The sequence below is a fragment of the Peromyscus leucopus genome, chromosome 4 (assembly GCF_004664715.2).
Source record: "Peromyscus leucopus breed LL Stock chromosome 4, UCI_PerLeu_2.1, whole genome shotgun sequence".
Taxonomy (NCBI): domain Eukaryota; kingdom Metazoa; phylum Chordata; class Mammalia; order Rodentia; family Cricetidae; genus Peromyscus; species Peromyscus leucopus.
In genome coordinates, this window is record NC_051066.1 from 129,975,982 (window position 1) to 130,048,070 (window position 72,089).

General features: G+C 42.4%; 2 protein-coding genes across 2 annotated transcripts; both read left to right on the forward strand.

Annotated features, from left to right (window-relative positions):
• Nucleotides 1-28,302: 28,302 nt before the first annotated feature.
• Nucleotides 28,303-32,525, forward strand: LOC114705591 (BPI fold-containing family A member 2-like). The gene is made up of 4 exons (XM_028887512.1): nt 28,303-28,433; nt 29,010-29,117; nt 30,099-30,251; nt 32,414-32,525. The coding sequence occupies exons 1-4, from the start codon at nt 28,303-28,305 to the stop codon at nt 32,523-32,525; spliced, it is 504 nt and encodes a 167-aa protein (XP_028743345.1).
• Nucleotides 32,526-38,422: 5,897 nt separating this feature from the next.
• LOC114705592 (BPI fold-containing family A member 2-like) lies at nt 38,423-47,287 on the forward strand. The gene is made up of 10 exons (XM_037204461.1): nt 38,423-38,473; nt 39,870-39,995; nt 40,321-40,330; nt 42,004-42,145; nt 42,626-42,793; nt 43,142-43,159; nt 43,808-43,960; nt 46,015-46,096; nt 46,679-46,742; nt 47,207-47,287. Exons 2-10 carry the CDS (start codon nt 39,885-39,887, stop codon nt 47,242-47,244), a joined length of 786 nt encoding a protein of 261 aa, XP_037060356.1. The 5' UTR covers nt 38,423-38,473; nt 39,870-39,884; the 3' UTR covers nt 47,245-47,287.
• Nucleotides 47,288-72,089: the final 24,802 nt, after the last annotated feature.

The window sequence follows — 72,089 nt, forward strand, 5'->3', positions numbered from 1 at the left end:
AGGATAGCTATACCAGCTTGCTACTTGGGAAAGCTTTTTCCTAGCCTTTTACTCTGAGGTCATGTCTGTCTTTAAAGTTGGGGGTTTTTCTTGTATGATGCAGAAGTATGGATCCTGTTTTTGTATCCATTCTATTAGCCTGTATCATTTTATAGGCAAAGCGAATCATTGATATTAATGGATATTAATGACCAGTGATTTTTAATTCCTAATTTTTTTGGTGGTAGTGTTATGTGTTTCTGTTCTTTGTTATTTGTTGGTGTGGGATTATCTATTGCCTGTGTTTTCATGGGTGTATCTGACTTCCTTAGGTTGGAATTTTCCTTCTAGTGCTTTCTGTAGGGCTGGATTTATGGATAGGTATTGTTTAAATCTGGTTTTACCATGGAATATTTTGTTTACTTCATCTATGGTGATTGAGAGTTTTTCTGGGTATAATAGTCTGGGTTGGCATCCATGGTCTCTTAGTGTCTGCATAACATCTGTCCAGGACCTCTAGGTTTCAGAGTCTTCATTGAGAAGTCAGATGTTATTCTGATAGGTCTTTCTTTATATGATACTTAGCCTTTTTCCTTTGAAGCTCTTAATATTTTTTCTTTATTCTGTATGTTTAGTGGTTTGATTATTATGTGGCAAGGGACTTTTTTTGGATCCAGTCTACTTGGTATTCTATAAGCTTCTTGTATCTTCATAGGCATTTCCTTCTTTGGGTTGGGAAAGTTTTCTTCTATGATTTTGTTGAATATATTTTCTGTGCCTTTGAGTTGGTATTCTTCTCCTTCTTCTATCCCCATTATTCTTAGTTTTGTTTTTTTCATGGTGTCCCAGATTTACTGATTTTCCATTTTCAGCATTCCCTCGGTTTCCATCTTTCTTATTGTCTCTGTTTCAGTTTTCAAATGTTGAACTGTTTCCTTCACCTGTTTAGTTGATTTTCTTGGATTTCTTTAGGGGATAATGATTTTTTTCCAGTTTTTTGTTTGTATTTTCCTCAATTTCTTTAAGGAAATTTTTCATTTCCTCTTTAAAAGCCTCTATTGTCTTCTTTAGTCATTTTAGTCATTGTCTCTAAAGTCATTTTTAAGGTCAATTTCATTTGTTTCTTCTGCGTTGAGATGTTCAGGTCTTGCTGATGTAGAACCACTAGGTTCTGGTGGTGCCATATTTGTCTTTATTTTGTTGACTGTATTTTTGCACTGGTGTCTACCCATCTCTTCCTTCACTCAGTGCAAACAGTGTCTATGTCTGAGGGAGCCTCCCTTGGTCCCATCTATACTCTTGTTCCAATGTGAGCTCTTGGTCCAGTTGCTGCTGAAGGACTCTCTGTCTCAGGGAGCAGCTGTGGTCTTGGAGGGTGGGTGGGTTTGGGTGGTTGTAGTTTACAGGGTCCAGTGGGGGATGGTCATGGTCCAGCCTGCCTGCAGGAGATCTGCCTGCTGCCCTGAAACTGGGACTGCAATGGGTGGTGGTGTGGGAGTACAGGGTTGTGACCCTGGGCCCAAAGCCTAGAGGCTGGGGTGATCAGTTATGAGAACAAAGACTCATCTCTTAATCCAATTTGTGCTGGTGGACTCTGTCCCAGGGAACAGCTGCAGTCTCAGAAATTGGGTGGGTTTATTTGGGTGGGGCTTGTAGGTTACAGGGTGTAGTGGTGGATCGTGGTAGTCTGGCCTGCCTCTTAGTCCTATCAGCACTGATGAACCATGACTGTTCTTTATAACACCTTCTAATATTTTTTTCAGAAGCATATATTAGTTTATGGTTTGTTTATGAGATAGGATGAATGTTAATCTGGGTATTCCATTGTTGTAATAAATCATGGCCCCATAGATAGCTGTATTAGGCATATATGGCTTTAATTTTCTTCTCTGTCCTTCTGGCCACATACTTTTGACCCATCTTGTGCTCTGTTTTACTTAAGATAATGTTATAATCCCTAAAAGTCTCTGCCCTGCCACATTACTTCCTAGGATTAAAGGTATGTGTGCGTGTGTGTCCTGTGTTTCCCAAGCAAAGGCATGAGATCTCAAGTGCTGGGATTAAAGGTGTGTACAACTACTGCCTGGCTCTAGATGTAATCTAGTGGCTGGTTCTGTCCTCTGAACCTCAGGCAAGTTTATTAGGGTACACAAAAATATCACCACAGTGAATAATGGTCACTGAAGAATTTAATGAGGAAATAAAAACTACCTAGAATTAAGTGAAAATGAAACCACAAGTTACCAAAACTCTAGTGTCCTAACATTTTGTCCTCTATGTGGTGAGCTCCATTTTGTTCTCTGCCTGATGTCATCATTTTTTCCTCTTCCCTGGTAACCACCATATTGTTCTGTGTGTATCGAAATGTTTTTGTTCTCACATCTCACCTGTCAGCAAGCTCACATAGATTTGTCTTTCTGTCTAGCAGTTTCCCTCTACACAACAACACTTCCCTATCACTGAACACCTTCTCCATGAAGACAGGGTGCCAAAGAGGCTGGTGAGATGACTTCAGTGTCTAACTGATTGCTGGGAAGGCCCCTATCCAGAGACAAGCATTTAGAACATTCATAATTGACTCCAACACAGCATTGAGCAGCAAGTAGAAGCTGATAGTTATCAAAATGATTAGGGATTCCAGTGAAAGATACTCTAGGATGAACAATTGTAGGAAGGAACAGATGGATGCATAAAGGCAGGTCCAGTGCCTCAGAAAGGACTTGGAAACTGACACAGGGAAAAGGCAGATTACAGGCCAAATCTTAGGGAACCAGCCAAGAGCACAGAAAAGCTCAAGCAACTGTCCATGGCTATGGGTTTCCCAGCACATCCTCCCCATTGCCAGCAGCTAAGTGCTCAGCCAAGGGTGATAAATTTACATGAGCCTGTGAAGGACATGGGGAGTCCAGGAGCACTGGGCTCCAGCCTTCAGTTTCTACACTCTCAGGACATAGCTGTTCCCACCACCATTGTGTCTGGCTCCATTTCTCCTCCCTCTTCTTCCCTCTTTTCATTAGCTCTTCTCCTTTTCTTCCTTCACTCTCTCCTGTTCTCCCTCACACATTTCATTCCAATTTTTCCTCCCTTCTCTCCATATTCATTCCTCTCCCCATCTTGTCACCTTGCTCTTTCCTTTCCCTCAGCCTTCTTTCCTCCCACAAACACTCGTCCCCAGCTGTAGTTCAGGAGACAGCTCTAGTTACAAAGATGGAAAAAGCAGACACACAGACAACCAGCAGCTCAGAGGACCCAGACAACCAACAGCTCCTTGTAGCAGGAATCTTAAAAGTTCTTATTAATAAAATCAAATCCGAGGCGAGTTATTGGGGTCCATGCTGGTAGATCAGAGAGACAGAACAAGCCACAGCTAACCTCACCTGGTCAACTTCTCAGCTGGTCTTGTTTCCTCAAACTGGAAGCTTCTGTGTCCCTCATCCCAATGGTTCTCAGCTGAACTGCTGCTGGAAAGCCTGAAGCTTAACCAGCCACATGCTTAACCAGCCAGAAATGCTTAACCAGCCAAATGCTTAACCAGCCAAATGCTGCTAGTTTCTGGTCCTCATGCCTTATATATCTTCCTGCTTTCTACCACCACTCCCTGGGTTTAAAGGCTGGCTTTCTGGGGATTAAAGGTGTGTGTCACCATGCTTGGCTATTTCCAATGTGGCCTTGAACTCACAGAGATCCAGAGGGATTTCTGTCTCTGGAATGCTAGGAGTGTGCTATCACTGCCTAACTAGTGGCTTTTCTGTTCTCTGACCCCAGATAAGTATATTAAGGTACACAATATTTTGGGAAACACAATACCACCACCGCTCCTCCTGGGCCCACTTTTTGGTTTATTTGAAAGCTTCCAGCAAATGCTCAAGGAACATTCCACAGAACAAGAAGAAGTAAATTCCAGTGGAGAGTGGGCAAATCCTTGTTCAGTTCGCCTCTCCAGGCTAAGGAACAAAGGACTCTGTGAAACTCAGATGCAAGACTAGGGCTTAGAGCAATGTTTTGTTTTTAAGATTTATTTATATTATGTGTAAGTATCTTTGATTGCATAAGTTTATGCCCATCACATGTGTGCACTTGCCTGAGGAGGTCAGAGGAATGTTATGAATCCCCAAGGACAGGAAGTTACAGGCAGTTGTGAGCTACTATTTGCGTTCTTGGAATCAACTCCTAGTGCACTGCGCTGTGGTAAAGGCTCTTCTTGGCTGCTGGGTCTTCTTTCCAGATCCAAGGGGTAGGGATTTAGGTATACAAATAACACGTTACCTGAAAGAGTCAACATTGCTGAAAGTGAAATACAAAATCTTCTTTTGGAGCCCACTACCCATGGTGGGACACCTCATACAGTCTTGAGGCAGGGGTAGGGGCTTGGACCTGCCTCTACTGAATGAATGTCCAAGGCTCTGCTGACTCCCCATGGGAGGCCTTACCTTCTTTAGTAGGGAATGGGGAATGGGTTTTGGGGGTAGGCTAGAGGGGCAGGAGGAGGGAAGAAGTGGATCAGTGATTGGTATGTAAAATGAATAAAAGAAAACTCTTAATAAAAAAGAAAATAGTAAATCAATACTTTTAAAAAGAAATACAAAATCTTCAGGCTCTAAGTTTATGCAGTTTCACTAATTGATATGCTTAGCTGTGATAAAATGGCAGCTAACTGCATTTTTTTCCACTTTTTTTCTTATATGCAAAGATTTCCCTGTTGGTATTTTCACTCCAAGAACTGGAGTAAAGTGAATGAATTCTCTTTCTTTCTCCCTGACTCTGTGTCTCTATCTCTCTATGCCTTTCTGTCTCTGTTTCTTTCTCTGTCTGTCTCTGTCTCTTTCTCTCCCTTAAAAAAAAACCTCTCAGCTGGGTTGTAACTCAGCAATATAGAACCTGGGAAAGTGCAAAATGACATTGCATTGGTGGGTAGTGTTTCAGGCTGGTTTACGCTGTCCTTCCAGAAAGGTCTGGGCCTGGTCCGTCCTCATGGGTAAGAGACATTCAGGGAGCAGAGTTCCTAAGCTTAAGCCTGGCCTGGTTCTTGTGTGACCTTAGCCCTACTGCTTGGCCTTTCTGGTCTCAGCAGCTTTTTCCAAACAGGGAGCTGCATGGTGATTGGGAACATTGCTTAAGTTCTGGAGTCAGTGGGACCAGGTTGCTTAAGTTCATTGCTTAAGTGCTGGAGTGAGTGGGACCAGGAAGCTGCCATGACTGGGGATTAGAATAAGTTGGGAAGAGAATGTCCTAGCCTGGGATAGATAATCCTTAATGCTTCACTGGAGACTTTCAATACCAAATTCGTCTGACGATTCTTATAGCCCAGCCAAAGTCCCCAACAGTAAATATTTTGCATTCGAGGAGACTTTCTGTACACAGAGAGGGATGCTCTTTTGTTGTGGGAATTCTGCCAGTCTTGACCAATTGGAATGGAACAGTTTAGTCCAATGGGCGTGGTCTTTTCTGAAGATAGGTGCCCATTTAAGAAACCTTGGAGGGAGGTCGCTTGCTCTCTTGGACTGTGGAGGGACTTGCTGAAGCCATGGAAGAAGTGAGGCTTGGTGACCTTCTTCATTGCCTATTGGCAGCAGCTACAGCAAGCAGAATAGTTGTGCCCCTGGCGGGAACAGCGGGACAGTCGCTATGCAGCCCAGACTCTCCTTTCTGATCTGTAATCATTGTGCATGGATTTGTCAATCAATAAAGGTAACGCATTTCCCCAAGCATCTCACAATACATGGCACCCAAAGTGGGTGGCCGTCCCAGGGCCCCTAAGGTCTCCTGAGCACCCACCTGGCCATGCTGGCTAGCCTAATTCACCCCCCTCCCTACAAACACACACACCTCTGCCTCCTACTAGTGTTAGCTGCACGTGATAGGCCCAGTTCGATTGTAGGCAAAAACGTCCCGCGCTCCCCCGCGGCGTGCTAGCTGCACCCCAAAACTCCATCTTTTAAAATTTCTGCTCTGCTGAATACACGCCACAGTTTCGTGCCTCTCCTTCCCCGCGCCTGCTAACCCCTCCTCCCCTCCCCGAGCTAGGCTGCATTCTGTGGTCCTGGTGCCCAAGCACATCCCAGAGTCCTGCCAGCATTCAGGCCTCAGTCCTGCAGGCTCCAAGAGCACAACATCACCTATAGTCTGCAGTCCCAAACCCGGGTATTTAAAATCTCCGCTCCTGACCCCCAGAGCCGCCAGACCCACACAGCTGCTGCACCTGCTGCAGATCTGCAGATTGTGGTGGTAATCTAATTGTACTGAAATGTGATTTTGATTGTATGTTAATAAATAAATAAAGTTGCCCGGGGGTCAGAGCTATTAGAGCCATAGCAAGAGTGTGGCGGTGGTGGCACACGCCTTTAATCCCATAGATCTCTGTGCTTTCAGGGATACAGCAGCATGGGAGACATATGCCTTTAAGACCTAGGGGGCTGTACATTCAGACAGTGATGAGGCAGTCACGTGTTTGGGTTTACAACCAATGAGAAGGCAGAACAAAATACTACAAAAAAGACAGACAGACAGGATATAGCTCTCTTTTGGGAAGCTGGAACACCGCAGGAGGAAGGGTGAGATTTTAGCTCTGAGCTCTGACCTCTCGGCTTTCTCTTTTACATTGGTTCTGTGTTTCTTATTTAAAAAGACGGTTGGATACATCTACAGCAGATTGTAGCTTTACAGGTGCTGCTTCCCCTGCTTCTGCCTAAGTCACACAGATTCAGCTTCCAGTTGAGCTGCTTGCCACCCTCCCCTCCTGCCCACCCAGGGCTGCCCTAGGGAGCAGAGCTGTCCTGTTGGCCAGCATCCCAGGCCTCCAGGGGAGTCACTGCTGCATGGTGACCACCACCCTGAGCTGCTCACTGAAGCCCCCAGAAGACTGAATGCTGGAACAGCTGCTCCTGTGTTCAGACAGGGCCTTGCCTAATTATCTTAGCAAAGCCCCTTCCTGTCTGAACCTCCTTCAAGGACACTGGGAGATACAAGACAAAGAAGGACAGCTCCTGGTGACAATTAAAGGACAGTGGTCATTGCCAGTTGTCTGCTTATAGAGGCTTGTGCTTCTGCAGTGCACACTGTGAAGGGCTGTGCACACGAGTCACAATGTTTTGAGGTAGAGTAGGGGCTCTGAATTTGAGAGTGGAGTGAGCTCACCAAGCATGACGTCACCAGTGAGTCCTATTATCCAAGTGTTCTGTCACTGGCTTTGGTCATAGTTCACAATCTATTTGACCTGAGAAACATCAGTTTTTTTAAATTTTTGTTTCTATTTATTATTTTGTGTTTGTGTGTGTGTGTATGATGTTCATGTGCAGGTACATACATTAACACGTGCCTGTAGAGCTCAGAGGATAACTTTCAGGAGTTGTTCTCTCCTTCCACCTTTCTGTGGGTTCTGCAGAGCAAACAGGGGTCATCAGGTCAGTGAGGCAAGTGCCTCTCATGCTGACCCATCTCGCTTATTCAAGGAGACACATGGGCTATCATGAAGAAAACATACATCACAGGATTTCTTTAGCTTTCTCATTGATGGCAGTAAATGACCTCCCGACCCACGTAGGAGATGGGTGTCCACAGAACTCCGTTGTCTGTTTCATCCACAAATTCTTCAGTTACAATTATCTGGAAAAATCTACCAAAGAATTAAACCAATAAAGAAATTGGTTTTTCTTTGAGAAATTAAGAAAGAGAAAAAACTGTAGCATTTGAAGGTCCGAATTTATCCAAATCCTGAGGCACACGATGTCTGTGAGTTACAAACTCAAATCCCAATTGTCTTTAGCTTCTTTGGTATCTTTTCTTAAACCAGAGGAGCTGGATTCCTCAACCTCAGCCCACAGATATCTTGGCTTGTACATTCACACATCATGCCCATATGTGATGTGGGTCACACAGCCATATTATAAACATGGCTGATATCAAGGTTGGAAGCATAAAAACCATTCAATTAGCCTTGCAGGCTCTATAAAGAAAAAACACATCCCCATAGAATCAATGTGGCCCATGAACCCACTTCTTATTTTTCTCCTTGTAATTTTATTTCTGCTGGGATTTTCAATCTGGGAAATAATAGCCTCGGGGGTACATTAAACAAAGTCATGTAAATAGCTGTTTTATAATACAGATGCCTGAGTCAGCGAGATCGGGAAGATGACATTATTGCCTCCTCCCAGCATCCCTCACAGTGGCTGTCTCTGCCCAGGAGAGATGATTAGGACACTCAGATACATGGTGGGTGAATAAGAATGATGGGTGGAGCAACTTGGAGTCATAATTCTATCCTGCTTTTTGCACGACCACAAGCTGGTTACTTCCCCTCCCTGAGTTTTCAAATAACAAATGGGATAACTTAGGAATACACTATGAGCCTTCCCGACAGAGCATTCTTCCATTGATCCACTCTGGGTCTTCTTCCCAGTCAAAACTGAACTGTCCTCTTCTTGGCAGCCTCAGGGCCTTAGTCTTAGCAGGAGTTCCTCTCCATCCATCACTGCCACTCAAGTGTTCTGGATGACCATTGGGTTGGAATATCTTGGCTAACTTTAGGTATTTTCTTTGGAGTCTCCTGAGAATGTCCTAGAAATGGGGTTATTTCTAAACCTGTGACCAGTATATAAGGGCCACTTTTACCCCAGAAGCCCAGGAGGCCATGCAGAGAAACAAGTATTTCATATGCATCCTTCTCTAAACCAGTGAGTAGAGACTCCCACAATGTGAACCCCTATATGAGGGTCTTCCAGAGGTTTTGGGAAAGAAGCAGAGGGAAGGTGGTCTTTGCATTAGGGATGTTTGACTCTAGCAGATTTGAAGATCTAGATAATAATTTTTTCAGACTAATGACATTCTAGGTTTAGGCGGGTTCTGTTGACTGTTCAGATTTTGTTCATCAATTACTTGTCTTAGTGTATGGAGAAAGGCTTCTTATTGGAGTCTAGGCTCAACAGTGATACAAATCATCTATTCCCTTAAGAATAGTGTTGCCCCAAGCTAGGTGAAGCCATACTTGGTGGGCAACCTAGTGCTGGTCTTGGGTAGGGTTCTAAGCTGGCTTCATGGAAGTTTTACTGAAGCAAGGAGGCAATACATTTCAAGTAGAGAAGGCAGCAAACACAAAGGACCTGAGTGTAAAGGGCACAGGCTGGAGTCAGCTTGGCTTTCCAAGCCCCGCCCCTCTACTCCCTTGCTGTGTCTCTAACGTTTCTCTCCCTTCCTGGTCTTGGCTGCTCATCTCTAGAACAAGTCATCTGCTTTTCCTCAGTTATAACTGTATGTAGTTATGTCTATTATTATTATTAAATTCACTATACAAAATAATATTATTTGCTTTGGTATTTTCCTACATACTTAGTTTCTATCCCTGTCCCTCGCCTGCTTTTCTTTCCCATCGCCACCCATGCTAATGGCTAATATACAAATTTTAATCTCATTTGCACACAACAAAAAATATGATATTTTGGCTTTCTGAATCTGATTAATTTTGCTAATAACAATGACTTCCACTTCCATCCAGTTCCTGAAATGTCATGATTGAAGTTTTCTTTATGGCTGAATAAAATTCCCTTATGCACTTGGCCTCACTCCTGAGGGTAAGCATCTCTGTTGGTTCCTTTTCTTACCTATTGTGAACAGAAGCATATCTGTCTTGTAGGAAGGTCAAGTGTGAGAGTGACAGGCATTCACTGTGGGTTCTTTCCTCTTCTTCCTCCTGTGACCATCCAGGTGTCAGGACCAAAGATGTTCCAACTTGGGAGCCTTGTTGTCTTGTGCAGTCTGCTCACTGGGAATTCAGAATCTGATTTTGGTAATAAACCAAAAGGGAGAGAGAGAGAGAGAGAGAGAGAGAGAGAGAGAGAGAGAGAGAGAGAGAGAGAGAATCCAAATTAACAAAATCAGAAATGAAAAGGGAGACATAACAACAGACAATGAGGAAATCCAGAGAATCATCAGGTCATACTTCAAAAACCTGTACTCCACAAAATTGAAAAATCTGAAAGAAATGGACAATTTTCTGGATAGAAACCACATACCAAAGTTAAATCAAGACAGATAAAGAATTTAAATAGACCAATAATCCTTAAGGAAATGAAAACAGTCATTAAAAGTCTCCTAACCTAAAAAAAATGCCCAGGACCAGATGATTTCAGTGTAGAATTCTACCAGAATTTCAAAGAAGAGCTAATACCAATACTCTTCAAATTATTCCACACAATAGAAACAGAAGGAACATTACCAACCTCTCCTTATGGGGCTATAGTTACCCTGATACCCAAACCACCCAAAGATGCAACAAAGAAAGAGCATAACCCATGGTATTAGATCTTTGAAATTCGGGTAGAATTCTGCAATGAATCCGTCTGGTTCTGGGCTATTTTTGGTTTGGAGACTTTTAGTGACTGTTTCTATTATTTCCTTAGGGGTTATAGGTCTATTTAAATCATTTATCTGGTCTTAATTTTGGTATGTGGTACCTATCCAGAAAATTGTCCATTTCTTTTAGATTTTCTAATTTTGTAGAATACAGGATTTTGAAGTATGACCTGATGATTCTCTGGATTTCCTAGTTGTCTGTTGTTATGTCTCTCATTTCTGATTTTTCTAATTTGGATTCTCTCTCTCTCTCTCTCTCTCTCTCTCTCTCTCTCTCTCTCTCTCTCTTTCTCTCTCTTTCTCTCTCTGTCATTTGGCTAGTCTGGAAAGGGTTTGTCTACCTTGTTGACTTTCTCAAAGATCCAGATCTTTTTTTCATTGATTCTTTGTATTGTTCTCTTTGTTTCTATTTCACTGATTTCAGTCCTCAATTTTTTTATTTCCTGGCATCTCCTCCTCCTGGGTGAGTTTGCTTCTTTTTGTTCTAGAGCTTTCAGGTGTGCTGTTAAGTCACTAGTGCTGTGGGATGTTCTGTATGTTAAATGTGTTGCTCTGATTGGTTAATAAATAAAATACTGATTGCCCAGTAGCCAGGCAGGAAGTATAGGCAGGACAAGGAGAGAGGAGAATTCTGGGAAGTGGAAGGCAGAGGTGTAGAGACACTGCCAGCCGCCACCATGACAAGAGAGATGTAAGGTACCGGTAAGCCACGAGCTACGTGGCAAAGTATAGAAATGGGTTAATTCAAGATATAAGAACTAGATAGCAAGAAGCCTGCCATTGCCATACAGTTTACAAATAATATAAGTGTCTGTGTGTTTATTTTATAAGTGGGCTGTTGGACTGCCGGGGCTTGGCGGGACCTGGAGAGGAAACTCCAGCTACACACTAGTGTAAGATTTCTCCATCTTCTTTTTTTTCATTATAAATGTTTTTATTTTATAATTAATTTAAATTTACACATCAGCCATGGATTCCCCCGTCCTACCTCCTCCCATCCCCCCAGCCCTCCCTCCCAATACAACCCCCAGTCCCACCTCCTCCAAGACAAACATGATGAGATTTCCCACAAGAACATTCTCCTATTCATCCATTCTGGGTCTTCTTCCCAGCTCACACTGAACCCAAAACTTCATGGCAGCCTCAAATTTCACAACTCTGGGTCTTAATGTTGACACAAGGTCATCACTATCCATCACTGCCACTCAAACATGCTCTGTGACCTTTAGGTTGGAATATCTTGGCTAACCTTAGGTATTTTCTTTGGAGTGTCCAGGACATCCTAAAATGAGGACTTGCTTCTAATCCTGTGACCATTATATAAGAGCCACTGTGACCCCAGCATCCCAGGAGACAGTGCAGTTAAAACAAGTATTTTGAGTGCATCCTCCTTCAAACCAGTAGGTAGCTCCCCCAATATAAAACCCCACATAAGGATCTTCAGGAAGCTTTGGAACAAGAAGCTTAGGGAAGGCACTGTCTGTGCTAGGGAAGTTTTGACTCTAACAGATTTGAAGACATATATGATACTGTGTCTAACTAATGGAAACCTAGGTTCATGATTCTGTTGATTGATCAGGTTTAATTCATAAATGCATTGTTAGTGTATGGAGTAAGGCTTTTCCTGGAGTGTCAGCTCAACAGGGACACAAGCCATAGCTGTTTCACTAAGGACAGTGTGACCCCAAGCTTGGAGGAGCCTGGTATTGGGAGCCTTGAACTGTTCTCTGGGGAGGGATCTGAAACTGACTTCATGGAAGGTGTGAAGTTTCCCTGAAGCAAGAGAAGAGATTGAGATAATAAATCAAGGAGGAAATATGTCTCAACCTGAGAAGGCAGCCAGCACAATGGACCTGAACATAAAGAGCTTAGGTCAGCTTGTCTTTCCAAGCCCCGCCCCTCCACATGCTTGCTGTGTCTCTAAAGTTTCTCTCCCTCCCAACCTTGCCAGCTCATCTCCAGATCAAACCTAATGTTTTTCTCAGTTGATATTGTATGTAGTTGTGTCTGTTGTTTTTAAATTCAATATAAGTGGGGTTCACTGTGGCATTTCCCTACATCCTTAGTTCCCATCCCTCTCCCTCCCCTGCTGTCCTCCCTCATCCCCACCCTGTGCTAATCTCTACCTCCTTCCCTTTACCTTCCTGTCACAAGCATTCTTTGTTCTTTGTCTCCTCCCCCCTCTTCTCTTCCTTAGGATTTCTTCTTCCATGGTCTCCTTGTCTTATGACCTCACACATATTCAACACATTGAAATACACACACACACACACACATAAAATGTGCACATATATAAAAATATAAATCTCATTTGTACAAGACAGAAAATGGGATATTTTGCCATTCTGAATCTGGATAATCTTGTTTAGCAAAATGACTTCCAGTTCCATTCATTTCCCCAAAATGTCATGATTTCATTTTTCTTTATGGCTGAATAAAATACCCTTGTGCACTTGTCATCAATTTCTTTATCCACTGGCAATGGTGGCCATCTCTGCTGGTTCCATTTCTTACCTATTGTGAACAGAAGCACATGTGTCTTGTAGGAAGGTCAAGTGTGAGAGTGACAGGTGCTCACTGTGGATTCTTGTTTCCTTTTCTTCCTCTGACAATACAGGCGTAAGGACCAAAGATGTTCCAACTTGGGAGCCTTGTTGTCCTTTGCGGCCTGCTCACTGGGACCTCAGCATCCCTTTCAGGTAGTATTGGCACTAACCTGAATAATTTGGACATTCTGAGTTCGGTCTCTGGAAATGAGTCAGTAAAGTTTCCACCAGCTAGTTCCAGGAGTGACCTAATAAACACTGTACCTGCAATAGCAGAGAATGCTGGGAGGGGGCAGTGTTGCCCGTTATTGGTGGCTTACTGGGAAATGTGCAGCCTTTCATTACCTGTCAGTCCTTTATATTTTTAGATATGAGAAATGTGTTGACATCTTATCCTAATCGAGTCTTGCCAGTATATGGACATGATAAATTCTTCAAGGTGAGATTTCAAAATTTCTGAAATTTGTATTTTAAATTATTTAAACTGTTGACAAATATTCCCTTATTCACTTTCTCTGGCAATTTGAGGGACTCTGTCTCCCACACTGCTCTCTTGCACTAACCTGGACACCTTTAACTGGTTTGCCATTATCAGAGATGAGAAAATGTGACTCATCTCACTTTGCATTTCTCTAATTCTAAACATCCTCTCATTTTTCATTTCTTTTACTACTGGTTTACATAATTTAAAGTGTTGTGTCAAAATTATTGGCATAAGTTTCTGTAATTTTCCTGACCTTTTCATGTTGATCTGTGTTGACTGGCTGGAAAGGAAGGCCACACCTGGCTTAGATATCCATAAACTCCCCGCACTGTCTATTTAATGGCACCTCTGTTCTCTACTACAGAAGAACCCTGCTAACTGACAAACAGTTCTCAGACGAAAACTCTGCATGTGCTGCCTTCAAACCTTGTCAATGTTTAGGAAAATTTCAAAGATGAAGAAAGGAGCCATTCTCTCATTCCCCAGCTGGAGAACTGCAGCAGAGAGAAATGGGTGTCAGGTTCAAGGTTACTGGGGAGTTGTGGGGTGAGATGGAGCTATCTAAGCAGTGCTCGCTAAGGTGGCCTTGTCTGCATCATTATAATAGATAGATCCTGTCAGGACAGAGCCAAGATGCAGTATTGAAATTATATGTTTTGTTAAAACTGTTTTTAAAATTTTATTTTTATTCATGTGTATGTATCTCTGTGTGCACATCTGTGTGTGTATCCACAGAAGACAGAAGAGGGAGTTACAGATGGTTAAGAACTGTTCAGTAGGGTGCTGGGTACTGAAGTCTAGTCTTCTGCAAGAGAAGCAAGCACTGTTGAGCCAACTCTCTAGTCTGAATACTGAATGGAAATCACAGATCTTATAAGGTCATACGTGAAGTCCTTACTTAAAAAAATTAAGCCCACTTGTATATTTTTGTATGTATGCATGTATATGTTATGTATGCATGTATGTATTACAAACAGCCCAATGGAAGATTTGAAACCTTTAGACAGCACTTCAACATAGTCAATACAGAACAGGAAAGCAGTCTACAGAAACAAAGGTTAGTCTTCACCAGTGTATGGAAATACTTTAAATAATTTTAAAATTATTCAACCTACAGCTAAATAATTTTGTTATTTAAATAATTTTAAATAAAGTAAATAATTCACACTAAATGAAGAAAGCTGAAGGATGAATTGAAACATCACTGTACAAGTGAGACAAAACAGTTATGGCATCACTATTCTAGTCTAAACTGCTTTACACCCAAAGAAATGAAACAGGCTACAAACTGTGGAGAAATTAAAAGGCAAAGCTGTTTTACAATCAATATTATAAAATATCATTAAGTCATGCCTCATTTTAAAAATAGAGGCATTTTGTTGTTGCTGATTCATTCTGTTTTATTTCAGATTAATAATTTCTTTGTTTCACAGTAGAGACATTTTCTACATAAACATCCCTAGTACTTGACACATGCAGTCTGGCACATGACACCTATTCTATGCATTTCCAGGTTGCTCTCTGAGACCTTCTATTAGGACACTATCTCCTGCTCCAATGTCATTTTTTCTGTGCCAAATTACAAGCTGTAATGTTGAGACTCCTATTTCCCACTTTCACTGGTTGGAGCAATAATTGCCCTCTATGTTTTTTTCCTGGTTCTAGATTTTTTCCATTTCTTAGTTTATTCTTCAAGTGCTTGACTAAGTTTTTCAAACTCACATAACAATCTCATTAAGAGCAACAGATCCTCAGGTCAACCCTGAAAACAGGCATATATAATCCACTTCCACTCCTTGACCAATTATCAATTGTTTTTGATAAGTGATCGATACTAATATGAGGCCTGGAAACAGTGCATGGACCCAGCTGTATAGACACAATTCCTAATCTTAGGAGTGTCAGGTTCCTCTTCTGTACAATGGAGATGGTGGCAATCCTTTCTAACTGAGCTGTGACAGAGACTGAATGAAACAGCTCAGGGAAACTGACTTCTCTGAGACCAGGAGTATGAGAGCTCATTCCCTAGTGGTACAAGCACTGACTGATGACTTTTCTGACAGAGATCATTCAGAAGATGAATGTGCACATCAGATTCACTCAGGAAACTGAGGTACCATGGCAGTATAATCAAGAACAGACATCAAGTATGTTTGATCTCACTGGATTAAAACAGATTTAGCCTCTCTTTATTTATTAATAATATGAGGTGTGTTGGTGCTTCTTTGCTCCCAGGAAAGGGACTACCATGCAGAGCAGGGCATTTCAATGTCAAAGACCAATGAAATAAGCCTTGTCTCATCCACAGAGCTGAAGAGTTCCACGACAAGGCACATTAGCGCTTGAGTAAGTTTGAGGCAGAGCTACAGACACAGATTGGACAGTTCACACATCTGTTTTCCCACAGTCTGTAATTTCAGGCTCAAGGGGAACATTCCATTTGTCTCCATCTCCACCTGCATGGTTGTACCAAAAGTCTTTCTCTAAGAATAACACTTTCTTTCTTCTAATTTAGCCAGAAGTAAAAGTCCAAGTTCCTTCAAGGGACAGGAAGCTGGAATCCACACCCCATTAATCCCAAGCTTTGGCTTTCTAGAATTTTGAGTCACACAGTCCTGGGTTCAAGTTCTGGATCTTCTCCCTATTGTTTCCCTTTCTCTGTGACTGTTTTTGAGAGTGTAGAGGCTCACAGGTAGTAGTGAGGACACGAGGGTGGTGAGGAGACTTCAAATATTACAAGGAGGAATGACTAGAGTGTACTTATGGTTTGGGCAGGATTTGATTCCATGGACTGAGAATGGGGGACTTCTAAGCTGGCCTGTCTTCCAACAGCCATGGCACAGTAACGAAGAATTCCCTGATTTTGGATGCTTCTGTGCTTATGTTAGTATATGTCACTTGGATTTAGAGGGTGCGGTGACCTGGTCATTTTGAGTAGATACTTCATTTCCAGGTAATTCATGACCTCTGCTCCCCGTTTCCTAATCTGTAAAAGCAGAGACCCTCTGAGGCCTAAAAACCCAATATTTAAAGTATTCTAATGAAAACAGGACACATTAAATCTCTTTCGAAAGAATGTCCTATGTAACATACTTCTCTGTGTGTGTTGCATGTGTGTATATGTGTGTATAAAGACTCACATATGTACTTACAATTGATGGTGGAGGTCAGAGGCAAATATCAGGAATCTGCCTCAATCTTTTGCCACATTAATTTTGAGATATGGTTTCTCATAGAAACTAGAACTCAAAGATTATGGATAGACTAGATGAACAAGTAAATATAATTATAAAATTTTAATTTAAAATAAGATAAGGAAATAACTAAATCAAGAACCTATGTCAGAGACTTTTAGACCTGGGGGTAAATTTCAGGGAGAGTACTTGACCAGTATATGTGAGAGCCTGTCTTCCATCATCAGCAGTGGGAGGATAGGGCCTGTATGAAGTCCATGCACTTATGAAGCCATGAGCTATGAGATCTTGGGGTGCTTACTTAACCTCCCTGTGCCCAGGTCTCCTCACTCTGAAAAGAGTGTGATTTATCTCCTAGCACTGTTGTAATGATTAAATGGATTAAACCACATATAATACTTGAAATGAACACAGGTAATTTGTGTCACAAATGTTAGCAATTATCTTCATTCTTAGTCTAATGCCAAGTAAAAAGCTCACATGTGCTGAACATGCATGAACTTCAGAACTCTAATACAAATGTGTACTTTTTGTGGAGAATAGGCAGCATGTTGACTTTACTTGATGTTATTGACAATTCCTTTAGACACACTTCATTGCATCCACTCAGAAGATGAAAACCTGGGCAGTCTGCAAAACCTTCTAGTCCTTTGTTCAGTATGACTTTTATTTTCTGCAGGCCTAATGATAATCCCAGGGACAACACCACCATTGCCTTGGAACTCCAATGTTCATTAAGGGTTGAAACAGAGAGCCAGAACAGCCTGCCCAATACAAATACTGAGAGTAGGAATAGTGAATTCTTGAGTGAACAATAGTCATTGAAGAAATCACGAGGGAAATTAAAATATCCTAGAATGAAAATAAAATGAAACCACAAGTTATGAGAACACTAGTGACCACCATTTTTACATCATACCTGGTGACCACCATTTAGTTCTCTGTGTATTGGAGTGTTTTCATTTTCAGAACTCACTAGCAAGAGGCTTCATGGAGCATTTGCCTTTCAAACTGGCTGTTTTTTTCTAGACAACAACACTTCTCCATCACTCAGCTCCTCCTCACTGAAGACATGGTGCTGGAGAGGCTAATGAACTTCCTTTCAGTGTTGAGCTGACTACTGGGGCTTGTTGATTGTTCTGGAAGTCTCCAATTCCAGGGACAAGAACTTAAAAACTTCATCATTGACTCCAACACAGCATTCAGCATTGGGTAGAAGCTAATAGAGAGTTATCTAAAGGATTAGGGGATCTAGCACAAGACTTCATGAGATGAACAAATGGAGAAAGAAACATACAGATGCTCCAAAGCAGGTCTACTACTTCAGCTGATACAGGCAAAATCCTGGGAGATGACCAGGAACACCGAGGAGCTCAACCAACTGGCCATAGCTATGGGATGCCTAGCACATCCTCCCTGTGACCAGCAGCTCAGGCACTGATACTAAACTTCAGGACACTGTGTAGGACATGGAGAGACCAGGGACAGTAGCTCCAACCTTCAGTTTCTCCACTCTCAGTGCAGAGCTGTGTCCACCACCATTGTCTCCTGACCCATTTCTTCTTCATATTCTTCCACCTCTTCTTCTTCTTCTTCTTCTTCTTCTTCTTCTTCTTCTTCTTCTTCTTCTTCTTCTTCTTCTTCTTCTTCTTCTTCTTCTTCTCCTTCACCTTCTCCTTCTCCTTCTCCTTCTCCTTCTCCTTCTCCTTCTCCTCCTCCTCCTTCTCCTTCTCCTTCTTCTTCTTCACTCTCTCCTTTCCTCCCTCAGAGCCTCCCTGTCACTCTTCCTTCCCTCTCTCCATCTCCCTTCCTCTCCCCATCTTGTCACCTTGCTCTTTCCTTTCCCTCACCCTTCTTTCCTCCCACAAACACTCGTCCCCAGCTGTAGCTCAGGAGCCAGCTCTAGTGACAAAGAAGGAAAAGCCGACACCCAGACACCCAGCAGCTCAGAGAACCCACTTTTTGGTTTCTTGGAAAGGTTTCAGCAAATGGTCAAGGGCCATTCCACAGAACAAGCAGATGCAAATCCCAATCAAGAGGGGACAAGACCCTTGGTTACTTCCCATCTTCGAGGAGAGTGCCTGAAGAGTGTAACCAAGGTTAGAGCATTGTGTTGGATGTCTTTTAAAGATTTATTTGTTTTATGTGTAAGTATCATTGCTTGCATGAGTTTATGTGCACCATGTGTGCAGTCCCCTCAGGAGGTCAAAGGAGGGCTGTGAATCCCCAGGGACAGGAAGTCACAGGCAGTTGTGAGTTGTCATTTGGGTTCTGCAAAACAACTACTGGTGCTGTGCACAGTAGTAATGGCTCTTCACCACGAGCCACTTCTCCAGCTCAAGGTGCAGGGTTTCAGGAATAGAGCAAATGTGTCACCCTGATAATGTCAACATTGCTAAAAATGTAATTAAATATCTTCAGATGATAGGTTATATAGTTTCACTAATTCCTAGTTTTATCTGTGATGAAATCGCATCTACTTGAACATATTGTTTCTACCTTTGTCCTCCTTTTATTCAATAACTTTCAGGCAGGTGGTTTATAAGTGAGAATGGGGTAAACTAAATGAACTTTCTCCCTGGCTCCGTCACTCTGGCTCTATCACCCTGGCTCTGTCACTCTGACTCTATCTCTTGGGCTCAAAAAAGAGTTTGCATGTTGGGAACTTCACAATAGAGACCCTGCCCAAGTTTTAAAACATGGCATTAGGACAGTGGTGGCCCACGTCTGTGTCTTTTATACTGTGGGAAAGTCTAGGGAATGCTTCTGCCCTTCTGGGTAAGGGAAATCTAGGAAGCAGAGCCTCTAGGCTACATCAAAGCCAGGTTCCCATGTGACCTGAGCCTCAAGATTGGCCTCTCTCATCTCAGTAGCCTTTTTCAAACAGTGTGCTGAGTTGCGATTAGAACAAATTAAGAGCTGGGGTAAGTGGGACCAGGAAGCTGTCATAAATGGAGATTATTACATATTGGGAATATAATGTCCTAGCCCAGGACAGATAATCCTTAATGCTTCACAGGAGACATTCAATCAGAAATTCATCCCAAGACACTTTTGGCTCAGTCTTTGACCCTGACACAGAAGTACTTTACATTCAAGCAGACTTTCTGTACACAGAGGGATGCTCTTTCCAAGGTGACTCAGAGGACCCAGCACAGACCTAAGACAGCTGCTAGCAGCCCAACTTCTCCCTAAGAAGAGCCCTTTGTGTGTGGTATGTAATGTAATTGCAGACATTACTCTCCCAGTGTGCACAGCCTGCCCAGTGTGAGGACAGTGCTGTGTAATGTAACTGCAGACATTACTGTCCCCGTGGGCACAGTCTGCCCAGTGTGAGGACAGTACTGTGTAATGTAACTGCAGACATTACTGTCCCCGTGTGCACAGCCTGCCCAGTGTGAGGACAGTGCTGTGTAATGTAATTGAAGACATTACTGTGGGCCGTGTACATAGCTGGCCCAGTGTGAGGACAGTGCTGTGTAATGTAACTGCAGACATTACTGTCCCTGTGAGCACAGCCTGCCCAGTGTGAGGACAGTGCTGTGTAATGTAATTGAAGACATTACTATGGGCTGTGTACATAGCTGGCCCAGTGTGAGGACATTCACATGTGCTTCCCACCTGTTTTGTCTGCACGTGGATAGTAGGACGGTGAGGTGGTGATGTGCACTTTCCAGGTCCACTTCACAGAGAAGAAAGAAGCCCCATCCCAGATCATTCAGCCAGGAGGGGACTAGTGATGATTTGACCCTAGGTCCCCCTAGTCCTAGTGAGAGGTTCTTAACAGACTTCTCCAAGTTCCCTCACCACCATCGTGGTGCCCCACACACTTCCCTGCCTGTCATACAAAGAATATCCAGGCACAAGGTGTTCGTTAAAATATTTAGCAGCTAAGGCAAATGAGGTAAACACATCCAACTCCAGCATACATACCCAGGCTGTGAATTCCTGAGGTGTGAAAACCTCTCTTAACAAGATTTCAGCATGGCCCTTGGATCTGTGCCCCATAGCTGGGAACAGGTTTTTCATGGGTTTGTGGAACATGGTGGCAGGCAGACAGTTGGAGAGTCTGCATACAGAAGCAAGCCATGCAAGGCCACAGCAGGCTCTGACTGGCAGAGCTCTGAGAATCACAAGTTCATACTGTCCTTTGCTATGGTCACCTCCTGTTGAGGACAGGCCCTAAGAACTTGGTAAATAGCAGTGACCCACTCTGTGCTGTCCCCAGGTCCCACTTGTTTCTGTGCTGCTCTGACTGGACATGGGCACCCGTTGGTGACCAATTCACACAATGGGGCTTGTGGACAAACAGGCTGTACAGGCCTAGGGACAGTCCTGCCCTGCCACCCTGCTGCTGCCTGGTGTAGGTGGAAGGACCCAAGCACTGGGTTCCACTGCTGTGTGACCTTGACACCTGCTGGCCTCTCAGAAACCTGTTTCTTCCACTGGAAAATGAGGCTTCAAACTTACCTCCTGATGACTAGATTAATAATGTGTATCTAGTCTAAAGATCAAGCAGCAGGCAAAGGGCTTCATCTACCTTCAGGGAGCCTGAGTCCTATTCAATGCTGCCCCCAGAGGTTGCATGCTAGAACAGTTTAGAGGGGATTATGCTTCTGCAATCCACACTGTGAAGAGCTGTGCACATAAATCACAGGATTTGGAGATACAGCTTGGACTCTGAAGGTCAGAACAGGATGAGGTCACAAAATGTAAGATGGCAGTCATCACTGAGTCCTATAGTTCAGCTCTTTCTGTCCCTGACATCCTAGGGAGGCCAGATACCAGCTTTGGTCTGAGTCCACAATCTATATGGCCTAAGGAATATCTCTATATTATTTATAATTTTTGCTTTAATTCTGTGTTTATGTGTCTGGCTGAGGTCCCTGTGTGAGTGAAGGTGCATGTGTGCCCATGTGCCTGTTGATGTCAGAGCATAACTGTCAGGAGTTGTCACCTCCCCTTCCACTTTTCTGTGTGCTCTGCCAAGCAAACACGAGTCATTGGGCCTATGAAGCATGTGCCTCTCCTGCTCACCCATCTCACAGACTCAAGAAGAGACATGGTCTAGCATGAAGAAAACACATTTTCTGTCTGCAATAAGGAGTCTAAGTCACAGGCTCATGGATGGCAATAAACAATATCTCCCACTACCCAGGAGGTGAGTGTCCACACAACCTCCTTGTTTGTCTTCTTCCATATGTTCTTCAATTACAAAAATCTGCCAAAGTCCATCAGAGAATAAAGCCATTATTAAGAACATGAAATAAAGGACATCATTTCAGGACTTGGATTGAGCTATAATCTAAGCCAGACTGAGTCTATGAGTTTTAATTTTATATTCCAATTTCTCTTGCTTCTTTGTTTTATCCTGTCAAACTGAGAAAGCTGGATTTCTCCCTCTTTGCCCAGAGCCATTCTGCCCTGTGTGTTCTTACAACATCTACCTGCTGTGCAATGGCAATAATTGGTCACAAAGCAACACTATAAACATGTCCAATATCAAGGTAAGAAAGATGCAAATTATTCAACCAGCTTTGATGGCTCAATAAAGAAGAAACACTAACTATCCACAGCATAGTTGACATGATCACACTTATTTTCCTTGTTTATTTTCAGTGTTCCTGGAATTTACTGATCTGAGCAGTAACCTTGTGGGGGAGCATAAAAAAATTATCTGTGTATCTGGTATTAAATTCATGTACTTGAGTCAGAAAAGTAGGGGGAGTTCTTTTATTGACAGGAAACAGCATCCATTCATAGAGTCTGGGTCTGCCCAAGAGGGATTACAAGGTCATTCAAAAGCATAAAAGGAACATAGAAAGGATGGGCAGAATGATTTGGGAGCCACAATTCTACCCTACTTACTGCATGACCATAAGCAGCTGTCTTTACCTCTGTGTTTCCAAATGATCAAATGGACTAGCCTAGGCAAACACTATGAGCTTTCCCACCAGATCATTCTGTTAGTCGTCCATTCTGGATTCTTCTTACAAGCTCACAATGAACCCACCACTGTATGTCAGCTTCAAGTTCCACAACTCTGGGTCTTAGTGTTTATACAAGGTTATAATCCATCACTACCACTCAAGCATGTTCTGTGACCTTTGGGTTGGAGCATCTTGGCTAATCTTAGATATTTTCTTTGGAGTGTCCTAACAACATCCTGATATGAGGACTTGCTTCTAATCCTGTGACCATTATATAAGGGCCACTGTGGCCCCAGAATCCCAGGAGACTGTGCAGAGAAAAAAAGTATTTTGAGTGCATCCTCCTCCAAACCAGTAAGTACCCTCCCCAATGTTAACCCCACATGAGGGTCTTCAGGATGCTTTGGAGTAAGAAGCAGAGGGAAGGTGTTTTTTTTGTGATAGGGAAGTTTTGCCTCTAACAGATTTGAAGACATAGATGATACTGTGTCTGACTAATGACAATCTAGGTTCATGATTCTGTTGATTGTTCAGATTTTATTCATCAATGACTTGTCTCGGTGTATAAAAAAAGGCTTCCTCCTGGAGTCTAGGTCAACAGTGACACAAGCCATAGCTGTTTCACTAAGGACAGTGTGACCCCAAGCTTGGTGTAGCCTGGTATTGGGAGCCTTGATCTGTTCTCGGGGGAGGGGTCTGAAGCTGACTTCATGGAAGGGTGAAGTTTCCCTGAAGCAAGAGAACAGATTTAGGTAACAAATCAAGGAGGAAATATGTCTCAAGCTGAGAAGGCTGCAAGCACAAAGGACCTGAGTATAAAGAGCTTGGGTCAGCTTGTCTTTCTAAGCCTCACCCCTCCACACCCTTGCTGTGTCTCTAAAGTTTCTCTCCCTCCCAGCCTTTGCCAGTTCATCTCCAACACAAATCTAATGTTTTTCCTCAGTATGTAGGTGTGTCTATTATTTTTAAATTCACTATACAAATTGGTGGGTTTCACTGGGGTGTTTCCTACATACTTAGTTTCTCTCTCCCTCTCCCTCCCCTGCTCTCCTTATCTGTCTCCACCCCTTCCTTATCTCTACCTCCTTTTTATTTTCATGTCATATGAATTCTTTGTTCTCCTTCCCTCTCTTCTCTTTCCTTAGGATTTTTTATTCTCTCATTGTCTCCTTATGTTATGACCTCACATATATGACCTCAGCACATTTAAAAACATATGTATATATATATATATGAATATATGTATATATATACAAATTTAAACCTCATTTGTACAAGACAGAAAATGGGACATTTTGCCATTCTGACAATGGATAATCTTATTTAGCACAATGACTTCAAGCTCCATTCATTTCCCAGAAATGGTTATTTCAATTTATTTATAGCTGAACAATATTTCCTTGTGTACTTGGCCTCAATGGTGGCCATCTATCCTGCTTCCATTTCTTACCTATTGTGCACAGAAGCACATGTGTCTTGTTGGAAGGTCAAGTGTGAGAGTGACAGGTGTTCACTGTGGATTCTTGTTTCCTTTTCTTCCTCTATGACAATACAGGTGTCAGGACCAAAGATGTTCCAACTTGGGAGCCTTGTTGTCCTTTTTGGCCTGCTCACTGGGACCTCAGCATCACTTTTAGGTAGTATTGGCACTAACCTGAATAATTTGGACATTCTGAATTCTGTGTCTGGAAATGAGTCAGTAAAGATGCCACCAATTAGTTCCAGAAGTGACCCTAATAAACACGATACCTTCAATAGCACAGGTTACTGTGAGGGAACAGTGTTGTCCATTATTAGGGGCTTACTGAGAAATGTGCAGCCTTTCACTTCCTATCATTCACTCATATTTTTAGAAATAAACAATGCATTGAGATCATATCCTAATAGACTCTTAACTATGTATGCACAGGATAAATTCTTCAAAGTGAGATTTCAAATTTTCTAAAGTTTGCATTTTAAATTATTTAAACTGTTGACAAGTATTTCTCTGTCCAATTTCTCTAGCAGTGTGGGGGAACCTGTCAATCATACTACTCCCTTGCATGAACCAGGATACCTTTAACTGGTTTGCCATTATCAGAGATGAGAGAATGTGACTCATCTCACTTTGCATTTCTCTAATTCTAACATCCTCTCATTTTTCACATCTTTACTACTCATTTACATAGTTTAACTAAAATGTTATGTCAGACTTAATAACATATGTTTCTGTAATTTTCTTGACCTTTTCTTATTAATCTGTGTTGACTGGCTGGAAATGAAGAGCACACCTGGCTTAGTTGTCCATAAATTGCCCACTGTGTATTTAATGGCACCTCTGCATTACAGCCCACGAGACCAGCTTCCAGGCGGCAGCAGGGCTTCAAAGAGATTGCCACAGAGTAGGGAGACTTTAAGACTTTTTCTGTCTGAGGGCCTTTTAGAAAGAGAATAAACTCACATGCATTCTGATGTTCACTTTCTTTAATGTTGAATCTCTCTCTTTGTTCTACACATTTATTTATATGTATAAATATATATGTGTGTGTTTGTGTGTGTTTGTGTGTGTGTGTGTGTGTGTGTGTGTGTGTATGAAAATCTTTCAGGCAATATAAAAGTTACATTGGAAAGTTACATTTCATTTGATAAGAAAACAGAATCATCCAGACAACACACAAGTAATAAATCTCAGCTTCTTAATTGGTGGCGCTGTAATTTACATCTCCAGCTGTAAAGAGAGAACCAGTTATTTCATTATGTAATTAAAGAAATAGCCTTATAAAGTATTTTTAAGGAATTATAAAGGTAAACTATTGAAGAGTCTGAAATAAGAAAATTGTGCAATATATTCTATATTTCTAAGTGAAATAAACTTCTTTTTGGTTTTTCAATAATAGACATTTTTTAAAAAACACTTCATAATTAACAGTCTTAAAAATGTCAGTTTCTTTGGGGCTTTGATTGTTCATGGAGAAAGGGACTGCAGCAGTGCTGTGGGGCTGGGAAAGCACAGCCAGGAGAGGGTGCAGCTGGGAGTCCCCCTCCCCCAATTGTATGGGCTGTAAGGTGAAGTCGGGGGCATGGTGCCAAGATAAGCTTACTCAGCATTCTCCAAGGGACAGCAGCATTAAAAGCATTTTAAATCTTAACTTGGATTTTTCTGTCCTGTGTGTGACTTTAGACCATATAAAAGGAAACTTGCAGCTCTTTCTCAGGGCTGTGAAGTCAGATTATACTGTGTAGCCCTGGCTAGTTAGAAAAAATTTCCCCTCCGGAGTCTCTGAACAAAAGCTGTTTGTCCCTAGTCCTCAGTGAATCGTTCCCTGTCCCTCACACAAATTTCAGGACCCAACATAAAAATAGTTTGCTCAACTTTGAGTCTTGTATCATAAAACTGAGATTTGGATTTGTGCAGAGAGTTAATTACTGTCCTAGATAACAGCCAGACTTAGCAAGATGGTCTGGCACTGCAATTAGATTGTTTTGTACCTCTAACCATGGTTCAACAAATCAGACAGCTGGCTATATGGCCTTGTGAACTAGACTGCTTTCCTGGGAATGTTTATCTAAAAACTCACTGGCATGGCACCTGGCATAATCTGAACTTACTTTGAGGTTTCACTTTGGCTAATAGTATGAAAGCTGTCTTATTAACTGGAAATACAACTATTTTCCTATGTCAGCCTGAGCTGTGGTATAAAATAGGCTCTAAGTATCTCACAGTTCTCATGGAACAATAGGCCTATTTATGAAGCATATTTTTATTTATCAAAATTATACAGCTTAAGAAGGAATCATCTTCCTGACAATCCACAGACACAAATGTGCCCAATAGATGTAATATATATTCATGAGGAAAACACACTTCCATATAGTCTGTGGGGAAAATCCCAAAGCTATTTAGGGGAAATTTGTAATAACACATGAGCAAATTAAAGACAGAATCAATCAATAGTCAGTGTCCGTGGCCTCACTGTCCATGCCTTGTGAAGTTTTCCCATGAGAGAATTACTCATCTGGTGGCTTGACACCTTGAGTATAGTTGCCATCTGCTATACTATGCCATGGACCTTGGCGCCACTTTTCTCTGCTCAAATGAGCTAGGCTAACTGACAAGCAGTTCTGACAGGAACAGGAAAGCTCTGCCCACGTTGCCTTCAAACCTTGTCAGTGTTTAGGTAACTATCATATATTAAAAAAGGAGCCAACCTCTCAACACAGCTGGGGAATGAGAAAAGCATAGAGAAGGGGGTGTCAGGTTAAAGGTTCCTAGGAGTTGTGTGGTGAGATGGAGCTATCTAAGCAATGCTAGCTAAGGTGGCCTTGTGTGCATCATAATAATGGATAGATCCTGTTAGCACAGACCGAAGATGCAGTATTGAAATTACATCTGTTTTATTAAAACTGTTTTTAAGATTCATGTGTATGTATCTGGGTGTGTACACCTGTGTGTGTGCCCCCAGAAACCAGAAGAGGGTGTCAGATGCCCTGGAGTTACAGATGGTTATGAACTGTCCATCAAGAGTGGTGGGTCCTAAACTCTAGTCTTCTGCCAAAGAAGCAATTACTGTTGAGCCAATTCTCCAGTCTCACTGCTGCATTGAAAACATAGATCGTATATGGTCATACTTCAATACTTTTCTTTAAAAAACCCAAGAACACTTGTCTAGTTTTGTATGTATGTATGTATGTATGTGTGCATTATGTATGTATGCATGTATGTACTTCAAACAGCCTAATGGAAGATGTGAAACTTTTAGACAGCACTTAAAGATACTCAACACAGAACAGGAAAACATTCAACAGAAAGAAAGGTTAGTCCTCATAGCTATATGAAATTACTTTAAATAACTTTAAAATAATTTAACCTGAAGTTAAATAATTATGATATTTAAATTATTTTAAATAGATAAATACCACTAAGTAAATAAAGCTGAAGGATGAACTGAAACATCACTGTACAAGTGAGACAGAACAGTTATGACATCACGATTCTAATCTAAACTGCATTCCACTCAAAGAAATGAAGCAGATTACAAAGTGTGGAGAAATTAAAAGGCAAAACTGTTTTACAATCAATATTTTAAAGTATAATTTTAAGTCATGGCTCATTTTAAAAATAGGGGCTTTTGTTGTTGCTGTTGTTGATTCATTCTGTTTTATCTCTGATTAATAATTTCTTTGTATCACAGTAGAGACATTTTCTACATAAACATCCCTAATACATCACACATGCAGTCTGGTACGTGACACCTATTCTATGCATTTCCCAGTTGCTCTCTGAGACCTTCTATTAGGATAATATCTCCTGCTCCAATGTCATTTTCTCTGGTCCTGACACCAAGCAGTGATGTTGGGACTCCTATTTCCCACTTTCACTGATTGGAGCAATATTTGGCTTCTATGCTTTTTTTCCTAATTCTACATTTTTTCGATTTCTTGATTTATTTGCTCAGGTGTTTGACTAAGTTTCTCAAACTCATATAACAATCTCATTAAGAGGATCAGATCTTCAACTCATCCCTGAAAAACGGGCATACACAATACATTTCCATTGCTTGGACAATTGCTCAAATGTTTTTGATAAGTGATCATATTAATATGAAGTCAGCCTAGAAACACTGCATGAGTCCAGCTGTGTGGCCACAATTCCTAATCTTAGGAGTGTCAGGTTCCTCTTCTGTATAATGGAGATGGTGGCAATCCTTTCTCACTGAGCTCTGACAGAGACTGAATGAAACACCTCAGGGAAACTGACTTCTCTGAGACCAGGAGGATCGGAGCTCATTCGCTAGTGGTGCAGGGACTGACTGATGAGTTTTCTGACAGAGTTCTTTCAGAAGATGAATGTGCCGGTCAGCTTCATTCAGGAAATTGAGATACAGGACAAGACAATCAATTACAGATTTGAAGTATTTTTGATCTCGCTGGATTTCGACAGATTTAACTTCTCTCTGTCTCTGAGTGATATGACGTAAGTTGGTGCTTCTTTGATTTCAGAAAAGGGACTACCCCTCTAGGGAGGCCAGTACAATGTCAAAGACCAATGAATAAGCCTTGTCTCATCCACAGAGCTGAGGAGTTCCAAGACAAGACACATTAGTGCTTTAGTAAGTTTGAGGCAGAGCTACAGATCTAGTTAGGACAGTTCACACATCTGTTTTTCTAAAATCTGTAATTTTAGGCTCAAGGTAAATATTCCATTTGTCCCCATCTCCACCTGCATCGTGGTATCTAAAGCCTTTCTCTAAGAATAATATTTTCTTTCTTCTAATTTAGCCAGAAGTAAAAGTCCAAGTTCCTTCGAGGGACAGGAAACTGGAATCCATACCCCATTAGTCCCAAGCAGTGGCTTTCTAGAATCTTGAGTCACACAGTCCTGGATTCAAGTTCTGGATCTTCTGCCTATTGTTTCCCTTTCTCTGTGACTGTCCTTGAGAATGTAAAGGCTCACATTTTTGAACAGGATCTAGAAATGACAGGAGGGTGGTGCGGAGACTTGAAAATACTGCAGGGGGAATGACTAGAGATTACTTGTGGTTTGGGCCAGAATTCGAGTCGAGGAACTGAGAACCCAGAATTTGCAAGCTGGCCTGTCTTCCAATGGCAACGACACAGAGATGATGATGTCCCTGGCTGTGGATGCTTCTGTGCTTATGTGAGTAGATGTCACTTGGATTTAGAGGGTGCGGTGACCTGAGTATTTTGAGTAGGCACTTCATTCCCAGGTAATCCATGACCTCTGCCCTCCGTTTCCTAATCTGTAAAAGTGGAGACCCTCTGAGGCCTAAAAACCCTATATTTAAAGTATTCTAATGAAAACAGGCCACATTAAATCTCCTTCAAAAGAATGTCCTATGCAACATACTTCTCTGTGTGTGTTGCATGTGTGTATATGTGTGTATACAGACTCATATATGTATTCACAAATTATGGCAGAGGTCAAGGCAAACATCAGAAATCTGCCTCAATCATTTGCCACATTAATATTTGAGATATGGTTTCTAATAGAAACTAGAACTCTAAGATTATGGATAGACTAGATAAACAAGTAAAATAAAATTAAAAAATTTTAATTTAAAAAGAGAGATAAGGAAATGACCAAGTCAAGAACCTATGAGACTGGGGGTATATTTCATGGAGAACACTTGTCCAGTACATGTTAGAGCCTGGCTTCTATCATCAGCAGTGGGAGGCATAAGGCCTGTATAAAGTCCATGCACTTAAGAAACCATGAGCTGTGAGATCCTAGGGTACTTACTTAACCTCTCTATGCCCAGTTCCCCTCACTCTGAAAAGAGTGCGATTTATCTCCTAGCACTGATGTAATGACTAAATGGATTAAACCACGTATAACACTTGAAATGAACACAGGTGATTTGTGTCACAAATGTTAGCAATTATCCTAATTTTTAGTCTAATGCCAAGTAAAAAGCTCACATGTGCTGAACATGCATGACCTAGAGAACTCTAATACAAATGCGTACATTTTGTGGCGAATAGGTAGCATGTTGACATTACCCAGATGTTACTGACAATGCCTTTAGACACACTTCATTGCATCCACTCAGGAGATGAAAACCAGGGCAGTCTGCAAAACCTTCTAGTCCTGTGTTCAGTGTGACTTTTATTTCTGCAGGCCTGATGATAATCCCAGGGACAACACCACCATTGCCTTGGAACTCAAATGTTCATTAATGGTTGAAAGAGAGAGCCAGAAGAGCCTGCCCTATGTGACCATGTGGAAATGCTCAAATGAAACAATGAAGGACATCTCTGATTCATCAGGCAGGTAAGTCTCATCCATCCCAGCAGCCTGGGCTCTCAGGGAGGCTTTAGGACCCGACTTTAATCCTGTTCCCACACCTGGGAAGCAGCATGGTGGAACACACAGTCAGACAACACTAAAGATCAACTCTGTCTCTACTGTCAGCACTGTCACTCTGCAGCTTTTGAGGCCTCAGTTTCCACATCTGTGCATTAGAACAGTAGAGACCCGGACTTCTCAGCTTCTGGGATGAAGACATGAGAAAAGACACATGTTTAGCTGAGAGCCTGGAACATGCTAAGGGCTCAAGAGCCATGAAATCCACACTGAGTCTATGTACTGTTCCATTACATTGCTGAGGCAGGAGAATGGACCTTTCCAGCCATAATCATGCATTTGCTTACAATATCTTTCACCTGGGTCAATGTGCCTTGTGCATCTGAGGATGTTAACATTTATATCCACCCTGAGGTGAAAATTATTTGCTGCCATGAACCCTAGTTGCATGAAATACTCTCTGTGCTTTGCAAAATTCTACAGTGAGATCTTGCCATAGTAATCCTGGCATTTCCTATGACTGATCTCTGTTGATCTGCAAAATCTGCATCTTTAATTGAATGCTTAGAAAAGAATGTTTGCCTCAGGCACAAGGTGAGGACTGGTGATGCTACCCAGTGTCTAGGAGAGGAAACATCACCTGCTGGCCTAGCGCTGGGGCTGGGAAACCTTGGTCAGGAATGCAGGGATGGCCTCTGTATCCAGTCTTGATAACCATGCCCTGAGGTCACCCATGCTCCCTCTACCAAAAATCTGATCTCAAATCAAAGACAGGAGCACAGTTTTGTTGGCATGTAATAAAAGACCTGGGTCCTGGTGGACAATGCCCTGCCAAGCAGAACCAGGAAACTCATGTTGCTCCTCTGGGTTTGAATCCCTATGACCATGAAGACTCTCATGGACACTCTCCTCTCACCTTCCTTTAAACACATTGTCTTAAGGTTTGTGCCTTAGACAAACATTTTCCTTAGACAGGACCTTGGCATGGAAGTTGTGTTTATGTGAAACATCTCTCTCCTTACTCAAACTCACTGAATCTGTTCACCTTTCAGGGCTTTACTAGCTTTCTTCTCTTTTTCTTATAAGAATAACCTCTTGTCTTTCAGAGCACTTGTCTCTGTTGTCATTGTGTGCACACACATTTTGTGATAGGGTCTCACTATACAGCTCTGGTTGGCTTCAATCTCAGAGAGCTACCTGCCTCTGTTTCCTGCATGGTGGGGTCATAGTTGGGGGACACCAGACCAAATGTCACACTGTCTATTTAACTGGACCTTTTCTGTAAGGAAGGAATGGGTGTGTGTGTGCGGGCACACATGCGCATGTGTCAGTGCCTGGCGCTCACCAAGTAGGCTAAGCCTGCTGAGGAGTCTCCCTATCTCTGTCTTCACTGCTCTGGATTATAAGTGTTTGCTCTCACCTGGCTTTTCTTTCTTTCCTAGTTAATAAGATCCTAGGGATGGAACTTGGTCCTCGTGCCTACCAGGAAAATAATGTGTGGACAGAGATATGTCCCTGGCCCCCTTTACTAATTCTGCTAGTCAAATATCTGCTATGTGATTTGGCAGGCATTGTACTCAGCTCACAGAATGACTTAGTGAATACACACAGGTTCTCTGTCTTTTTAAACATATCCTGAGGACAAGGTAGGCAGGGGAGTCTTTGGTTTATCAGTGAATTCAAGGGAAATGAGGAGACCTACACAGACCATCATACTTAGCAGAACACAAGGACAGCAAACCCTCCGTTCAGGGCACATTCAGGATGGGAACCTCAGGGGATAACAACTGGATGAGAGTTGAAGGGGAGGAGACAACCTCAGTGAGACTTGTGTATGAAGGAAGTTAAAGGTTGAATTTTTTTGCCAGGTGCCCAAGGCTCATCCTGGTGCTGTGTAGTTAGGGGCTGAGTGAATGGTGCTGTGTCAGGGCTGTGATGGACACCCAGGCACTGAGGAGGCAGCTACTTAGACATGAGCTGCTCAGATGCTCAGTGATGGTCCATACTGACATGGGCCACTGGGCAACAAAAATGAGACCATGGAGCAGAGATGTGGCTCACCTGACCTCCAGAGGACTCTCAGTCATGCTGAAATATTAACCAAGCTTTGTAAGTCCCTTCTTTTGCAGACAAAACGCCATGGTGGACAGCATCATAGACAGAGTATCTAGCTCCTCGACAGAGAGAGTGGCCCTTGTGATGAAAAAACAGCTGAGTCCTCCAGGAGCTCTTGGTACCTAGAGCCTGTTACAGGCAGGAGAGGTATCTGTAGGTGTGGCTGTGTGCTCAGGACACTGTCTCCTGTGAGATGCAGATTTCTATTTGGGAGGTCTGTGGGCACCTACTCCTCTTCCATAGCTGGGCTGCAGAGAGAGGAGGCAGAAATCACAGATGATTCCTTGAGCTGTTACCACATCCATCACCACCTGTGCCCTTTAAGCTAATGTTTCATGTAATCGTAATCGACACAATTTTATTAAATGACTGTTGAAGCACCTGTGAATGAGAATCTACAGGAAACTGGGAATTGGAGCTCCTCAAAGGCTTAAGCCTTCTGAGGGGCTTGAATTTACAGGGTTCAGGAATTCAAGGTTTAAGGAGTCTGGGGTGTTATGGTTCTGGATGCTAGATCTCCAGATCCTGAAATTCTGACATCCTGAGGTGGTGGGTACTCAGCAGCCTGGGACAGCTATGGTTCTGGCTGCTACAATTCCATAGTTCCAGGTTGCTAAGGTTTACTGTTCTCAGGTCCTGGAAATGAGCCCCTCTGTCTGGGGAGGGTGGAAAGTGTGTTGTCAGCAAAGTCTCATCTGTTTTCCTCCTGCCTCTCCCTCCTCCTTTTCTACCTTCTCTTTGCCTCTCAGATATTTCGATTGAGTGATGCTCTTTTCAAACTGCTGACTCAGGACATCCTCTGTAAGTCACACCCTGGGCACTGGGAAGCCTTTCATGGCCCAAGACCACAGCTGTGGGAGGGACCCAGGCAGGGACCTTGCATCCTGACCAAGGCGGCCTTTTAGTTTCTCCTCCCCTCCCTGGAGGCCTCTTTTGAGCCCTTTGCTCCCCATGATTGACAAGGTAGCTGGGGCAACAGACCCTGGAGGTGACCCTTCTATGGAAATGTCCCTCTACACAGTACTGCTGTGTCTTGCACACACTACCTCATTGGATCCTCAAGAGAGTCTGCACAGCGGGTACTGTCCTTGCTCACCTTGAGGTGAACAGTGACAATCCTGAGGTCATATAATTGTCACAGAACAGGCTGGGGGGAGGTAACAAGTTGGAAGGGTTCTCCGTTCAATTTTCCATGGCAAAGACTGAGGCTGATCTTGACTTGGTTCCTTCAGCTGATCTACTGATGGAAGAAAACCAGTCTCCATCTGAAGAGGAAGGAGCAGAGGAAGGAATGTCATGACTCAATGCTGGTTTACTGTCCTCGTTACTTTTCTATTGCTGTGACAGAACAACATGACCTAGGGAAATTATAAAATAAAACACTTAATATGGATATCACAATTCCAGGGGTTTAGACCATCAATGGTGTGGAGCATGGCAGCAGACAGGCAGGTATGGCACTGGAGCAGTAGCTGAGAGCTTATATCTGGAGATACAACTACCAGACAGTGAGATTGGGAAGAACATGGCTTTTGAAACCTCAGACCCCATCCCTAGTGACACACATCCACTCACAAAGCCACACCTCCTAATCCTTCCCAAGCAGCTTTCTAACCTGGGGACCAAATATTCCAATATATGAGCCTATGTTGGCAGTTCTCATTAAACCCCACAAGTAGACTCTGCAGCTTGTCACAGCAGCCCATCAGGAAGCCAAGGCCAGGCTTAGGCTTCTGTCACAAGACCAGAGAAACTCAGATGTGATCCTGAATCCAGGCTGAACTCTGACATTGAGTGTACATCCTGAACCCTGAGCCTGGATCATGACCCCAGTTTGATTCTCAAACATTTTACAAGAAGTTAATGACTGAGCTCTAACTTTGTGCACAGACACTTGACTGTGTGCTGAATTCTGCACCCTGACTTGGGCATGGCCTCTACTCAATCGTTCCCCATCTTCCACTGCTCCAGAAGAAGGGATGAGGAGGGGTTTGAGTCAAGTGCCATATCTAGACCACAAATCCACAGCTGCCTCTCTTTTCTCCATGGCTTCAGCCATATTGGGCATTGGGCAATGAGTGAAGACAGCAGGGCCAGGCCAGTTCGTGTCCAATCATTGTCTGTGAAAGCCAGCTCCCACTGTGGCTGTGACAGCCAGTGTTCTGAAGCCCTGTGTTCTCATTCCAGTTGATGCCCTATGGCTTCATCTGACTTCCTGTGGCATTTCTCTCCTGAAAGTGAGACCACCATCCACACAAGATCTGCCTGAGCCCACCTGTAGGATCCTCCCTGACTCTCCTTCCCTCATGCTCTCCACACCTGCTATCATCACCCCATCATTAGAATCCTAACTGCACCCTGGTGTGTGGCTTGTTCTTGCAATAGGAGTTGTTGGCAGGGTGTGGGGAATGTGTGGGGTGAGATGGCCACTGAATGGCTGAGGCAGATGCAGAGCTGGAAGGGCCATCAGGGCACACCTTACAGCTCTCCTTATGCATGGAGTTGCGGAAGCCTGGAGGCGATAGCCACACAGTCACTGTGACTGTACAGGACCCCAACCATCCAACCACACATGCAAAAGTACATATTGGCTACTTAGATACGACATCCAGGAAGTGAACAGGGTCATGCTGAGATACAACCTCACCAAGAGCTTTGCCATGACACCTCAATGGTCCTGAGGCCTGGTGCAGAAGGAGGACCACCCTGTTCTGTGAGACCCAGGAGCACAGACAGACAGACTCAATGGCTTCTGGAGATTTTCAGTGAGAAATTCATCCCACCACACTTATATCCCAGCCATTGTCTCAAATAGAAAAGTACTTTACATTCTAAAAAAATTCCCAGACACAGAGAGGCTTGTTTTTTCCAATGTGAACTCAGACCTGAGATGCCTGTGTAGAACTCGACATTCTTCCAGTGAACTGCAGACCTGAGCATGTGCCTGTGAGAACTGCCAATGCTGCTCCCTGTAATGTAATTGCAGACATTACTGTCCTCATGGGCACAGTCTGCCCAGTGTGAGGACAGTGCTCTGTAATGTAACTGCAGACATTACTGTCCCCATGTGCACAGCCTGCCCAGTGTGAGGACAGTGCTGTGTAATGTAACTGCAGACATTACTGTGGGCCGTGTGCACAGCCCGCCCAGTGTGAGGACATTCACATGTGTTTCCCACCTATTTTCTCTCTACATGAATAGCAGGGAGGGGAGGTGCACTTTCCAGTCTCACTTCAAGAGAAGGAAGAAGCTCCATCCCAGGTCATGTAGCCAGTCAGTGGGAAGAGTGAGGATTTGAACCCATGTCCTTCCAGTCCCAGCGATAGGCCCTGAACAGACCACTGCAAGTCCCTCACAACCCTCACGATGCCCCAGGCACTTACCTGCCCATAATGCCAGGGAGATCCAGGTATAAGACGTTCACCCATGTAACAGCTGAGACAACTCTAGGCAGGCCCAGCAACAGGCTTGAGGTCACAACTCCAACTCCAGGACACACAGGCTGTGTTCCTGGGCTGTGAAAACCCCTCTTAACAAGATTTCAGCGTGACCCTTGGCTTTGTGTCCATAACTGGGTACAGGCTTTTCATGAGTTTGTTGAACATGGTGGTAGGCATACAGGAAGAGGGTCTGCATACAGAAGGAAGTCATGGCAAGGTGACAGCAGGGTTCTGACTACCTGAGCTCCCAGAATGACAAGGTCATAACTCATAATGTCCTTTGCTACAGTCACCTCAGTTTAAGGACAGGCTCTCCGGGCTTACTGAGTTGCAGTGGCCCAGCTCTGTGCTGTCCCACAGCCCAAGGCTGAGCGTCTCCCTGTGTCTGTGCTGCTCTGGCTTGACTTGGGCCCAGGGCTTGGGGACTAATTCAAACAATGGGGCCTGTGGAAAACAGGAAACAGGATGGACAAGCCTAGGAACAGTCCTGCCCTGCCAGCTGGCCTTAACCTCAAGCAGGTGGAAGGATCCAGGTAGTGGATTTCTTACTCTGTGTGACCTTAGCAGCAACTGAGTGTAAAAATCCTCTTTCTTCTAATGGAAAATGAGGCTCTCAAACTAACCCCCTGACAAATAACAGGCTCAGTGAAGAAGTATGTCTAACCTGAAGCCCAGAAAGCAGCAAATATCTGCACCTACTCTCGGGGAGTAGTGGAGGGCATGCATATTGCTCACTGCTGCTGCTGACCCCCCCCAGGCTATGTCCTGGAACAGCTACTTCTGTGTTTAGTGCCTAATCATCTCAGCAAAGTCCCTTCCTGTCTGAACCTCCTTCAAGGTCACTGGGAGAAACAACAAGAAGAATCAGGACAGCTCCTGGTGACAAATAAAGGACAGTGGTCATTGCCAGTTGTCTACTTATAGAGGACAGTGCTTCTGCATTCCACGCTGTGAAGGGCTGTGCACATGAGCCCCAGGGTTTGGAGGTGGAGTTGGGGCTCTGAAATGCAGAGTGGGGCGAGCTCACCAAATGTGAGATGGAGGTCAACCATGAGTCCTATTGTCCAGCTGTTTCTGTCCCTGATATCCTGGAGAGGTACAACAACTTTGGTCATAGTCTACAATCTATTTAACCTAAGAAACATCAGTGTTTTATTTTTGTTTGTTTCTATTTATTATTTTGTGTTTGTGTGTGTATGATGCTCATGTGTGAGTGCAGGTACATATGTGGCCATGTACCTGTTGAGATCAGAGGATAACTATCAGGAGTCATTTCCTAGTTCCACATTTCTGTGGGTTCAGGAGAAAAAAACAGGCATCATTAGGCCCGTGAAGCAAGTGCTTCTTTCACTGACCCATCCTGCTGATTCAAGAAGAGACATGGGCTAGCATGAGCAAAACACACATTTTCAACCTAAAAGATGTCTTCCACGGCATAGGATTACTCTAGCTTCTCACCTATGGAAATAAGATACTTCTCTACCCATCTGGGAGGTCTGTTTCCACATACACCCTTGTCTGTCTTCATTCATAAAATTTTCAGTTCCAATTATCTGGCAAAATCTACCAGAGAATGAAACCAATAAAGAAATTGGTTCTTCTTTAAGAAATTAAGAAAGTTAGAAAAAAAGCATTATTTGAGGACATGGATCCAGTAACCCTAGTGCACATGGAGTCTATGAGTTACAAACTCAAATACTAATTCCTTTATCATCTGTGGTATAGTCTTTTAAACCAGGGGAGCTGGATTCCTCCCCCTTGACCTACAACCATACTGGCTTGTGCATACACACCTTTTGCCTTCTGTCCAATGGTAACATGTGGGGCACAGAGCCACACTATAAACATGTCTGATTTCAAGGTAGGAAGGATTTGAATCATTCAGTCATCCTTGCTGACTCCATAAAGAAGAATGACTACTCCACGGCAGCACAGTGGCCATATACCCACTTATTTTCCTTCTTTTATTTTTAGGGTTGCACTAATTTTCTGCTCTTAGAAACAATAGTCTTGCGGGGAGGGATTAAACAAAATCAAATATAAAGCTGCTTCAAAATACAGATGCTTGAGTCAGTGAGGTGGTAGGGAGATGTTACTATTGCCTCTTCACAGTATCCCTCACAGTGGATGGCGGTGCCCAGGAGAGATGATTAGGGCACTCAAATGCAGGGCAGGTAAATAGAAGGATGTACAGAGCTACTTGAGAACCACAATTCTACCCTACTTATTCTATGACCACAATCTAGTTACCTCCCCTCTCTGAGTATTCATATGATAAATGGTCTAACCTAGGCATGCACCAGGAGCCTCCCCAAGAGAACATTTCTTCCATTAATCCATTCTGGGTCTTCTTTTCAGCCAATACTGAACTGATCTCTTCTTGGCAGCCTCAGGCCCTTACTCTTGGCAGAAGTTCCTCTCCATCCATCACTGCCACTCAAGTGTTCTGGATGACCTTTGGGATGGAATATCTTGGCTAACCTTAGGCATTTTCTTTGGAGTCTCCTGAGAATGTCCTTGAATCTAGACTTGCTTCTCATCATGTCACTGCAATATAAGGGCCATTGTCACCCCTAGCAACCAAGGAGATTGTGCAGAGAAACAAGCATATCCGGTGCATCCTTCTTCAAACCAGTGAGTAGGGGCTCCCCCAATATGACCCTCCATATCAGGGTCTTCAGGAGTCTTTGGGGGCAAGAGGCACTGTTTGTGTCAGGGAACTTTTTTGTTTTGTTTTGTTTTTTTGAGACAGGGTTTCTCTGTGTAGTTTTGGTGTCTGTCCTGGATCTCGCTCTGCAGCCAGGCTGGCCTCAAACTCACAAAGATCCGCCTGGCTCTGCCTCCCAAGTGCTGGGATTAAAGGCATGCGCCACCGCTGCCTGGCTGGGAAATTTTGACTCTAACAAATTTGATGACATAAATGGTTTTGTGTCAAAGTGATGACAACCTAGTTTTATGTGGGTTCTGTGGACTGTTCCAAGTGTATTCTGCAATGACCTGTCAGTGTGTGGAGAAAGGCTTCTCACTGGAGTCTAGTCTCAGCAGTGACACAAGTCATAGCTACTTCTCTAAGGACAGTGTTGTCTCAAGCTTGGTGGAGCCAGGCAGTGGGAGCCTCCAACTGTTCTCTGGGGAGGGGTCTCAAATTCGCTTTAGGGAAGGTTTGAAGTTTTACTGAAGCGAGGCAACAAATTTAGGTTGCAATGTGCAGAGGAAATAGGTTTCTAGCAGAGAAGGCAGTAAGCACAAAGGACCTGAGCATAAAGAGCACAGGCTGGATTCACTTTGGCTTTCCAAGCCCTGCTCCTCCACACCTGGCTGTGTCTTGTAAGTTTATCTCTCTTCACCACCTTTCTTGTTCATCTCTAGAACAAGTCAACTGTTTTTCCTCAGTCATAATTGTATGTAGTTCTGTCTATTATTTTTAAATTCACTATCCAAAGTAGTGGATTTGCTGTGACTTTTTCTTACATACCTAGTTCCTCTCTCTTCCCCTCCCCTGCTGTCCTTCCCCATCATCATCCCCCTTGCTAATGGCTACCTCCTTCCTTTTACTTTCCTGTCACATGTATTCCTCACTCTCTCTTTACAATCTTCTCTTCCCTTAATATTTCTTCTTCTCTGTTCAAGGTCTTCTTGTTTGATGATCTCATAGACACACATTCAACACACATATTTATACACACACACACATACATACATACATACAAGAAATTTTAAACTCATTTTTACAATTACAAAATTGGGTAATTTTTGTTTCAGGTCTGGTTGATTTTGTTAAGCACAATGACTTCCACTTCCATCCATTTCCTGAAATTTCATGATTTCAATTTTATTTTTTCACTGAATAAAATTCCCATGTGCACTTGGCCTCAATTTCTTTATCTACCCTTGAGGGTGGTCATCTCTGCTGGTTACATTTCTTACCTATTGTGCACAGAAGCACCTGTGTCTTGTTTGAAGGTCAAGTGTGAGAGTGACAGGTGTTCACTGTTGATTCTTGTTTCCTTTTCCTCCTGTGATCATCCAGGTGTCAGGACCAAAGATGTTCCAACTTGGGAGCCTTGTTGTCTTGTGCAGCCTGCTCACTGGGACTTCAGCATCACTTTTAGGTAATATTGGCAGTGCCCTGAATAATTTGGACTTTCTGAATTCTGTCTTGGAAATGACTCAATAAAGGTGATATTAGATGGCTGATCCAAGGAAGAACAAACTAATCACTAAATCTGTAATTGCAGAGGCTACTGGGAGAGAGTGGTATTGTACTTAATAGGTGGCTTACTGAGAAATATGCAGCAATTCAATTCCTTTCCTACTCACTTATCTTTTTAGAAATAAATGCTGCTTCAAAGCAGAAAGAAAAAGGTGTCAGATCCAAGGCTACTAGGGGGTTATGTGGCGAGATGGAGCAATCTAAGCAATGCTAGCTGAGGTAGTCTTGTCTGCATCATTGTAACAGGTAGGTCCTGTCTGTCACAGAGCCAAGTTGCAGTATTGTAATTACATCAATTTAATTAAAATTGTTTTTAATGCTTTATTTTCATTTATGTTATATGTATCTTTTGTATATGTCTGTGTGTGTCCCAGAAGCCAGAAGAGAATGTCAGATTCCCTGGAGTTACAGATGGTTATGAACTGTCCAACAAGGGTGCTGGGAAATGATCTTTAGTTCTCTGCAAGAGCAGCAAGCACTCTTAACTCATATTGGAATGCCTTTTTTTTTTTTTAAAAAAAATGATGTCCATACATATGTATCACAAACAGCTTTAAAGGAACAAGTGAAGTTGTTCAACATTACTTAAAGATACTCAATACAGAATAGGAAAGCAGGCTACAGAAACAAATGCTAGTCTTCACAGGTGTATGATTTCAGCAGATGAAGTTGGAGGAATGTAGCTAGAGTTTTCCTGCCTTGCCCACAGTCAGGACAAATCTTTGTCACCCACCAGTCGCATAGCTGCTCAGACCCAACCAAGTAAACACAGAGACTTTTATTGCTTACAAACTGTATGGCCGTGGCAGGCTTCTTGCTAACTGCTCTTATAGCTTAAATTAATCCATTTCCACAAATCTATACCCTGCCACGCGGCTCACCGGCATCTTCACATGCTGCTTGTCCTGGCAGCGGCTGGCAGTGACTCCTTCTGCCTTCCTGTTCTTTCTTTTCTCCTCTCTGTTAGTTCCGCCTATACTTCCTGCCTAGCCACTGACCAATCAGTGTTTTATTTATTGACCATTCAGAGCAATACATTTGCCATACAGAACATCCCACAGCAGAGGATGAACTAAAACACCAGTGTATAACCATAGCAAAAACATATACAATATCACAATTCTAAGCCAGACTGCTTTACACCCAAATGCAATGAAATAGGTTACAAATGGTGGAGAAATTAGCAGGCACAACTGAGTTGCAATCAAAATTCTAAAGCATCTTGTTAAGCCATGGCTCCTTTAAAAAGAAGAGGTTGTTGTTGTTTCCTTTTGTTTGTTTCTGAGTTAGAAATTGTTTTGTTTCACAGTAGAGGTATTTTCTACTTTCACATTCTTAATTTTCACAGATGATATCTGGCACATGCCATTTATTTATTTCATTCCCTGGTTATTCTCTGAGAATATTAGGACACTCTATACTCCTGTTCCAATGTCAATTACTATGCCCTAGGACTGATTCCAAGCTGTTATTTTGTGACCCATATTTTAGATGTTGACTAGTTGGAGCAATAGTTTCCCTCTGTTTTTTCCTTTGTTTGAGAGTTTTCCATTTCTTACTTTATTTTCTTAATTGCTTGACTAAGTTTTTCAAACCTGTATGAACATCTCAGTAAGAGAGACAGATCCTCAAGTCATCACTGAAAACAGGCATACACAATCAATTTCAATTGCTTGGCATATTGATCCATTGCTTTGTTGAGAAACGCTCAACATATGTTAGTATAAAGTCATCCTGGAAACAGTGCATGGACCCAGCTGTATGGACACATTTCCTAACCTTAGGAGTCTTGGGTTGCTCTTCTGTATGATGGAGATGGTGGCAATCCTTTCTCACTGAGATGTTGCAGAGACTGAATGAAGCAGTGCAGAAAAACTGACTTCTCTGAACCAGGAGGATGGGAGCTTCATTCCCTGGTGGTGCAGACACTGATTGGTGACTGTTTTGACAGATGTCCTTCAGAATCTGAACCTAGATGTGGGGTTGCTTCAGGAAACCATGGATTGGTCGTTAGTCAAGAACAACATTCTAGAAGCATTGAACACACTGGACCCTGACAGATTAAACCTCCTTTCATCTCAGAATGGTTTAGGGTGAGTTGGTGCTTCTTTGCTCCCAGAAAAGGGACTACCTGAGTACCCAGTTTCAAAGACAGATGGATAAGCCTTGTCTTCCCCTACAGAGCTGAGGAGTTCTGAGGCAAGGTTCTTTAGAGTTTGAGTAAGTCTGAAGTGGTCTACAAGGTCAGTTTGGACAGTTTACACATCTGGGTTCCCACAGTCTGTAATTTCAGGATGAAGGTGGCTGTTCCATTTGTCCTAATATCCATTTGTATCTTGGTACCTAAAGCATTTCTCTAAGAATGACACTGTTCTTCTTCAAATACAGCTGGGAGTAAAAGTACAAGTTTCTGTCAAGGGACAGGAACCTGGACTCCACACCCCTTAGTCCCAAGCGTGGCTTCATGGAGCTTTGAGTCACACATTCCTGGGTTCAATTTCTGTCTCTGCTGCCTATTGTTTCCCTGGGTTAGTCCACTGCACCTGAGATTGCAGATGCTCACATTTCTGAAGAGGATGTAGTGAGGACAAGAGGGTGATGAGGAGAGGTGCAAATGCTTCAAGGATGAATGACAAGAGGGAACTTATGGATTTTGGCAGATTGCGAATCAACAAACTCAGCCTCCTGAACCTGCAAGCTGGCCTGTCTTCCAATGGCAATGGCATCGACCTGAAGCTGCCGTGGTTATGGATGCCTCTGTGTCTCTGTGAGTATGTGTTGCTTGGATTTAGGAGGTGGAGTGCAATATGGCCTATTTGAGTAGGCACTTAATTCCCAGCTACTCTTTGGCATCTGACCAAATTTCCTAATCTGTAAAAGATTGGATCCTCTGAGTTCTAAATCCCAATCTTTAAAGCATTCTAGTGAAAACATGCAATGTTAAGTAAATGAATGTTGTATACAATATGCTTTTGTGTGCATGCTACATGTGTGCACTTGTGTGTATAAAGTTTTATGTGCACTCACATGTGTTTGTGGAGTTCAGAGGTCAACATCATGAAACTGCCTCAATACGATGAGTATGCCAGGTTAATTTTTGAGATAGAGTCTCACAGTACTTAGAACTCATAGATTGGGGTAGGCTTCCTGGATGAGTAAAATACAATTTTTAAAGTTTTTCAATTTAAAATGAGAGGCACAGAAAAACAACCAAGTCAAGAACCCGTGCAACAGAGTCCCTGGAGATTGGGCGTATCCTTCACAGACAGCCCTTTCCCATATGTGTGAGTCTCTGGCCTCAATCACCCACACAGTGCGGAGGGGTGTTTGTATTCGATACACTTATGAAGCCATGAGCTGTGACAGTTACTTTACTTTTCTATGACCAGGATTTAGTGCTAAAAAAATGAGAGTGATTTATCTCTTAGCACCATTAAAATGTTTAGATGTATTAAACCAGGTATAATACTTTAAATTAATGCCCACAGGTAATTTGTGTTATAAAATATTAGCAATTAATTTTATTATTAGTCTTATACCAAGTGAAATCTTGCTTCTGATAGAGTTACATTGCCCAGAGAAGTTTAGTTTAAACATGTAAATTTTGTAGAGTACATGTTACATGTTGACATTACTGTTATGATGTTAACATTCACCATAGAAAACTTGAACTGTGTACACCCACATAGATGAAAACCAGTGCAGCCTGCAAAGCCTTCTAGACCTGTGCCTGGTGTGACTCTTGTTTTCTGCAGGCCTCTCACTGGCTTCATGTTCCATGTTGCTATTTCCTTCGACCTTTTAACTCCACTCACTATTGAAACAAATGCCCAGACCGGCCTTCCCACGCTGTCCGTAGGGAAATGCTCAAGTGATGCAGACAGTTTCATGACTTCCTTGGTGGGCAGGTAAGGCTCATCCATGTCAGCAGAGCTGGGTTCTCAGGGAGGCTTTAGTACCTCTGACTTTCATCCTGTTCCTACACCTGGGAAGCAGCATGGTGGAATACACAGTCAGACTAGCCTCATGTATCAACTCTGTCACAATTATCAGTGCTGTCACTCTGCAGCTTCATCTTTTGAGGCCTCAGTTTGCACATCTGTGTATTAGAACAGTAGAGATCTGTACTCATCAGCTTCTGGGATGAAGACATGAGAAAATACACATGTTTGGCTGAGAGCCTGGAACATGCTAAGTGCTCAAGAGCCATGATATCTACACTGGCTCTATGGACTGTTCCTTTTTACTACTGAGGCAGGAGGATAGACATTTCCTGCCATAATCATGCATTTCCCTATGGTACCTTTCAATTGGGTCAATGTGCCTCATGCCATAGAAGATGTTAACATTGCATCCACCTCCACTGGGAGGCAGTTGGTAAATAAGGTGCTAGCATCGGATCTGATTGTCCTGAAGTAATCTCTACCCTCTGGAAATTTCCTAGAGTGAGATCCTGACATCCTAATCTTGTCATTTTCCATCACTGATTCTAATTGATCCTCAAAATCTACATCTTTAATTTTGCATTTAATAAAGCATTTTTGGCTCAAACAGGGGTTGGGGGAGGTGATGCTATCCAGTGTCTAGAGAAGGAAACCTCACCTGTAAGCTTTGGTCAGAAATAGAGGGAAGGCCTCTGTTCCTAGTCTTGATAATCATGCCTTGAGACAATCCATCCTCCCTGTACCAAAGACCTGATATGATATCAGAGACAGGACCACAGTCTACCAAGCAGAGCCAGGAAACTCATGTTGTTGCACTGGGTCTGAATATCCACAACCAAGAAGACTCTCATGATACTGGTCTGCTCTCACTCTACTTTTGATGCACTGGCTTTTGTTCTGTGCCTCAGACAAGCTTTTTCCTACCATAAAACACCTTACCTGAACTCAATGTATCTTTTCATCTTTCAGGACCCTTACTAGATTCCTTCTCTTTTCTTATAAGAATACCTGTCTCTGTTGTCATTTTGTGCATATGTATTTTGAGACAAAGTCTTGCTTTAGAGCTCTGGTTAGCTTCAATCTCAGAGATCTACCTGCTTCTGTTTCCTGAGTGGTGGGGTCATAGTGGGTGACACCAGACCAGGCAGAACACTGTGTATTTAGCTGGACCCGTTCATTGTTTATGTTGTGTGTTGGGAGATGGGTTGTTTCTCTGTGTGTACACATGCACATGTGTCAGTGGCTAGAAATCACAAAGTACTAAGCTGGCTGTCTTCACCGCTCTGGATTATGAGTGTTTGCTATCAAATGGCTTTTCCTTCTTGTTTTAAAAATATGGCTACTAGAGATAGAATCCAGGTCCTCATACTTACAAGGCAAATACTTTGTGGACTAGGTTATCTCATTGCCCCACTTCACTCATTCTTCTAGTCAAAAATTTATTTTCCAGGCAGGCATTGTTGTGAGCCCTGGAGAAGGATTTGGTGAAAATGAGTAGGCTCTCTGTCTCCTGCAACATGCCATGAGGAAAAAGCAGGCAGAGGACTATTTGGTCCCTCATAAATTTAAGAAAAATGAGGATCCCTACATAGAACACCATACTTAGCAGGGCAGAAGGAGAGAAAATCCTCCCTTTAATAAACACTCAGGATGGGAACTTCAGGAGATAACTGGATGAGAGTTGAAGGGGAGGAGGCAACCTCAGTGAGACTTGTTTATGAAGGAGGTGAAAGGCAGATTGTTTTTTGTTCCAGTGCCCAAAGCTGAGCCTGGTGCTCTGCAAATAGAGGCTGAGTGAATGATGCTGTGTCAGGGTCATGATGAGTACCCAGGCACTGAGGAAGCAGCTACTTAGATGTTGAGATGCTCAGATGCTCAGTGGTGGTCCATTCTGATATAGGCCACTGGGCCACAAGCTGAAATGAGTCCACAGAGCAGAGTTGTGGGTCACCTGATTTCCTGAGGACTCTCTCAGCTATGCTGAACTCTTGACCAAGCTTTGCAATCCCCTTTTCCAGACGAAGCACCTTGGTCAACAGAATTCTGGATAGTGTATCTGGTCTCCTTACAAATACTGTAACAAGCCTGCTGCAAAACCAAGTAAGTCCCAGCTCTTTGCACCCAGAGCCAGGTCTCGTGGGGATCACAGAGGTATCTGTTGGTGTGACTGTTTGCTTAGGACACTGTCTCCTGTGATGTCCAGATTTCTCTTTGGGAAGTCTGTGGGCACCTCCTCCCCGCCCCCTCAGTAGCTGGACTGCATAGAGAGGAGGCAGAAATCACAGATGATGCCTTGAGATGTTTACCACATCCATGCCCCACCTGTCACTTTAAGATGTTTCCTTGTAATCAGCACACTTTCATTTAAAGACTGTTTGAGCACCTGTGAATGGGAATCTGCAGGGAACTTTGAATTAGGCTCCCCAAATTCAAAGGACCTTGAAATTCCAGGGTTCAAGAGTTTAAGGTTTAAGGAGTCTAGATGCTGGTTCTCAGCAGCCTGTGACATAGCTGGGTCATGCTGCTTCAGTTCATAGTTCTAGGTAGCTAAGGTTAACTGTTCTCAGGTCCTAGAAATGAGCCCCTCTGTCAGGAAAGGGTGGTCAGTGTGTTGTCAGCAAAGTCTCATCTGTTTTCTATCTCTCTCCCCTCTATTTCTCTCCATTTCTATCTGGCTCTCAGATATGTCCTCTGCTCCAGTTCCTCCTCAGCAACCTGAACGTCAATCTTACTCAAGACCTCCTTTGTAAGTCACAGCCTGGGGACTGGAGAGCCTTCCATGGGCCAAGACAATAGCTGTGGGAGGGACCCAGTCAGGGACCTTACATCCTGACCAAGTTGGGCTGTTGGCTTCTCTTCCCCTCATTGGGGCCTCCTTTGAGGCTTATGCTCCTCATGACTGTTGCTGGGGCAACAGGAATCAGGCACCCAGGATGTCAGGCCCTGGAGGTGGCCCTTCTGTGGTTATGCCCCTTTACACATCCTTCTGTCTCTTGTATGTACTACCTCATTGTGTCCTCAAGAGAGTCTGTGCAGTCATTACACACTTTTAGGGGCACTGTCATTACCCACTTTCAGGTGAAAAGTGACATACTTGAGGTCACAGAAGGGACAGAGTGATGAGCGGGAGGGAGGTAATGAGTTGGGTGGGTTTCTGTTCAATTTCCCATGGCAAATACTGAGGTTTTGATCTTGACTTGGTTTTTCCAGCTAATTTACTGACAGGACAGTTACCAGTCTCCATCTGAAGAGGAGGGAGCAGAAGGAGAAATGCTGTGACACCCGGATGGTACAGTGTTCTCGTTATTTTTTTTATTGCTGTGAGAGAACAACATGACTGAGGAAAATTATAATAGAAAGGATTTATTTTGGCATTACCAACTCAAGAGGGTAAGAGCTCATGACTGTCATGGTGAGGAGCATGACAATAGGTAGGCAGACATGGCACTGGAGTAGTAGCTGAGAGCTCATGTATTGAGACACAATCACCAGGCTAAATGAGCTAACTAGCATGGCCTTTGAAATTTTAATACCCATCCCTAGTGACACACCTCCTCTAACAAAGCCACACCTCCTAATCTTCCCAAACAGTTTGTCTAACAGGGGGCCAAGTATTCAAACACATGAGCCTATGGTGGCAGTTCTCATGAAACCCCACAGGTAGACTCTATGTCCTTGCACAGCAGCCTGTCAGGAAGCTAGGGGCAGGCTTGTTTTACTTCTGTCAGAAGACAAGAGAATCTGAACCCTGATCCTGACTCTGGGCTGAGCTCTGAATTTGAGTACACCCTGAAACCTGGGCCTGGATCAATAATCCAAACTCTGCTTGGGTCTTTGTTACTAAATGAATTTGGACTGAGTCCAAATTTTGAGCATAGACACTTTTCCTTGGCCTGCCTCCTGACACTGGCTTTGTGAGCAGGGCTTCAACTCAGTCTTTTCCCATCTGCCATTGTTCTAGAGGAAAGGATGAGAAGGGGTCAGGGCCAGGTGAGAGAACAAGACCACAAATCTACAGCTTTCTCTCTTTCCTTTCCATGGCCTAATCTATGCTGGAACTTCAGGAATGAGTGGAAACAGTGAGGGCAAGCTTCTGTGGATCTATTCAATGTCCAATGAAAGCCAGCTCCCACGGCTGCTGTGACAGCCAATGTCCTCACACCCTGTGTTCTCATTCCAGGTTAGTCCCCAGTGGCTTCATCTGACTTCCGGTGACATTTCTCTCTAGAAAGTGCTACTACCATCCACACAAGGTCTGCGTGAGCCCACCTGAAGGACCCTTCCTGACTCCCTTTTTCTCTCAGTGGTCTCCACCCTTGCTATCACCACCCTAGCATTAAAAACCTAACTGCATCCCGGTGTGTGGCTTTCTTTAATCCTTGTGTAATAGAAGTTGTTGGTAGGGTGTGGTGTATGTGTGGGGTGAGATTGCAGCTTAGTGGATGAAACAAACCCACAGCTGGAAGGTCCATCAGTGCACAACTTACAGCTTTTATGCATAGAGCCATGGAAGCATGGAGAGAGTAGCCACACAGCCACTGTGTGACTGTGGCAGGACACCAACCACCAACCACACACGCACAAGTGTGGATTCACACCTGTTGTGTGCTAACCAGGCAGTAGAATTGAGTTATCTTGGGACACAACCTTACTCAGATCTTTGCCATGACACCTCAATGGTCATGATAAGTGGCATAGAATGAGGACCACCCCTGTCCAATGAGGTGACCTTTCTTCTCTGTCTCTTACTCAGGAGCACTCAAGCTCTTATTCTCTCCAACCAGACTTAACCCTCTATTGATACTCAGTTCCTTGATACCACTTCCAGAGTGATATATGGGAATCTTAGTCTCTTTGGGGATGTCATGGATCATGGTGACACCCAGTGGTTCCTGATACCACCCTAGTCAGGGAGTCTGCAACTAAAGAGGTCTTCTGAATACTTCACTATATCCTAATGCCATGACCTTGAAGTACATGCTCCTGGGGCGGGGTTGCTCGGGGACCCTGAAGACCTGGGATACACATAAGTGCTGCTTTCTCTTCACTTCCTAATGTTTTTTGGATCCTGGGACAGACCAGACAGATCTCGGGTGGAAGAACAGCACCACACCATGCCTAAACTTTCCAGGGTCCTGTAACAAATTCCTCTATTCTGTCTTGTGAGTTTTCTTTCCTGAATAAATTCCTTTGCCCTTAAAGCAGACTCTCTGGATTTCTCCCATTACAGAAAAAAGATGGCAGAGCCAGAGAGAATACACATTGTTTAGTCACAGATGTACACTGAAACCTTTACACTCCCTGGATTATGAATGGCATTGGGGCTTAGTCTGTCAAATTTTTGCCTCTTCTGGACTCCCAGAAGTGTAGAAAGAATAAAGAAAGGCTGTCAATAAAGTGGTCCAGGACAGACAGTGGCCAATCAACAACTCCTGCTCTAGGACTTGAGGCTCAAACCCCAGGCCTGCTCTCCTCCCATTGGTCCTGGGAAAAGCTGTTTCAGCCGCTCACATTCTTCCTAGCTTTCAGAACACTAGAAGCCTTTTTTTCTCATGTCATGCACAACCTTCAGCAGAGCAACAGCCAAATAACCAAAATTCCCAAAGTGAAGGAACAGTGCAGGTGTCAATGTGGTGACAAACCAGGGCATGGGAAATCTAGACTGGTGAACTCTGACCTTAACATCCCTGTGCACGTCACTCCTCCCTTCACTCATCTGTGCTGTTGTATTTAAACATCAGCAAGGTTCTAGTCACTGCTCTAGATTCGAAGTTCACCACAATGAAGAGCACACACAAAGCTCTCTGTGTCCCCAGGGATGGTGTTCTGTTTGAGTCACTGCTCTAGATTCTAAGTTCACCACAATGAAGAGCACACACAAGGCTCTCTGTGTCCCCAGGGATGGTGTTCTGTTCTAGTCAACTGACAACCAATAGAGAAATGCAGAGCCCACCACATCACAAAGAGGGCTTTGTATTTTAGGAAGACAAAGCAGGAGGTTATGAGAGGAGGAGGTGGGAACTGGTTGGTTGACAGAAGACAGAAGGCTGTTTGAGGATGAAAACTTCAGGATGAGCCATGTGGTTTAGCAGAGGAGCTGTGCCAGGGCACAGGCAAAGGATGTAGAAAGGGTGTGAGGCAGCCATGAATGAGTTTTCTTTTTTAAGCACAGAAAGCAGGAAAAGCACTTGGTGTATAGAGGGAAGTCACTGTGATGGGACATTTACAAGAGTGATGTTGGGGTTGATTCCCCAAGAGGAGCTGGCACTGTTCATCTCTGGGGTCATCTATTTATTTTTGACTTCTCTGTGCTGGTTACATTCTTCTCAGATGTCACAATTTGAAATCCCTTAGAAAGACACATCAAAGCTTGGGATAAAACTTAGCACATAAATTGCTTGCCATGCCAACCTGAGGACCTGAGTTTAATCTCCACCACTCCTATCAACAAGTCAGGTGTTGTGGTGCACACTTGTAATTCCAATGCTGGGGAGTAGAGTTGTGGGGATCTCTGGGGTTCACTGGCCAGCCAATCTTGCCTAGCCAGTGAATCTTTGGCCAAGTGAGAGACACTGTTTCAAAATTAAGGTGGATGGGATCGAAGCACCAACATCCAAGACTGATCTCCAGTCTCCATGTGTTCATACATGCCTGTTCACCTGCAAGTATACACACACACACACACACACACACACACACACACACACACACACACACACACACCACCACCACCACCACCACCGCCACCAACCACCATACCATCCGCCCGTCCATCCGTCCACCAACCCATCCATCCATCCATCCATCCATCCATCCATCCATCCATCCATCCATCCATTCATCCAGTTTCTTCTGTGGTTTTCTGTTCTTTAAAATGCTCATTCTTGTATGACTTCCTGCAGTCTCCTTTGCCCCTTTCTTTCTCCTGCACTAGAATATGGGCATGTTTAGACAGAAGATATAAGCCATTTGCTGTTTGATGTGAAACGCCTGGATAAACTCTAGAGCTCTAGACCGGTGAGAGAAAAGCATTTGATGAATCTGGTTACAATTAGGTGCCCTGTGCTGGGTTCTATGGAAATAGATAAGGGAGCCCAGCAGCCATGCCAGGGGCTTTGGCAGGTTTACTGAGGCGGTTGGGTCTGATGGGTTTATAAGGATGCCTAGGAATTCTCTGGAGGAAGTCCCATTGTCACAAGAGGGCACAACATATGCAAAGCCACAAGTAGGAGAGGCCTTTTGCATGGTGGAGAGAATCGCTGAGGATGATCCTAGGCATTGTGGGATGGGTCAGACTCCTGTGGGTAGTGGGCTTGATTTGATAGTCTTCTGTGCACCTGCTGTGTCAAGAGAGGGTATGTATCATGATAGATTGTGTCACTAAAAGAAAGTATATCCCATGACAGGAGACATAAGAAGCTGAATGTGAACAGCTCAATTGAATCTGTTTTATTGGTTGCACAGCTCAGCTATGTCATTTTTTTTAAGTAAATTTATTTTACAACATCATTCAGTTCAACATAATAGCCACAGATTCCCCTGTTCTCCCACTCTCGCCCCCCTCCCCCTCCCCCCACCCCACCCCCCATTCCCACCTCCTCCAGATCAAGGTCTCCCCCGAGGACCGGGGTCGACCTGGTAGTCTCAGTCCAGCCAGGTCCAGTCCCCCCTCCCAGACCGAGCCAAGTGTCCCTGCATAGGTCCCAGGATTCAAACAGCTAACTCATGCAACAAGCCAGGACCCGGCACCAACACACGGCTGCCTCCCAAACAGATCAAGCCAAATGACTGTCTCCCCGTTCAGGGGGCCTGATCCAGTTGGGGGCCCTTCAACCTTTGGTTCATAGATCCTGTGCTTCCATTCATTTGGTTATTTGTCCCTGTGCTTTATCCAACCTTGGCTTCAACAATTCTCGCTCATATAAACCCTCTTCTTTCTCACTAATTAGACTCCCAGTGCTCCACCAGGGGCCCAGCCGTGGATGTCTGCATCCAGATTCCTCAGACCTTCCTTGGATGGGGTTTATGGCACAACTATCAGGGTGTCTGGTCATCCCATCACCGGAGTAGGTCAGTTCCTGCCGTCTCTCGACCATTGCCAGCAGTCTTTTGTGGGGGTAACTTTGTGGATCTCCGTGGGCCTCCCTAGCTCTCTGCTTCCTCCCCTTCTCATGTGGTCTTCATTTACCATGGTCTCCTATTCGTTGTTCTCCCTCTCTTTTCTTGATCCAGCTAGGATCTCCCACTCTCTTTCCCTCGACCGTCGCTCTTCATTGTTCCCACTCATGACCAGGCTGTTCATGTAGATCTCATCCATTTCTCCGTGTCTTTTTTTGGGGTCCCGTTTTCCAGGTAGCCTCACTGGTGATGTGAGTAGCAGTCCAGTCATCCTTGTTCCACATCTAGCATCTTCCTATGAGTGAGTACATACCATATTTGTCTTTCTGAGTCTGGGTCACCTCACTCAGGATGATTTTTTCTAGATCAATCCATTTGTCTGCAAACCGTATGATGTCATTGTTTTTCTCTGCTGAGTAGTATTCCATTGTGTATATGTGCCACAATTTATTTATCCATTCTTCAGTTGAAGGGCATCTAGGTTGTTTCCAGGATTTGGCTATTACAAACAATGCTGATATGAACATAGCTGAGCAAGTGCTCTTGTGGTATGATTGAGCATTTCTTGGGTATATGCCCAGAGTGGTATAGCTGGATCTTGGGGGAGATTGATTCCCAATTTTCTAAGAAAGCGCCATATTGATTTCCAAAGTGGTTGTACAAGCTTGCATTCCCACCAGCAGTGGAGGAGAGTTCCTCTAGTTCCACAACCTCTCCAGCATAAAGTGTCTTCAGTGTTTTTGATCTTAGCCATTCTGACAGGCATAAGGTGGTATCTCAGAGTTGTTTTGATTTGCATTTCCCTGATGATTAGGGATGTTGAGCAATTCCTTAAATGTCTTTCAGCCATTTGGGTTTCCTCTGTTGAGAATTCTCTGTTTAATTCTAAAGCCCATTTCTCAATTGGACTGTTGGTCGTTTTGATGTCTAATTTCTTGAGTTCCTTATATATTCTGGATATCAGTCCTATGTCACCTGTGGGGTTGGTGAAGATCTTTTCCCATTCTGTAGGCTGTCGCTTTGCCTTGTTGACCGTATCCTTTGCTCTACAAAAGCTTCTCAGTTTCAGGAGGTCCCATTGATTGATTGTTTGTCTCAGTGTCTGCGCTACTGGTGTTATATTTAGGAAGTGATCTCCTATGCCAATGCGTTCAAGATTACTTCCTACTTTCTCTTCTAGCAGGTTTAGAGTAGCTGGATTTATGTTGAGGTCTTTGATCCACTTGGACTTAAGTTTTGTGCACGGTGACAGATATGGATCTATTTGCAGCCTTCTACACGTTGATATCCAGTTATGCCAGCACCATTTGTTGAAGATGCTTTCTTTTTTCCATTGTACACTTTTGGATTCTTTGTCAAAAATTATATGTCCATAGGTGTGTGGGTTAATGTCAGGGTCTTCAATTCGATTCCATTGGTCCACATGTCGGTTTTTATGCCAATACCAAGCTGTTTTTATTACTGTAGCTCTATAGTAGAGCTTGAAGTTAGGGATTGTGATGCCTCCAGAAGTTGTTTTATTGTACAGGTTTCTTTTAGCTATTCTGGGTTTTTTGTTTTTCCATATGAAGTTGAGTATTATTCTTTCCAGGTCTGTGAAGAATTGTGTTGGTATTTTGATGGGGATTGCATTGAATCTGTAGATTGCTTTTGGTAAGATTGCCATTTTTACTATGTTAACCCTGCCTATCCATGAGCATGGGAGATCTTTCCATTTTCTGACATCTTCTTCAATTTCTTTTTTCAGGGACTTAAAGTTCTTGTCATATAGGTCCTTCACTTGCTTGGTTAGTGTTACCCCAAGGTATTTTATGTCATTTTTGGCTATTGTAAAGGGTGATGTATCTCTAATTGTCTTCTCATCTTCTTTGTCCATTGTATATAGGAAGGCTACTGATTTTTTTGAGTTGATCTTGTATCCTGCTATGTTGCTGAAGGTGTTTATAAGCTTTATCAATTCCTGGGTGGAATCTTTGGGGTCACTCAAGTATACTATCATGTCATCTGCAAATAGGGAAAGCTTGACTTCTTCCTTTCCAATTTGTATCCCCTTAATCTCCTTATGTTGTCTTATTGCTCTGGCTAGAACTTCAAGTACTATATTGAATAAGTATGGGGAGAGTGGACAGCCTTGCCTCGTTCCTGACTTTAGTGGAATTGCTTTGAGTTTCTCTCCATTTAATTTGATGTTGGCTGTTGGTTTGCTATATATTGCCTTTATTATGTTTAGGTATGTTCCCCGTATTCCTGATCGCTCCAAGACTTTTATCATGAAGGGGTGCTGGATTTTGTCAAATGCCTTTTCTGCATCTAGTGAGATGATCATGTGGTTTTTTTCTTTGAGTTTGTTTATATGGTGTATTACGTTGATGGACTTTCGTATGTTGAACCACCCTTGCATCCCTGGGATGAAGCCTACTTGATCATGGTGGATAATTGTTCTGATGTGTTCTTGGAGTCTGTTTGCCAATATTTTATTGAGTATTTTTGCATCAATGTTCATGAGGGAGATCGGTCTGTAGTTCTCTTTCTTTGTTGTATCCTTGTTTGGTTTAGGAATCAGGGTAATTGTAGCCTCATAAAAGGAGTTTGGTAATGTTCCTTCTGTTTCTATTATGTGGAACAATTTAGAGAGTATTGGTATTAACTCTTCTTTGAAGATCTGGTAGAATTCTGCGCTGAAACCATCTGGTCCTGGGCTTTTTTTGGTTGGGAGACTTTTAATGACTGTTTCTATTTCCTTAGGGGTTATTGGGCTATTTAAATAGTTTATCTGGTCTTGATTTAGCTTAGGTATGTGGTACTTATCCAGAAAAATGTCCATTTCTTTTAGGTTTTCCAGTTTTGTGGAGTAGAGGTTTTTGAAATATGACCTTATAATTCTCTGGATTTCCTCAATGTCTGTTGTTATGTCCCCCTTTTCATTTCTGATTTTGTTGATTTGGATACTCTCTCTCTGTCTTTTGGTTAGTTTGGATAAGGGCTTGTCTATCTTGTTGATTTTCTCAAAGAACCAACTCTTTGTTTCATTAATTTTTTGTATTATTCTCTTAGTTTCTAATTTATTAATTTCACCTCTCACTTTGATAATTTCCTGGCGTCTATTCTTCCTGGGAGACTTTGCTTCTTCTTGTTCTAGAGCTTTCAGGTGTGCTGTTAAGTCACTAGTGTGAGATTTCTCCAACTTCTTTATGTGGGCATTTAGTGCTATGAATTTCCCTCTTAACACTGCTTTCATAGTGTCCCATAAGTTTGGGTATGTGGTGTCTTCATTTTCGTTGATCTCTAGGAAGTCTTTAATTTCTTTCTTTATTTCTTCCTTAACCCATTGGTGATTCAGTTGAGCATTATTCAGTTTCCATGAGATTGTAGGTTTTCTGTAGTTTTTGTTGTTGTTGAGATTTAACTTTAATCCATGGTGGTCTGATAGAACACAGGAGGTTATTCTAATTGTTTTGTATCTGTTGAGATTTGCTTTGTGGCCAAGTATGTGGTCGATTTTAGAGAAAGTTCCATGGGGTGCTGAGAAGAATGTATATTCTTTCTTGTTAGGATGGAATGTTCTGTAGATATCTATTAGGTCCAATTGGGTCATGACATCAGTTAAGTCCTTTATTTCTCTGTTAAGTTTCGATTTGGGAGATCTGTCCAGTGGTGAAAGTGGGGTGTTGAGATCTCCCACTATTAATGTGTGGGGTTTTATATGTGGTTTAAGCTTTAGTAATGTTTCTTTTACATATGTGGGTGCCCTTGTGTTTGGGGCATAAATGTTCAGAATTGAAACTTCATCTTGGTGGATCTTTCTTGTGATGAATATGTAATGTCCTTCTTTATCTCTTTTGATTGATTTTAGTTTGAAGTCTATTTTGTTGGATATCAGGATGGCTACCCCTGCTTTTTCTTAAGACCATTTGATTGGAAAGTCTTTTCCCAGCCTTTTATTCTTAGGTAGTGTCTGTCTTTGAATTTGAGATGTGTTTCTTGTATGCAGCAGAAAGTTGGGTTCTGCTTTCGTATCCATTCTGTAAGTCTATCTCTTTTTATAGGTGAATTAAGTCCGTTGATATTAAGGGATATTAACGACCAGTGATTGTTCATCCCTGTTATTTTTGGTGGTAGTGTGTGTGTACTTCCCTTCTTTGGGGTTTACTGTTGTGGCTTTATCTATTGCCTGTGTTTTCGAGTGTGTATCTGACTTCTTCGGTTGGAATTTTCCTTCTAGTGCTTTCTGTAGGGCTGGGTTTGTGGATAGGTATTGTTTAAATCTGGCTTTGTCTTCGAATGTCTTGTTCCTTCCGTCTATGATGATTGAAAGTTTTGCTGGGTATATTAGTCTGGGCTGACATCCATGGTTTCTTAGTGTCTGCATTACATCTGTCCAGGTCCTTCTGGCTTTCAAAGTCTCCATTGAGAAATCGGGTGTTATTCTGATGGGTTACCTTATAGGGTCACTTGGCCTTTTTCCTTTGCTGCTCTTAATATTCTTTCTTTATTCTGTACATTTAGTTGTTTAATTATTATGTGTCGAGGGGACTTTTTTTGGGGGTCTAGTCTGTTTGGTGTTCTATAGGCTTCTTGTATCTTCATAGGCATTTCCTTCTTTAAGTTGGGAAAGTTTTCTTCTATAATTTTGTTGAATATATTTTCTGTGCCTTTGAGTTGGTATTCTTCACCTTCTTCTATCCCTATAATTCGTAGGTTTGGTCTTTTCATGGTGTCCCAGATTTCTTGGACATTTTGGTTCATGATTTTGTTGGCTTTAGTGTTTCCTTCGACTGATGAAACTATTTCTTCTACTGTATCTTCAATGCCAGAAATCCTCTCTTCCACCTCTTGCATTCTGTTGGTTATACTTGCATCCGAAGTTCCTGATCTTTTACTCAGGTTTTCTATTTCCAGCATTCCCTCTGTTTGTGTCTTCTTTATTTTTTCAATTTCCCTTTTCAGTTCTTGGACTGTTTCCTTTGTTTGTTTCATTGCTTTTTCATGATTTTCTTTCAGTGCTTTATTGTTTTCTTCCAGGACTTTAATGTTTTCTTCCAGGACTTTATTGTTTTCTTGGAGGGCTTTATTGTTTTCTTCTAATTTGTTTGCCCTTTCCTCTAGTTGTTTACAGCGTTCTTCCAATTTTCTTGTCTTTTCCTCTACACAAGCCTCTACCTTCTTCATGAAGTTACTCATAAGGCTACTTTCTTCTGCTTCTTCCAATTTTTGGTGTTCAGGTCTAGATGTTGGAGGCGGGCTAGGTTCTGGTGATGCTGTATTGCTCTTCATTTTGCTGTATGTACTTCTGCTTGACGTCTGCCCATCTCCTTGTGGTTCCTTCTTCGTCTTATCAGTGTACTTGTTTCAGAAAGAGCTGACAGATTCAGGAAGACTCTCTCTCTTGTCCAAAAGGGAGTTCTCTTGTCCAACTCTCTGGTCCAGAAGGGAAGTCAGGGGCAGGCTCTGGTCCAGAATGGCAATCGGGGGCAGGCTGGGAGCTAGGGGCCGGTCTCTAAGTCTCAGGAAGTGGCTGGAGTCTGGGGCAGATGGGCGTGGGGGCAGGGCGCGGAGATTGCAGGGGCTGCCGGGGGGCTTGGAAAAGGGATCCCTCCCGGTGGGGCTAGAAGGGGAGCTTTCCGGTGGCCAGAACCTGGTGCCAAGTTGGGCAGGTCTTCCCAGAGTGGCTGGTGCTCAGGGATGGGGTCCGGGTTGGACCCGGGTACTCACCTCTGGACCAGAAGGGAAGTCGGGGGCAGGCTGGGAGCTGGGGGCCGGTCTCTAAGTCTCAGGAAGTGGCTGGAGTCTCGGGCAGATGGGCGTGGGGGCAGGGCGCGGAGATTGCAGGGGCTGCCGGGGGGCTTGGAAAAGGGGATCCTTCCCGGTGGGGCTAGAAGGGGAGCTGCCCGGTGGTCAGAACCTGGTGCCAAGTTGGGCAGGTCTTCCCAGAGTGGCTGGTGTCCAGGGATGGGGTCCGGGTTGGACCCGGGTACTCACCTCTGGACCAGAAGGCTCAGCTATGTCATTTTCTACATCCATGCTACCCATGTGATATATAACAAAAGGCATGCATGTCATCTTGATTTTCTATTGATTTTTTAGTGGAACGATGATTCTGGGAGCATAGCTCAATGGAAAACTATTTGACTAAAGGATTTGAGGCCCAGGGTCCAAAAATGTATTTTCCTTTCCTAATATTGCAAAGCATGTTCAATTCAACATGTCATCAATATGAAATTTTAAGGGCACATACTACATTCTGTTTCTGCTCTGGCTTGGAGGTCATGTGCATTCCATGTGGTGCACATTTGCATTGAGTCATCTGAAGAGCTACTATCTGCTGTTCATCCTGACCATGATGGACAGTGAGACTAACTAAACAACTAATTTGCTATCATTGGCAAAACTTTGAAATTCTTACAGGATCGCCTTTTATCCCTACACATACCAGTATCTACCAATGCCATCCCCAACACGTTATGAGCGGTGACTCCTATGATAGATAGCCCACACATGAATTTGCTTTAGCCAAAGAAGAGGTTTATCAATGTGAACAAGTTGCTGGCATTAAAAACAAGAAATAGCTGATGGTCAGTAGGTAATTTGTCAGTGCCTTGAATACTTGTGTCTTGAAGTAGACAAAGATGAAAGAGAGGACACTTTCTGCTTAGGCAATCATGGAGAAATATTACCTAGGACTGGATGAGTTCAGCACCTTGGAAAGCACAAGACTATAGCAGTGAGAACAGAGAGGAGGGTGAAGACTCTCTTGTGGCATCCTGTCTATTCAGTAAGAGTATGATGCTGACTGATTCCTTGAGCTCCATCTCTGGGACACACAAAAAGTCAGATTGCTTGACTGCCATCTATAATACCAGCATTCCTACAGTGAGATGAAAGGGAGGATGAGAATGGAGCATCAAACAGAAGCTCATAAGCAGCTAACCTGGAGTGGAAGAAACTACAGTCCAAGCTCTGTCACAACAAGATGGAAGGAGAGAACTGTGTCACAAAAGGTGTCTAATCTGCACAAATGTGCTGTGGCACGTGTTAATCCACAACCACCTCTCTCTCTCTCTCTCTCTCTCTCTCTCTCTCTCTCTCTCACACACACACACACACACACACACACACTCACACACACACTCACACAGAGGGAGGGGAGGGAGGGGGAGAGAGAGAGAGGATATTAGTACAGGAATTAGTCAATATGACTCAATGAAATCTTTAAATGGCCAAATTTATTGATAAAATGATGCAAACTGGTTGACTAGATTTAAGAAATAATGTATCAAATAGTCTATTTTCTTTAAGAAACAAAACTCACTAATAATGAGACATACAGAGTGAGAGTCAAAGAATGAAAGTCAATCTTTCAGGCTAAATTTAGTTATAGGAGATAAAGGAATCTGCTCCATATAAACAAAGGAACATTTCACTAAGAAGTATTACAATTTTAAATATAAATGTACCAAATGTGGGGACTCTCAATGTGATAAATTTTCAAGTGGCCATAAAAGGTCAGATGGATTCTGATGTGATAACAGACTGACATCAATATTCTACTTTTATTTAATTATTTTTATTAAGAAATTTTTTCCATTCATTTACACACCAAAGATCTCCCTCTTCTCTCCTCCCATCCCCCAGCCTCTCCCTCCCAACCCACCCCCCACTCCCACCTACAAGAAGGCAAGGCTTCCCATGAAGAGGCACATCCAGTAGAGGCAAGTCCAAGTCCTTGCCTCAAGGGTATGAGAGGTGTCCACCATAGGTAGTAGGCTCCAAAAAGCCCACTCATGCACCAGAGATGGATTCTAAATCCACCATCAGGGGACCCACCAAGCAGATTAAGCTACATAACTGCCTTGCCATGCAGAGGGCCTAGCTTAGTCCCATGCAGGCTCCACAGCCATTGATCCAACTTTTATGAGTTCCCACTGGCTTGCTTTGGTCATTTCTGCAGGTTTCCTCATTATGATCTTGACACACTTGCTCTTCTCTTCTCTCTCCCCAACTGGACTCCTGGAGCTCTGCCTGGTGCCTGGCTGTGGATCTCTGCATCTGCTTTCACCAGTTGCTGGAGAAATGCTCTGTGGTGACAGTTAGGGTGTTCACCAATCTGCTCTCTTGTTAAGCCAGTTCAGTTCAGGTACCCTCTCCATTATTTTTAGTAGTCCTAGTTGGGGTCATCCCTGGGGATTACTGGGAACTTCCCTAGTACCCTGTTTTTCTTTCCCCATGATGTCTCCCTCTACCATAGTATCTATTTCACTGCTTTTCCATTCCATCCCTGTTCCAGCTTGACCATCCATTCTCTTATGTTCTCATCCTCCATTCCCTACCCTCCATTGCCCACAACTCATCCCCAATTTACTCATGGAGATCTCATCTGTTTTCCCTTCCCATGGTGATACATGTGTCCCACTTTGGGTCTTTCTTATTAGCTAGCTTCTCTGGAGTTGTAGGTTGTAGTCTGGTTATCCTTTGCTTTACATCTAGTATCCACTTATGAGTGAGTACATACCATATTTGTCCTTCTGAGTCTGGGTTACCTTACTCAGTATGATATTTTCTAGTTCCTTCCATTTGCCTGCAGATTTCATGATATCATTGTTTTTCTCTGCTGAGTAGTATATATATGTACCACATTTTCATAATCCATTTTTCAGTTGAGGGGCATCTAGGTTGTTTCCAGGTTCTGGCTATTATGAATAATGCTGCTATGAACATAGTTGAGCATGTGTCTTGTGGTATGATTGAGCATTCCTTGGGTATATACCAAGAGTTGTATAGCTGGGTCTTGAGGAAGGTTGAGGCACAATTTTCTGAGAAACTGCCATACTGATTTCCAAAGTGGATGGATAAGTTTGCACTCCCACCAACTGTGGAGGAGTGTTCCCCTTGCTCCACATCCTCTTTCCTACTTTTATTTTTAAATGAGTCATCCCAAATAGGACACCAATAAAGAAACTGCAGCACAAACTGTGCCATAGAACAAATAGAACAAACACATATCTGTGAAACATTCCAATCAACCGATATACAATATACATTTTTCTCAGAAGTTTGTAGAGTCTTCAATAAAACACACCATGTTCTAGGTAACAAAACATATCTTTAAAAGTATAAGATATTTGAAATAATTTATTGAATCCTATCATTTCATAATTGAAAGAAACGTGAAATGTCTAGTCTGAAAAACTACATAAATACTAAGAGACTGAATACTGCATTCTTGAGTGACCAATGGTCATTAAGAAGAAATTAATGAGGAAAGAAAAAGTTCCAAGAATCAAATGAAAAGAAAACCACAAGTTACCAGAACCTTACTGACCTATCATTTTGACGTTGAAAATGGTGACCACTCTTTTGTTCTTTGCCTGGTGATCTGTTTCAGGGGAATTGTTCACACTGCAATCCTGCTGTACCAATAAAGTCATCTTGGATCAGGGACAGAGTCAGTGATTAGCTGGCCAGAATTAAGTATAGAGTTGTTAGAAGACTGAGGAAGTGGAATAGAGAGGGACAGGAAGTGAGAAGTGGGGGGCTGGTGGGATTTCCAGTGTTTTGGGATGAGAGAAACACAGAGATTAAGGTCAGCCCCTCTACTGTTCCTTGAATTTATCAGGGTTTTTTTTTTTTTTTAATCTCAATTTCTGACTCCTGAGTTTTTCTTAATACTAGAAAAATTTAGGTAAATGCTATATCTAGTATTCAACATGTGGCCTTAGATGATGCCTACGTGGCAAAGCTGCCAGAGCCACACAAGCTCTGACTCCGAACCCTTGCAGACTGTGTCATATTGATGTAACCAACTGTCTTATTAAATAAGAAACACAGAAACAATGTAAAAGAGAAAGCGAGAGGTCAGAGCTCAGAGCTAAAATCTCACCCTTCCTCCTGCTGTCCCAGCTTCGCGAAAAAAGAGACCTACTTCCTGTCGGTTCGTTTTTTTATAGTATGTTGTTCTGCCTTCTCATTGGTTGTAAACCCAAACACATGACTCCCTCGTCACTGTCTGAATGTACAGCCCCCTAGGTCTTAAAGGCATATGTCTCCAATGCTGGCTATATCCCTGAACACACAGAGATCTTATGGGATTAAAGGCGTGTGCCACCACCGCCACACTCTTGCTATGGCTCTAATAGCTCTGACCCCCGGACAACTTTATTTATTAACATAAAATCAAAATAACATTTCAGTACAATTAGATTACCACCACATTTACCCTTTTCTATTTTAATAAAAAGAAAAAAAGCAAAAGGTTATAACTAACAAAAGAAAAACTATATACGAAAGTACAATAACTATATACAATATATACAAGTAATAAATACCTAAACAGGTATTTGACAAATCAGAGAAAATAATTCCATTATCTATCCTATTTTGGTAAATCCAAGATGTATCTAATGCACTTTCTATCCTAATTAATTTTCAACTATAAGTAACTAATCTTCAACCATAACTAACTAATCTTCAACTCCCTCAGAGACCCAAGAAGGGAATAATATTAGCTAACAAAAATAAAAACAGGAAGTGCATGCAAGCAACTTCCAAAAAATTTTGTGAGTTGACAGAAACAGCCAGCTGCCTGGGCAGTCACCTGAGGTTTCTCCGCAGTGTTGGGGCATCATCTTCAGCCTATAGGCTTAGTGTATCTGACAGACTCATTTGTGAAGTAGGATGTACACAAGGTCATCAGTTCAACCTCACATTGGGTGAGAGCAGTCCACGTACCAGAAACACCTGAATTCCACTAGTGTCCTGTCATGATTCAGGATTTTAAATTCTGGAAATTGTTGACAGTTTTTAATTCAGCTGTCCATTCTTCTTGGCTGTGTATATATGGCTTCATCTCAGCATCCCTTCTTCTCCACATCCCTCTATTAAATGCCAGTCTACTTTTGAGAGGCATGAGCTTTCAGCTGCTGTTCCATTGTACAACAGAATCCATCGGCCCTCTGCCTGTTAAGCTGCCTTCGAAGAAAAGGGCACTGTACCTTTTCCGGATGCGAAGGCCACTTCAGGGATGGGGCCATATTGTCCTGGCCTCAGAAGATGCCTTTTGATAAAGCCATAACCACACTTGTTTTGGCAAGAATCAGTAGTCCCTTGTTTCGTGATCTGTCTGTCCATTTTGTCCTGTTAATTCGAGGATACTTTGTTGTCCAGTGGCTAACTTTCTCCACGATGAAAGGTGACTCCATATGCAGTTTCTTCAATGCCCATATTTTCTCTAAAGTAGATTGGTACTGCCAGGAGCCGACATGTCTCAAAAAAGAAAAATTTTCTAAGTTATTAAAACATTTTAAATGCCATATTCTGTAGATCTCTGAAGGGTTTGAAGATGACCTGTCTAAAACATCTCTGCTCAATTTTTAAAACATATCTAATATGACTACAAGTTCTATGATAATGTCTAACTACTAGCTTTCATTTCTTTATATCCTAATAGTTGATAATAATAACATTCAAGGATCAGAAATTTGCATTACATTGTTAAATGGATGAAATAAATACAATTAGAAATATACATATAGCATTTTCTAACAATATCAGTTTCAAATTTGTATACAATATAAAACAATTCAATCCAATGTAAAGTATTTAAAACTAGTAATTGTCTTTTTCTTTTCTTTCTTTCTTTCTTTTTTTTTCTTTTCTTTTTTTTTTTTTTTTTCTTTCTTTCTTTCTTTTCTTTTTTTTTAAACAAGAACCTTAAATCTAATCTCCTTTGCTTAGCCTTTTCCTAACCCTTGACAATAACTTGTAACCAACCCCCCTAAATACTGAAAATTATTCCAGACCCAAAACCCATTAAAAAGACCAAAAAACCACCCGCCCCACACCACCTCTTTGGGAATGTGGGCGTCGTATTCTTAAAATTGCTTCCTGCTGGGTATGGGCGAAGTTTTCTTTATCCTGAAAGAAAAATTTTAGGTTAATTGTCAAATTCTAGGAGAGGTAACTATATCCTTCATTATCCAGTCTGTGTATAATGCCAAAGTTCAGGGTTTATCTCAAGTCCTTATTCAAGTAGTCTTTGAGACTGGATCATCTCAGCTAGTCATCTCAAATTTGCTCTGAGCACCTTGTAGTTCAAAGCTGATCTGTGGATGATGTTTGTCAGCTTAATGATATTATTATTGTCCACGTGGAATTGTTGTTGTTGTGGGGCCCCATCTTCTTTCTGGAGACTTCAGTTGATGTTAGGCCTGGCCGTGATTTCCTGTAGAAAACTGATAAGAGACTCGAACACAAAAACATATATATGCAGCTAGCCTTTTTTCTAGAATTAGTTAGTACTCTATGTGACCATTCATATCTTAACAAAGTTTAAAATGTATATATATATATATTAATCTTGTAAATTTTGATATAAAATTTATACTTTAAGAAAAGTTTAAAGAATCAGAATAGAATCAAAGAGTTGAGATTAGTAATAGAATAGTCCCTTAATTAATTTTGCTTTTGTCCTGTACCATAGCAGAAGATGGCTCTTATTCTGGCATGATACAGGGAGTTTGCATTTTCCTTTTAACAACATGCTTGAGTTTAAAGAAGGAGAGAGCCATTCTCCAACTCCAAAGTCAGCTTTAAATTTTAATTGAACTGGGACTGTTAGAAGACCAATAGTGTTAAATCTTTAGAGAAAAACAGAAACAAACATTTAGGAAGACATAAAATTTTTTTAGATAATATATACCCATACACCGTTTCACTCTGTTTCTTGGGATAGATGATTTGTCCCTTTTCTTCAGTTGTCTCATTTGTCCAGTGTTCTTCAAATTCCTTAACCTTCATTCTCCTAAAAGACAAAAACAAAAACCTTTCCCCAAGACTAATTTTGGGGATGTTTCCTTTTGACAAGTTATTATCTGATTAAATGAAAAGGCATGTGTTATTGATACAAGTTAGTTTAAATTGGATGTTCATGCTGGTTGATGAACTATCACCTCCTCAATTAAGAGGTCTCTCTTGTTCAAATCGAACCTTTATCAATTTTGATGGTACCCACAGCTTATCTTCTCCTGTAGAAACAAAAGCAAAACCTCGTCCCCAATGTAATACATACCCTGGTTTCCATTCTGAGGTCAGCACATCCTTAAAGTATATAGGCTGATTTAATTCTGTAGTTTTTTCTATTATCCAATGTCTCTCTGCAGCTGTTGTTCCTTTCTCATTGGCATTCAGAAAATTCAAAGTTAGAAGAGCATTATGCAGTCTATTTCTGGGGGTTTTTGTTACCCATTTCTGTTTATTTAGCATATCCTTTAGAGTTCTGTTTGATCTTTCTATAACTGCTTGACCTGTAGGATTATGTGGTATGCCTGTAATATGCTTTATATTGTAATAAGCAAAAAACTGTTTCATTTTAACAGAGACATATGATGGAGCATTGTCAGTTTTGATTTGTGCAGGTATACCCATGATGGCCATAACTTCTAGCAAATGAGTGATTACAGAATCAGCTTTTTCAGAACTCAAAGCAGTTGCCCATTGAAATCCTGAATAAGTATCGATAGTGTGGTGTACATATTTCAATTTTCCAAATTCTGCAAAGTGAAACACGTCCATCTGCCAGATTTCATTTCTCTGAGTACCCTTTGGGTTACATCCTGCTGGTAATGGCGTTTGATTGTAGAAGGAACAAGTAGGACATTTCTTTACTATTTCTTTGGCTTGTTGCCAGGTTATGGAAAAATCCTTTTTTAAACCTTTACTATTAACGTGATGTTTTTTATGAAATTCTGAGGCCTCCAGCACATTTCCTATCAATAATTTATCAATCTCATCATTGCCTTGTGCTAGAGGGCCTGGCAGACCAGTATGGGATCGAATGTGAGTTATATATAAAGGATGATTCCTTTTCCTGATTGTATCTTGTAATTGAATAAATAGTGAAGTTAATTCTGAAGCATCAGGGATAAATTCTGCAGTCTCAATATGTAACACCACTCTTTCAGCATACTGAGAGTCAGTTACTATGTTGAGAGGTTCTGAAAAATCCATTAATACCAACAGAATAGCATACAATTCTGATTTTTGAACTGAATTATACGGACTTTGAACCACTTTACTTAAATTTTCTGATTTGTAACCTGCCTTTCCTTCTTTGTTGGCATCTGTATAAAATGTACGAACTCCAGATATGGGTTTTTGCCGTACAATTCGAGGCAAGATCCAATCAGCTCTCTTTATAAGATCAACTCTATTGCTTTTGGGATATTTGCTGTTAATTTCTCCCAAAAAATTACTGCAAGCTCTTTGCCAAGGTTCACTTTCTGTCCATAATTTTTCAATGTCCTCCTTAGTTAATGGTACGACAATTTCTGCTGGGTCTATGCCTGCTAATTGACGAAGTCACAGTTTTCCTTTGTAAATCAAGTCAGAGATTTTTTCCACATAAGTTTTTAATTTTTTATTTGGTTTATTTGGTAAAAATATCCATTCCAATATAATATCTTCCCTCTGCATTAATATTCCAGTAGGAGAACGCCTAGAAGGTAAAATAACCAAAATGCAATCCAGCTTTGGATCAATACGATCCACGTGTCCTTCATGCACTTTCTTTTCTACCAAGGCCAATTCTTTCTCAGCTTCAGGTGATAATTCTCTTGGACTATTTAAGTCCTTGTCACCTTCTAAGGTTCTGAACAAATTAGTCAGTTCATCATTTTTTACCCCAACAATAGTTCGTAGATGAGAAATATCTCCAAATAATCTTTGAAAGTCATTAAGAGTCTGTAGTCTATCTCTCCGAATTTGCACCTTTTGGGGTCTAATTTTTTGTAGCTCTATTTTATATCCTAAATAATTAATAGAATCTCCTCTTTGTATCTTTTCAGGAGCAATTTGTAATCCCCAGCAAGGCAAAATTTTCTTTACTTCTTCAAACATTATTTCTAAAGTATCTGCATTTGAGTCAGCTAGTAAAATATCGTCCATATAATGATAAATTATAGATTTAGGAAATTTTTTACGTATCACTTCCAATGGCTGTTGTACAAAATATTGGCACAGAGTTGGGCTATTCAACATTCCCTGTGGGAGGACCCTCCATTGAAATCTTTTAACCGGTTGAGAATTATTATAAGTAGGCACTGTAAAAGCAAATCTTTCTTTGTCTTTTTCTTGTAAGGGTATTGAAAAGAAACAGTCTTTTAAATCAATAACTATGAGAGGCCATCCTTTTGGTAACAGAGTAGGCAAAGGAATTCCAGATTGTAGAGAGCCCATTGGCTGAATTAATTGTTAATTGCTCTAAGGTCTGTTACCATTCTCCATTTACCAGATTTCTTTTTAATAACAAATACAGGAGAATTCCAAGGGCTGGTTGATTCTTCAATATGCTGAGCATTTAACTGTTCTTCTACCAGCTCTTCTAAAGCCTGGAGTTTCTCTGTTGTTAAAGGCCATTGTTGGACCCATACAGGCTTGTCTGTTAACCATTTCAAAGGTAGAGCTGTTTGTGTCTTTGGAAGATCATTAGTTGTTGTGCCCTGTTTTTGTATAATATGGATGACTGGTGACCACTCATTAGGATAATATCTTCTAATATTTCTCTCAGAAACATGTGCTAGTTTATGATTTGTTTCTGAGATTGGAGGGATGTTAATCTGAGTATTCCATTGTTGCAACAAGTCTCGACCCCACAGGTTCATAGTTATGTTAGCCACATATGGTTTTAATTTTCCTCTCTGTCCTTCTGGACCTATACATTCGAGCCATCTTGCACTCTGTTTCACCTGAGATAATGTCCCAATTCCTAACAGTTGAACGTTTACCTCCTGAAGAGGCCAAGTTGGATGCCAAAATTCTGGTGCAATTATGGTAACGTCCGCACCTGTGTCTACCAGACCAGACAACAAAACACCATTTATTTTTATTGTTAATTTTGGTCTTTGTTCATTAATAGAAGTTTGCCAAAAAATTTTCTTTATGTTTTCTCCTGAATTTTCTATTCTCTCTGTTTCATCATCCTGACCAGCATGATTTTTTCCAATAGGCATTTGGTTATTTAATCGCTCTCCAGAGCAGGCATTTCCTCTATGGCTGCAGGAAAGGTTTGAACTGGATTTGCACTGGGGCCTGCCTGAGGCCCCTCTGGGAGTTTCCCGAAGACTGAGGCAAAGGATTACCCTGTCTGTCCTTTGTTGATCTACATTCGTTGGTCCAGTGTTTTCCCTTACCACACCTTCTGCATACTCCAGAAGGAAGGGCATTCTGTTGCCATTGTTCCTTGAAGAAACATTGTTTCTGGGAATGACCTGTCTACAGTCCCTTTTCAAATGTCCTTGCTTTCCACATCCAAAACATCTAACACTCCTCAAACCTTTTGAAATTACTTCTCCTACCCATGTATCATCATGCTCATCAGCTTCAACATTAATTGTTTCTCTAATCCAATCTTCTATAGGTGCAGATCTTGCCCTTAATGGCCTGATTATTCTTTTGCATGCTGCATTTGCATTCTCAAAGGCCAAAGATTCAATTATTGCCTTACTAGCTTCTGAATCCGAGACCATTCTCTTTACTGCTGAAGCCAGTCTTTGTAAAAAATCTGTAAAAGACTCTTTTGGGCCTTGCATCACCTTTGTAAATGACTCAGATTTTTTTCCTGGTTCCTCAACTCTGTCCCATGCATTCAAGGCTGCCGTTCGACATAAAATTAGGGTTTGGACATCATATAAACATTGTGTTTGTGCTGAAGCATATTGGCCTTCGCCCATAAGCTGATCCTGGCAAACTTGTATTCCTTTATCCCTCCATTGTTTTTCTATGTTTTTAGCCTCCTCCTTAAACCAAGTCAGAAATTGAAGTCTCTGGCTGGGTTCCAGAACACCTTGTGCAAGGTCCCGCCAGTCCTGTGGTACTATCCTATTATATGTTGACCAAGAGTTTAACATTTGCTTTACATATGGGGAATGCATGCCATAAGATACTATTGCCTCCTTAAACCTTTTTAAATCCAACATTTCAATTGGAGCCCAAGTATTTTGTGTAGCCATTTGATCAGGCATCTGCTGTACGGTTACAGGATAAATTAAGGGTGACTGTGTGAAAACAGGCTTTCTTTCTGCAACCTTATGATCCCGACTTGAAACAACTTCACTGTTAATTTCTTCTGTCTGAATTTTTACAGGTTTAACAAGTTCTTCTAAAGCTGTTATCCTGGCACTTAAATTGACTATCTTTTTAAATATTAAAATGTGGATTATTATAGTGATAAGGTGCATAATTCCACCAATACTAATATTATATAGTTGTTCCATTGTCAGACTGCCTAAAATTTCGAACAAAAACCAATTTTCTTCCAATGTACACATAAAACCCATTTGTTTTTTAATGTGGAAAAAAATTCTCTTTTAGATAGTTTCCTTTAAAATATCTGATATGTTATGACTTACCAAATCTGCGTAGAACAGTAGAAATCCGAGGGGATTTTCAAAGCAGCCACCTAGTGTCCCAGGTGTAAATCCAAAGAGAAAGAGAGAGAGAGAGAGAGAGAGAGAGAGAGAGAGAGAGAGAGAGACAAGAAAGCGTAGCTGGCTAAAGTTTAAATGCAGCCACGTGTTCCCTCTTGTGCCGAGTCAAGGCTTGGGTCTGGCTTCCTTAAACTCCGACCACGTGCGTTGGCTTTACAGGCAGGGCCCTGTTCGGCAGGTCAACTCTGAGTTGTTTGTAGCACCGGCTTTAAGCAAGCAGGATTTAAGCAAGCAGCTCACCGATAGTCCAGCCTGAGGTCAAGCAGACCTAGACCCAGGCTAAGAAGCCACCGCTCAGACTAAGAAGCCGATCGCGCCGCCGGCCGCGCCGCCGCCCTTTCGGGAAAGCGGACCTGCCGCCAAGCCAAGCAGTTTTTAATGGATTCTTGTCACGTTGGGCGCCAGATATTGATGTAACCAACTGTCTTATTAAATAAGAAACACAGAAACAATGTAAAAGAGAAAGCCGAGAGGTCAGAGCTCAGAGCTAAAATCTCACCCTTCCTCCTGCTGTCCCAGCTTCGCGAAAAAGAGACCTACTTCCTGTCGGTTCGTTTTTTTATAGTATGTTGTTCTGCCTTCTCATTGGTTGTAAACCCAAACACATGACTGCCTCGTCACTGTCTGAATGTACAGCCCCTAGGTCTTAAAGGCATATGTCTCCAATGCTGGCTATATCCCTGAACACACAGAGATCTTATGGGATTAAAGGCGTGTGCCACCACCGCCACACTCTTGCTATGGCTCTAATAGCTCTGACCCCCGGACAACTTTATTTATTAACATACAATCAAAATAATATTTCAGTACAATTAGATTACCACCACAGTGTCCTGTAGGCTGGCCTGTACACTGGAACACGGTGTCCCCTCAGCCCTGCTGCTGCATGATCGGGTGTCTTCAGCCCAGGTGTGTGGTGCCAGGGCCAGGTGGCTTGGTCCTCTCCCACACTATGTCCTATGCTCCACTAGTAGCAGCAGGTGGCTTGGTCCTCTCCCACACCATGTCCTAGCCATGTGGGCTTCTTCTATGTCTTACCACATCTCCCCTCATGGTGGGCGGGCAGTCACAGTGGCTGCCTGTCACACACGTGAAATTGGCACAGCCTGGCAAAACCTTCTGTGCTTCCTCTTCTTGCCTGCACAGTCAGCTATTGTCACTGCAGCTGATTACCCATGTCCAGTTCAACGCAGTCTCTTGGTGTCAGCAGATCTGGTGACACATCTGGGAGTTCTTAAAGGGGAAATTAGCTTTAAAAAAGGAGGCTGTAGCATGAACCTTAAAAGTTCTTATTAATAAAATCAAACCCGAGCCAGGTATTTGGGTGAACTGGAAGATCAGAAAACCAGAACAAGCCACAGCTACCTCACCTCGCTGGATCCTCAGCTGGTCTTGTTTTCTCAGACTGGAGGCCTTTGAGTCCTCATCCAGAATGGGTCTCAGCTGAACTGTGCTGCTCAAAACCTAAAAGCTTAACCAGCCAAATGCCTCTAGTTTCTGGTCCTCACGCCTTATATACCTTTCTGCTTTCTACCATCACTCCCTGGGATTAAAGGCTTGCTTTCTGGCATTAAAGGCCTGTGTCACCATGGCTAGCCATTTCCAATGTGGCCTTGAACTCACAGAGATCCAGAGGGATTTCTACGTCTGGAGTGCTAGGATTAAAGGTGTGAGTGCCACCATTTTCTAGCCTTTGTATCTAATGGCTGTTCTGTCTCTGACCCCAGATAAGTTTATTAGGGTGCACAATATTTTGGGGAACACAATACCACCACAGGGGGCTGAGAGGTATTCTTTCCTATTTTAAGAATTGGAAATTCTTAGCAATTTAGGGAGCTAGGACCCTGTTTATTGTTATGATGGATGGCTTGCAAATAGAAAAAAATAAATGAAGGAATAAACCACTTAGCTGGGATTGACATAATACTGATTTTAATTACTATTAGTTTGGTAATTCATATTTTATCCTTAAAAATTGTTTGATAACTGTGACAAATATGCAAATTTTATTGATGATACAAGCCACAGAAAGAGTTACTATTGATAAGATGTAAGCTTTAGAAAGACTTACTACTGTTGCCATCAAGCCTTTGAAAGACTTATTAATGAAAATAATAAAGATTTCACTGATAGGAAACAAGCCATGGACTTACTAATGAAAATAATTAAATTCTGACTAACAAAATACACACCACAGAAAAACCTACCAATGAAAATAGGAAATATATTCAAACACAGATAGAGGAATTTAGAGTAGAACCTAGCCTACCATTGCATTATGAAGCTGAAGAGGAGTGGGCCAAGGTTACTAGAAAACCAACTTAACTTTATCCAGTTACCACACAAGAATGACCACTAGATGATTGGCACACACAAGAATATGCAGAATTTGACTGTAATCCTGTAGAAGTTTTAGATATGAAGATATTTAAAGAAGCAGGCATTTCATATGGTATGAACTCACCCTATTTGAATCAGATAATAAAATTCATGGGCAA

Excerpts from the sequence above, each read along its gene's own strand:
- LOC114705591 (XM_028887512.1), top strand. The coding sequence starts at position 28,303 with ATGAATGTGCCGGTCAGCTTCATTCAGGAAATTGAGATACAGGACAAG. Across the intron at positions 28,434-29,009 it reads CTGTCTCTGAGTGATATGAC|AATTCGAGTCGAGGAACTGA; the intron begins GTAAGTTGGTGC and ends GGTTTGGGCCAG. Across the intron at positions 29,118-30,098 it reads GTGGATGCTTCTGTGCTTAT|GCCTGATGATAATCCCAGGG; the intron begins GTGAGTAGATGT and ends TTATTTCTGCAG.
- LOC114705592 (XM_037204461.1), top strand. The coding sequence starts at position 39,885 with ATGTTCCAACTTGGGAGCCTTGTTGTCTTGTGCAGCCTGCTCACTGGG. Across the intron at positions 42,146-42,625 it reads TCATCTCAGAATGGTTTAGG|AGGATGTAGTGAGGACAAGA; the intron begins GTGAGTTGGTGC and ends ACATTTCTGAAG. Across the intron at positions 46,097-46,678 it reads CAAGCCTGCTGCAAAACCAA|ATATGTCCTCTGCTCCAGTT; the intron begins GTAAGTCCCAGC and ends TCTGGCTCTCAG.